The sequence below is a fragment of the Megalops cyprinoides genome, chromosome 14 (assembly GCF_013368585.1).
Source record: "Megalops cyprinoides isolate fMegCyp1 chromosome 14, fMegCyp1.pri, whole genome shotgun sequence".
In the NCBI taxonomy this organism is placed as follows: Eukaryota; Metazoa; Chordata; class Actinopteri; order Elopiformes; family Megalopidae; genus Megalops; species Megalops cyprinoides.
In genome coordinates this window covers 14145179-14217267 of record NC_050596.1, presented here as the reverse complement: position 1 = coordinate 14217267, position 72089 = coordinate 14145179, and the positions used below count along the sequence as shown (strand labels likewise).

Genomic DNA, 72089 nt, shown 5'->3' with positions numbered 1-72089 from the left:
TTAGGATGTATGTAACTAGCTACTTGCAAATGATTTCCTTTATGAAGGTTTGAATTTACCTACGTGTATACTTTCAGCTTTGACCACTCACTTGCTTCAGGTGTAATTGGTGAACATAGGCCAGCACTGAGCTTGTGTTTGTAGCATGCTGCTTTGCATTGTACTGATTCTGACATTTTAACTATTTCTGTACAATTGCTATTCTTTATCTCTGCTGATGTCTTGTTCAAGACATTTGGTCAATCAATGTATTTCTCTCTCAGACATGCTTAGTTTTTTCTTTCTTTTTTCATAGTATAGTGCTGTCTCTTTGAGACTCTTTTTTTCTGTTCAGAGAAAATGTGTGTGCTTTTTATGCCACCAGTAGCATCCCAATTGAATGATCTAACTCATATTTGAAGAACAGGCTTCAGATCTCATACATATGATTTAGAACATGGGAATACATGGGCTCATTCTTTTAATTTTGCATTAAATTTATTGTAAACTCTCAATCAAATCAGAGCTGACATTTTTAAAAGTAAGCCTAGTTTAACGTAAAATATAAACCACATATGGGCCTATTATGAAGAAATTCAGTTTTCCTCCAGATCTTGAGAACAATTTATCCAACCATAAATAAATGTCAGTGTTGACTGGCTCAAGGTTCAATGGTTCAAAAGAGCTGAATGTTCAAAAAACATTCTTGGTGAAGGCCTACTGTTTGCAGATGTGTTGCTGGCAAAGTCAAAGTCTTAGGGGGCTGGAGTCAAAGCTGTTCCATGGATCTGCAGGGCTCTGCAGCTCTGAGCCTACACAGCTCTGGGGAGTGCTGTAGAGACAGCAGTCTTGTCTGAGTGTCATCTGTCATTTTATGGGCTCAGATGGGACCCTCCTCTAAGAAACATGACCCAACAGAGCCAGATACAGTAGTTCCTGGGGGGAAAGGAAAAAAAAAAACATAAGCACTCTTGGGAGTTTGGATTTGTTTACAATTACTCTTATTATGACCTTATTCATCTGCATTAGATTGAATCACAGCCAGTCTCCTCTCAAACAATTGTACTTAGCCAGAGAACAGTGTTTTGTGGCTGATGTGTACAACTGTGAACAATGTGTATATATGATCATCAATGAAATGGACAAAATGAAAACTGTGCATTTGGTCCTTTAGTCAAAAGCATACGTCTAATTAATAATCACATTTAACAATCATGTTTGTCATGGCAGTCATCCCTTATTCTGACATGTGATAAGACTGCAGTACAAGATATGTGTGGCTGGTCAACTACAGACAGTAGATGACCACACAGTCTGACTAGCTGTTGATATATTGAACATAGTCTGCACTTTGCTTTCTCATGATCAGAAGCATATTCTAAGGTGGAGGCAACAGAGTTGGGAACAAAAAAGTCACAGATATCACTTGATGCAGGAAGGAAAATACCAGGAGCATTACAATATTCTAGTTCTCGTTCTGCATCTGTGTGCTAACACATATGTTTTCTTCCAGGTCGAAATTAGTTCAAAGTTGATTGAAAAACCTGTAGGACTCCACAACATTAGGGCTGCAATTACACATCCTTTAACTAATGTCTCTCATACACAAGTGAAGGCAACTGCCTTCCCTTTCTCTCTTAAGCATGCAAATCTGGCACAGATTTCACCACAAGGATCTGCCAATGAAATTACTGGCCTTTAAGTAGATTTTTAAAAAGGTTTGCAGACCCTATTTGTACTGAAATGGCCTTCAGATCAATTCAGGTATTGTGAGTAGCTGAGTGCCTGACTGCTTTGAAAGGCTGCAGGGCATTGAACTGCAGTCATTGAATGCACTTAATTTGAAGGCTACAACAGCTGGTTGTAAAAGAAAGGAAGACAAACAAATAGGTTATTTAAAAACATGTTTACAGTTTTTCACATTTGAGTCAAGTTTGATTTTTTGTTCATTTGTTCATGCATTTTAGTCTGCATAGAGGAATAGACAAGTATATGGTTTAAAAAGTTTAAAAGGGATAGCTACTGAAAAGCTGTGTTGTATAAACAAAAAATTACGCATTTATTATCAGTGAAAACAGAAGACAAATATTGAGTATCCTAAGGACTTTGAAGCACTTTAGACTGACTGTAAACTTGTTCAATCTCTGATGAATTGAAGATTGTTTTACTTCTGAATGATCTTTAATCAAAGATGATACCAAAATAAACCTCTGTTTATTTAAGAAACTTTTGATTTTAGGTGATGTGCCTGTGTATAGCAGTTATGGCTACACTTATAGCTTAAGTGAAAAGGCTATTTGACCTGGCCTCAACATAGACCCCCCTAAGTTTATTAAAGGATAAGAAGCCAGAGTGACCAAACCCCAATAAGGAATGTGGTTATAATGGGATTTTTTTTTCAGTACAGTCTGCACCATCTTGTTTTTCTGTAATGAGTTTTTTTTTCACTCAGAAAAAAAAACAATTGTTAACATCTACTGTGTACTGATTTTATTATTAGTGTTTTCCGACTTTTTCACCGAACTTTGCAATCGCTGATTGCACATTAGGCCATACACACACCTAACATGACTACATTCCCCACTACAAACTCCAGAGTGCACCAGGAAGGAGTTATCAGCAACAGAATTTAGGTATTAAAAGCACCAGAAATTCCACGACATGACGAAAGACTGAAATTAAGGACACAATTTTCTCTGTCTATCATCATTCAGAGTTTCAGCAGATTGTGAATTCCTTAAATACTGTTCACAGACACTCATCCATTAACTTGCCGGAGCTGCTATAATTCATTACATGATTCAGGAGAACAAAGTAATTGAGTTACACTTTATATACTCAGTAAAACTGATGAGAATTGAAGGTCCACAGGTTTTTATCAGCATATAAAGATTCCCAGCTGAGAACTTTGACAGAAAACTACACCCCTTTGTACATCTGCTCTGAACATCTGAGGTTCTCTGTTATTACATGTGTCATTTTAGGCTTTTAGTTGTTTTAATGCATATGGTATAACATAAAATGAAATGCTGTGTGATTTCTGACAGGTGCGTTTCGACATGAATGCGCTTGCTTGCCACCACTCTGCCATCAAAAACCATATGACTGTATATAATTTATTGCCTTGTCTCAGCCCCTGTAGTGATGAAAAATCCACTGCTTCCTGTCTAAAACTTTTATAGTACTCTTGTAACAAAGGACACAAAGGCTCAAATGAACTTTTATCAAAAATAGCACTGATCATACTTGCTATTCTTCTGATCCATTGTCCATGACAACATTGGAGAAATCTTAGAGGACCAAGGATAGCACTATTTCACAGACACTGGTGGACCAGCAGCCCTATGTAACAAAGTTGTTCAGTGTGCATTCTAAAGATGGATCATTGGAAAAAAAAATCATATCCAAAGATAACTCTCAGCCTAAAGGAATATGTAGTTGTATTCAAAGTTTGTATTGTTCCTTCTTGCCTATATATACAGACGGATCTAAGGACCATGATTTGGATAAAGTAGGTTCAGTTGTTTATGCATCAGTCTTTGATGTAAGGATGTATAAACGATTGATGGGTTCTCTGTCTATACAGTTGGAGTGCTGGCTCTTGCGTTGGCTTTGTAGTGGCTTGAAGATGGTAAGCCTTGTGGGGTTTCTGTACAGTTGGAGTCAGCGGCAGTGGAATTGTATTTTTTTCTGCTTCAGCGATCCTGCATGACCACAGAAACTTTCACATTTAGACGAAAGTCTATTGTGCAACTACTGATTTCAAACAAGGGTTGTATAAAGGGAAAAGCATAAAAAATGTAAATGGAAACAATTTTATAATAACATTATATTTGATTGCTGTCATTGAAAAGAGAACACGGAAATCATGATTCAGCAGGATAATTGTCAGAGACGTTTCCTTACATTTGAATAGTACATAGCTAGCTCCAGACAGGGCACAGTGCCATGAAAAAGCTGGCACAGTCACGCTAAAAAAGGTCAGACAGAATCCTGGACCACTAACTAGAACACGGACATGAAAATGTTACAGCCTTCTCTCTGTGGCAATGGCGAAGGCAGCAGGAATTATAAATAACTTGTAGAAGGTTTGGGTGAGGCATGAATGAAGCTCCTAGCCTTGCTTAGACGATAAGGGGTTGACAGATTGTGTCCAGCTCTTTTACCAAAAGTGGTGATATATGGTTTGTGCTGACTTTTCTCTGAAGATGTGGAAAGCTACATAAATCAACCCACTGCAATCTTAGTAATACTAGGGGCGGGAGTGTAGCATAGTGGTAAGGAGCAGGGCCTGTAACAGAAAGGTTGCCTGTTTGATTCCCCTTTGGGCCACTGCTGTTGTATCCTTGCACAAGGTACTTTACCCAGAATTGCTTCAGTAAATGTACAGATATATAAATGAGTGACATGTAAAAAAATTGTAACATATGTAAGTCACTCTAGATAAGAGCATCTGATAAATGCCAATAATGTAATGTAAAATAAATTGTATGCTTTTGGTCTTGGCCATAGGATTAGTCCAGAGTGTTGGGGTATACTGCTGGTATCTCACAGCTACCAGTGTCTAGGTGCTTCAACCATTTCTTGTGTGGGATGCAAAAGCACACAGATGGTTGTTTCATATAAAGAATTTAGCAACATTTTCAAAAGGAATATTGTGGTTCATTTGATAGTGGCTGTAATTAAATGCCATGAGAGGATGTGCCTGTGCATGTTTACATATTAAGAATACAAATATGAACAACTGGAGGTATAAAACTGAGAAAATTATCCTGTTACAATATTACTGCAGTAAATAAGCACTAATTATCCAAGTTTGGAAAAGTTTTGATTTAAATCATTTTGTTATCCATTCTATAGAATATTGCCATCAAAGATTCAACTGATGGCTAGTAACTTAAAATCAGCTTTTTTTCTATCTTAAGTAATGAAAAATAAAGGCCTTTTTTTCACCCTTCCTTTGAAAAAGAATTACTGCAAATGAAAACTTACATGCAGGCCTCTCAGCCTCCTGGTTAACCTTTGAATTGAATAACAGAAAAAGCTATTTTCACTTTACCTCACAAGCCAGAAGTGATGGCTCTCAAGGGGTTTGAAGTGTGCTGCTCGGTTTTGCCATGTCCAGCAGACTCAAATATACTGTAGATTGAATTCACACAAGGAAATACTTGCTAATTAAACTGTACAAGTGTATGCAAGAGGTGTGATTGTATGAATAATGTAGAGGACAATTAATATGCACCAGCAATTTTGTATGAAAAAATATGCTTGGAGGTACTCACTGTTTCTAAATGACTGAAATATAGCACAAACACACCATGCAAATGATGTAGTGAATGTTTGATCACATTCAAATTTATGTCACGCTTGTTTGTGCAGGATGGATATTTCTTTCTGCTGGTAACTTATCTCTGGCTTGCACTGATTAGTAGTAACAGGTATAGGTGACACTACTTAGCACTTATGGATAAATTAGGATGAATTCAAATGTTTATTTTTGTGAAAGCCTGTACTGCTGATTGACTTTGTATATGGTGATAAAAAGATTTAATGAATGTTACTTCGCTTCTGCTGTTGTGCATGGCACAATGTGCAATTGTTGAAGATAACCTCACAAAGAAGATATGGAAATACTTTGAAAGTAGTAAACAGATAGGACTCTTAAGTAAACACAGTGCAGTTGAGCTACAACGGGGAACAAAAAATCTAAAAAGTATGTTAAACCATATAAAAACTTAACTCTCTTCAACAATGCTATAGATGCCGGGAAACGCAAGAGAACTGCAGCAAATTGGCACCTCATCTTTCATAGCGTAGCCTTGTCAGTGTGATTGCATTCATGCGAAAAAGGAAGAAAGAACACCACTCCTAACTGCCTCCCTACATTTTGCTGAACGGGAACGGGAAGGGATTTCAGTAGCTGATGAAATTTGTGCTACCTGAACACAGTCCCTGCATTTACCACTCAGCTTGAAAAATGCATGCTGATTCAGCAGGTACTGCCTGCAGAAACTTGTTGAAAAAGCAGTAATTACCACTGATGCATGGATTATGGTAATTACAGAATCATTTGTCTTAATGATTTCATACAGAATTAAGAAGTAAAGTGCCTGGTTCTACAAACTCACTTCATGCCAGAGAGGAATGGAAAATTGCAGCCTGTGTTCATTACAATGCCATCGATGGTACACCCTGTAGCTCACTCTCAATAATGGCTTTTAATTTGGTGCCTTACATTATGTAGTCATTGATCTTAGCTAAGTTGGATCACATTTTAATCAGTGTGATAGCCTCTGAACCTCTTAGTCTCTGAAGTTGAAGCAGCAGCAACAAACTGTCTAAGCACCGTCTGGTACAATGCTGCTTGGCCTGGTAAAATTAAATTTTATGATGCATAGCTGTCCTTTCTGACAGGGAGTAAACAAAGCATTGTTTACACTGGACCTGGCTGATGGCATTAGGAGCTTTCTCAAGGAGCTACATCTAAGCCTGCTAAACTAAATTACACGAAATGTTATTTGATGTCACAAGACTGTTAACATGACATTCATTCATTAGTAATTGTTTTAATAACTGTAATTCATTTAGTGGAATATTTAATTTATTTGAATATGGCACTGCTAAAAATACCACCCAATTTGAGATCCACTTTCTCTCCATCTACCTCTGCTTTTCTGCTGGGAAACTGTCACTTGGAAGTCTATGGTGACAGTAAGACAAGCCTTTGACTAGGGGATCACTGATGGGCAAAAATGACAGTTTCAATGACATTATTTTGAATACTGTAGACTCATTTAATACTCATTTACAGTGCTTTCATCTTTTCATGTCACCATGTAGCTACTCAGAAATATGAGGGGTAAGTGGATGGCAAAGTAATCCCATGATGGACATGGGCTGTATTTCTGTGTCACCCTGAATATATTGAGGAATCTGTCAGGATAAATGCTGACCCGTAGTTTTTCCTTTTTTCTTTCTTTCTTTTTTCTTTTTTTCTTTCACCCACAATATCAATTTCAAAAAATGCTCAGTGCTGCTTTGACCCAGCAGAAATGCTTGACATTCACCCAATTAAACTCATTTGTGTCAGAGAGCCCAGAGACATGTCAACAGCCGGAATCAAAGATGTGGGAAAGGACTTCTGGGAAGTGCCCTGGAGCATGCAGACGCCTTAGGAACAGCGAGCCATCCTCCTGATGAATGTCCAAGTGTTTGCACGCACAGGGTTGGGTAGAGATGTCTTCAGATCCAAACTCCAGATAATATTCATAATTTGCACACAAATATATCACACCTCTTTCAGAGGCATGTCCAATAAGCCCCAGAATGCATTGCAAATCAAAACAAAGCAAACACGAGGAAAAAAAATGTCAGCTTTTTTTCCCATATGTTTGTGAAAATCATTGAAAAGCATTCAATGTTATCATGTCAAAAATGATACAGGTTTTCATCCTGTTAATTTTACTCACATAGAGGCACAGCATTAACATATTGAGCGGAAATAGCCATGTCTCAAATGAATAATAAACTATACTAGATTATACTATGCATCATAGACAAGCACAGAAAAAACAAGTTGGAAGAAAATACACGACAGAGGCAGCCTTTTCCTTGCCCTTCCCTTCTCTGTCCATGCTCTTAGAGCTCCCTCTTCTCTGTTTCTTGTGAAATCCTATAGGGAATCCCTGTTTCCCCACATACCGCTGCCAAGCTGTCATCCCCCTGCCAAGTAAGGCTACATATCAATCCAAGCACGCTGCTCTCACACTGCTGACTGAGCCTGAGTTGCGTGATGTCTTCACATCCTCGGCTTCCCTAGGCTGCTGCCGCTGAGTCTAGCTTTGGGTGGAAAATGGACCCGGGAGAGATGTTACATGTTTACTGTTTGTACCAGAGAAAATGCATCATTTTTTTGAAATTGCGGAAGGGTTGCAGCATCAGTGCCATTTAATATGTGCGCAGTGATAGAGAGCATTCTACTTTTTAGCGTGAAAATAAAAAGTCTATTAATAAAGACATTCTGCGATTGTCACCACACTGCTACAAATCCGAAAGGAACAGAGATAAATATGTAAGATTGGAGCTGTAGTAGATGCCGGTAGACTATGCTTCATAATATTTCTCAGGTGATAATGATTTGTAATTAAGGAAAGGGGAAGACTATAGTGAGGAATGTCTGTGCTTGGTTTGCATTTATCTCAAGAGCAGCATTCATTCTTGGTGAATGGAATCAAAAAAGGTTAGAAAGGAGAGGGAGTCAGAGTGTGATGAGAGTGATGGACTGCTGGATATATGTTAGCCTGCAATCAATTCAAATGTTTCCTTTAACAGATTAAAACTGAACTGTGTTTAAATGTAACGCAAGAAAGATTTCATGATGTAAGTGGGACATGTCGGGGTAAATTGATGTATTTTCATTTCTGGTGCATTCTTTTGTGGATTCTTAGTAACGGGGGTGAGAGAGAGAGAGAGAGAGAGAGAGAGAAAGAAAGAGAGAGATTGACACAGCGAGAATGTTTGTGTAAAGCAAACATTTTAAAGCATTCTTTGCCTTTTCAGCCAGCTGAGCGTGCCAAAGAGGTCAGATGTGTGAGACAAAAGAAAAGAGAAAGATGAAAGCAAGCTGATAAAAGACTGTGGGTGTACCTGCACCTGGTCTATTCTCCCTCTGTTCTCTATTTCAAATATTTCAAAAAAACGGAGGCTCATATTCATTTAGCCTTACCAATACAAAACTAATTGTAGAGATCTCGAGTCAAGAAATGTACTGTGTCTCATATCTGAATGATCATTGTCCTTTAGATCAAATAAAATGTGGCTTTGTCGTTGTGGTTTGTTTATTTATTTAAATAGAAACCAAATGAAAGCTTCTTTCTGGCCTTCTGTACAGTTCGCATAAAGACAAACATGTCATTCTTGTTTAGCTGGCTGACATATTTCATTGCACAACAGCACTGCTGTTGACATTAAAGCATTATTGTTATTAACCAAATGATGGTTAGTATGTCTTATGAAGAACAGATTACTAGCTTCTCACACAAGGAGAATTCACAATCCCTTGGCACATCCCTAGAGTAAAAAAAAAGTAGTCACCTGTTTCTTCGGTTCAGTCTTTGATCTCCGTTTCACTCATTTACAAAAGCAACCTTTCAGTCGATAGAAAACGGACTCAGAGATCAATAATGCCTGCGTTTTTTCAGTGCACTGCCTTGTTGATCTTTGCTAAATGAATAGTAATAAGGTAAGTGCATTTGCTACCAGGTTATTTTACAGAGGCCCTATCTGTTCATCCTATAACATCAGTGTTGATGTAAACTGCACCTACATTTTATAGTTTGGTATTTGCATTAGTGCAATTTGACAGAACAATGGCAACAAGCATACTTAGATAATGTTTTTGATAACAGGCGTGGACTTCTGTCTGTGAATTGTTTTTCTTTAACTCTGGACTACTGGTTTGAATGAGTATTTCTACAATTCATTGGGAAAAAAAGAATCTGTGTAAGTAACAGAGAAGTACTTACTGCTTAAATTGTTTTTGAAAGTTAAAGGCACTACTGCTTTGTGATGACATTAAACCAGACCAGACTCAGTGCTGCACAAAATCCATGAGCTGCCTTTTTTTTGAAAGGGGGTTAAATAAATGAGCAGTTATAGACACAGCAGTACTCTGATTATGCAGCAGTCAGGCTCTTAGGCAGCATTGTCTGTCTCAGGTGTGATCGCTCATCCCAACCTCCCCCCCAATTTCCATCTCATTTCCTTGCTGTCAGGAGGCAGCAGTCTGTCAGGGAGATCTCATATTGGCACAGACTGTAGTTGATGGACTGATGGAACCACCGCTATGGATCCATTTCATTCATACGGGCCATGGTCCCCCAAGCAACCCTCTCCAATTACCTGGACACACTGGGACTTGGCGGAGTAAGAGACTTGGGTAAGAAGTTAGTATGTGGTGCCACTGTCAAAAATCAAATGCTAGGAAGTGCTACAGAATGTACATACTCCTCTCATTGGTCATGTTGATGTTAGTGCTTTCTTTAAACACTTGGTTTATTCTAATGATTGAATGGAAAAGATCACAACCTGCACAACAGATAATAGGCAATTGATTCTTTCATTACATGTAAAGCTGCTTGTGGAATCATTTACATGACCGGGGCAAGTTAATGAGTCCAATAACAAAGCAACTGGCTGTAATATTAAGGCACAATGACATGCTTAAGGTTGTGATAACTATATCTTCTTAAAACTTCTTTTTTAGTCCCTGTTTCAACAAACTAAACTTGATGCTTGTTAAACTGATGTATTTGCTCATTCCCTGTTCCCCCAGTTTGGTTCACTGACAACTGTAAAATCTGACCAATGACTCCCTACTGTGATCCATGTCAAGAAGACTATACCTCCTCCCAGCATCAAAGATTAAACATATAATGTCAACCTTTTTGTTAAAAGGAAATTCAGAACGCTCCGTTATCAAAAATAAAAGCTAACAGAACTGAAACCTAACCAAAACTGTTCAGTATACTAATTTTGTGTTGTTTGTACAGTGGATGGTAATGTTTCTTTCATTAAAAATATACAATACTGAATAGGAAATACAGTGCCAAAAACAAGTCTCAGTACAACCACTCTGGATCATATTTTACCCCTAGATATGCTGTCTATGGAAGTGTCACCAAATCAATAAGACTCAAACTGAGTGAAAGCTTGTAAAAAGTTTTCCACTCCATTTACACACTCCCTTTAAAGCAAACTTTGATTTGAGACCCTCTAATATCATTTGACAATTAACTGCACCTGAAAAAGAGCCCCTGCTAGAGACTAAATGGGCAGCAATTGTAAATGTCAGACATAATTAACAGAGGGATAAATGGCTTTACCATGGTGCTGGAGACTAACAAAGCCAGAGTGGAAAGAACTGCCCTCATTTCCCCCCTCTGGAAGGACTTAGTTTAACAGTGCGCTCCGTTGAAGAGACCCAGATGTGGCAGAACGTAATCCTGGGAACGCCACTCAAGTGATGACCAAAAACCTGATCGTGTGCTCATATGAAAATAAACCCAGATTCCACCCCCTCCCCCTTGGAAATTAAAGCAATTACACATTACCAATGCTGAATGAGCCCTCATACATGTGTAAGCAAATGAAGCTGGGCATTATTCTATATATTTTTCATATATTATTAAAACATATCTTGCTGATCAGCTCAGAATTTAATTGTGGGCAAATGACTCAACAGATGTAATGATTTCTCCTGAAATCAGCATGACCACTCTGTAATATATTCTCTTGTTCATTTATGAATAAGAAAAAATTTTGCTCACACAGTGGTACATAAATAATTAGTAGCCATCCAATGGCAGAGGTTAAACACTCACTGAAGAGTTAGGGTGGATAGGATCACACATCTGAGTACAAAAGTGAACTGAGGAGCACAGAAATAGTAGGATTGGAGAAAGTAAAAAAAGATCCAAACCAGTTTTCTCTCAATGTTGGAAATTGTGGATTTGTAATACAGTGGAAACATTTTTACCATCCTGGATCAGGTTGGCTAGATCCTCTTGTCTGTGGTCTTAAGTTGGCATCCCTTTGATCCTGTGTTATTTTATAAGTAACTTATTGCAGATTTTCCGGTCTCCTTTATGACTGTTTAATGGATGCATGCTTCCAGGCTCCCTTTCCAGCATTCCCCTTTGCTGGCTGCGCTGCGGTGTCCTTGCTGTGTGGTCTGTGGGGGAGTTCACCCACTTCCCCTTGGTTTGCAGATGTTACCCCATCCTTGAGTCTCCCTGTGCCAAGGCAACCAGTCTACCTAACCAAACGATTTGTTCCTAGTGCTACTCCCCAACACACAATATGGTAATTTTTTCTTGAGCAGTGAAATGATGAGCTGAAATCAATTGTCAGGATTCAGGAACAGCTGAAATTTGACATGAATCTTTTAATAGTCATAAGTAGTTTATAAACAGTTTCTCACTGTACAAAACTCTCTGGGTGCTTCTCTTCAGTTATAGTCAGGTCTTATACATAAATACTAATACTGTGGTGATATTAGGCAATGTCACTTTAATGACAGGTAAATGAGTCATTGAGACTATTTAATTGGTAACTCCCACTTCAGCATGTTGATGCGCCACTAAATTAACTGTGTTTTGGTTTGGTTCATAAACGTGATAAACAACACATCCTGTTACAACAAGGTGTTGTTAGCGTCACAATACAGCAACATGACAACATATGACAGAGCAGTCAGCTTGACCTGGCAGTAGTCTGAAAAACTGACTGAAACGGTCTGAATGCTCCTCTCATTGGTATCCAGCTAATAGCATGCAAAGTAAAAAAAGGCTCTTGGTTTACATTAAGTGCAGCAATAAACGGATGTTTTATGGCAGAAATAAGTCTTCAATAATAAGGGAGGAAAAAGCAAGAAATTGTGGATGAGAGATGTTTAATACACACCAGTTACTCATCAGCCCCTGATGTCATTGCTCAGTTGTCTTAATATCCCCAAAAACTGCTCTCAGGGATCTGCCCCCAGATCCATCACAACATTACAAGACAAGCAGGTCTTCAAAATCACTACATCGTTTTCTAAAATAATTAATGTTAATGTGAAACAAATGGCTGTGAAATCACAGAGTCAACTGTTCCTGTTTCTTCTTATCATTGGCTCAGAAATGTAGTCCCTTTGAGTGCATAATACAAAAATATTCACGCTATTCCCATTCACATAATCACATTCATTTAATACCTGTCACTTTGAAGCGCTCTCAACATCACATTTGCTCATGACTTACTTGTAGGCTTAAGGTTCTGGAGTATATAAAAACATTTTTCATTCCTTTAACAAATGCTTCAATATAAAAAGAAGGCAACCCAGCATTCTGGAAATGGCCTTTAGTGTTGCTTTTGGTCTGTTCAATGACCTGGTAATCTCTTCAATAATACATGCAGGTTCTGTCAGGACAATGGATACAATGTATATGGTAGATGGTGTAAAGTGTAGAAGTTTAGAATCTTGCTAAAGGACTCACAGTGGTAACACAACAGCCTGAGGAATGTGTTCTTGCCACACGTGGCCTCCATCTCCACAGAGAAATAACATCTTTTTCATGTGCCATAAGAGATTATGGAAGGTGTGCCAGTGTCAGCTCTTCAGCAGACCTTTGTTGCTTGTTTTCATCATTTTCAGTCCCAGAGAGGAACTCTTTTCTATCTGTGTTGAGGTGGGAACGTGGAAAGACAGTGCATCCCATATGTGACAGATGGTGCTGGTTAACCTCACCATGCTCAGCTGTATCAACATGCAATTCCAGTGGGCTCATATCTATGCAGAAAGGATATGAAGCCTACATCTCCAACCTCTGTCCTGTGGGTTTATGTTTTATCTCCATGGCATTCCGTCTTCACAAAACCTCCAGCTGCAGAGTACTTCAGAACCAAGCAAAGCAGCATCCACCACTGAGACAAACTGCTTGATGTCTCCCACTCTCCTGTATATCCGTTCAGAATCTCTTCACATCTGGCTCTTCTCAACCCCCCACAGTGGCATGTTGATGAGAATCCTCTTTCTGAGCCAGCCATCCATCACCTCTATGGAAAGTTTAAAATTAATTGCACTAAAATTACAGAATAAATGTTCAGTCAGGGCAGATACTTTATTGACTGTGGTCTGTCACAGGTCTTTTTCAAACTAAGCTGTTAGCCGGAGATCTGGGCTTGGTGTATGATGGAATATGATTCAAAGTATGGGTATCAAAAGGGGATGGAAATATTGCTTATGGGCAGAACTGTACTGACTCCAGGCTATTTCCTCATCTAACATAGACAGACTCTGACCAAAGCATTCCTAAGTGTACTCTCAGCAACATTTCCATATTCGGGTTCTATATATATATATATATATTCTATATATATATATATTCAACATTTCACATGGCATAACCTTTTAGACTTTTCGAACATCAAAAAGCCATAAGAAGCTAGTTATTGACAATAAAATGTATCCAATGCACATCAAAGGCGATGTTGTGCTTCCAACAAATTGCCATATCCTGAATGCTTTTTTGTGCCACTTTAACGTCTTTAACGAGTTTAACGTCTCTGAAACTAAAGTGAGATATCTAAATTAAGAATGTAATATGTTGCTAAATTTGCTATACTATTGGGAAAAGTTTTGTGTATTATTACAAAGTTCAAATATTTGCCCCATCACCCTAAACCCCACTGATACTCAGGCAATAACTAATGCTTAGTGACCATTAGAATCATCAGAGTTCTGAGTTGTGTTCATGAGAAGACAAAATTAGACAAGATAAAAATTTTGAAAAATCTGAACATTTGAAATAGAAATTCAAAGGATTTGTACAACAAAATAAGCAAGGAGAGAATTTCTGTGCATTCAATTCTTTTAAAAATATTTCCATTATGTTTATTATAAAAATATGTTTCTACTACAAATAATTTCTCATTAGTTGACAGCCATAAACATTTCCATACACACAGAGACACGAAATTCTACAAAGAGGACAGGGAGGGGGCACACGAAAGTATTGCTCTTTGAAAATACATAATTATAATGTAAATACACAGGTAAAACTATCACATAACCATGTCATAATTTACTGTATTCTACAAAACATTCACATCTGCACTGGGTACTTTAACAAATAAATAAGTAAATCATAGTTTTAAATGTAAAAAGTATAATACAGAATAACAAAAATATAATACAAAGGTTTATTTTTTTAATCTTACATAAGAATCCATATTCTCTTTATTCATACAAGTTTTTTTTTTAATCGATGGCCATGTAAATGACAGTAGCCTTAGTCTGACAGTTGCCATTATTACAATTTTCTGTTCCCATATGTACAGAGCAGTGATAAGGGGAGCAGCATCATTTACAAGCAAGAAGGAATCAAGGAAACACAAGCTCTATAGAGAGTACATTGTTTATAGGTGGATGTTGTTTTTCAGTATGGCCTCATGAGTCGAACTAGGCCCTGAAAAAAGTGTGCTGTACTCAGGAAACCTGCTAGAATGTGTCTGTTCTGGTGAAATTAGATACGAGGAATCAAAAAACGAATGGAAAATGGAAGCAAAAATGGATCCCCATGAGTAAAGACGGAAGCATTGTGGAGCACTTGTATATTTTTGAGAGAAGTAGCTTCTGAGGAGGTTTCACGGACGCTGCACAAACGTGTCAGGGCCCGGTTTTGCTGATGGGATTAAATCGAACAGACAGGAGAACACACCCTCCAGTTAAGAATACAAACATCAGAAGACCTTCAGTTCACTGGTAATATCTCTATTACGGAGCTTAGAGACACCAAGGATTTAAATGGCTGAAACAGTGACTAAATGTTTGTTCTACCTCCCTTTTTCTGTCTTCCCCTCACTCCCAGATGATATGAAGAGGTCCTAAGGTCTCAAAGAGGGAAATCTCACATCTTCAATGATATCTACACATGTTTTCAACACCTTTTATTTTCTGATCAACCAATAAGCAGTGGCCATTCTTAGCTAAAGGTAAAGTAATATTCCATGTCTGCTTCTCCAGAAAATTGTTTCAAAACTGAAAAACATGATTCAGAGGGCAGACAGTAAGGCTGGGGATGTCAAATAGAATGATACTGTCTGTGGAGCACACAGTCATTACACATATCAATACAAATATAATATTGGGATGGGTCAGGGTACAATAAAATATTGGCATAGATCTAGCAATTTAATAATGCTGCCTCAAAGGGGATGGTTATTTAATAGAGGAAGAACTGACTCACCCAAATTCACATCCAGGGAGCTAAACCCATCTGGTGTAAAGTTTCTGGGTTGTTCAGCAAGCATTGTCCCTACTGCCTTATACCAGCCATCAGGCTCTCTATCAAGGGATTAGGAATTTCAGAGATCAGAACATGTTCTTTAACATCCCTTGACAGTACCTCTCTTTTCCAAGCGGACTGAATCAAATCTGAACAGTGAAATCATGACACTTCTTACTTCCCTGAATTATACTGATGTGTGAGCAGGTATTTTAGGTTTCTCAAAAAACTGAAAAAGTGGAGCATGAGAACAACCATAACTTTGCATTAAACATTTATTAAGGAGTATGTATGCAGAGATGTACAGGTGTATAGGTTTTCTTTGCTCATGGCTGTGTGTAGACATTTTTTCTAATCTTCTCTGTTTTGTAATTGTCCACAATGGCAAATGTCTTTTTCAGGGTTTGACAGTTCCACAATACACCACGCATTTCAGCATGGGTGCTTATGTATAAGCAAAGGATAATCCAGCCAACAGATGCTTAGCCAACTGTAAGAACAGAGAAAAAGTGGGCAGGAACTTCATATTATTGCTAAAAGTATAACCTCTTATTATGAAATGCCGTAAGTAATTTTAACAAGTTTCAAACTTTTTGCCCTGAAACTATTCATAAACCTCATTCTGCATAGAATTTTGAGTGCTGGAGGACCTTCTGGGTGGTAGCAATATTCACTGAGTGTAGTCCATACACACATGGCCTACATTGGTCAAACTTTTAAGTGAGGCTTGGAGACTAATCAGTACTGATGGAAAATAGGCCTTTGAGGACTTTAACTGAAGTTCATTTTCCTCTAAATCCAGGTGCTGCTTCTAGCTAATGGAGCTGTTTATTGCTATGCATTATTGCAGTTGGTGTTAAATTCCCATTTGTCATGTGAAGCTTTCAGCAGCTTAATACCTGATTGGCAAGATTGACACTAGACCCGCAAGTGGCATTTACTGTTCCGACCATCCCTTCTGGCTGATAAACTGTGCCCTATGGACATTTCCAGGGAGCACAAATACCCCGCTCAAACCAGGATCCACTGCTTCCCTGGCCCCGGCTGAAATGTTTTTTCATCTTTCATGCTTCTCAGTAATAAGGCAACTTGTCATTGACACTAGGTCACTCTCTGGACACTAGCGCTGGGGCCTGGCACGTCCCTGTTGCTCTTATGCAGAGATTTCCACTCCACTGTAGAAACTCTGCATTGAATCTTGTACTTCCCTCCTGTCATTAAGTGTTTAGTCCTGGTCGATTTAAAGTGACGGAGGTGAGCGTCTCTCGTACATTCACACAGGAACGGGGTCGTTCTTTGTGCGCGTTTCAAGCTCCGTGAGGCTGCTCACAATACTCTTCTGAGGACCTACGATTGTCACTCCAACCTGCTTGACGTCCCTGGGAAACAGAAAGAAGAGGCTGTGTGAGAGGAACACAACACGCTGCAACGTATGGCTGATGACACTGATGGCAAGCCCTCGGTGCTGCTCTACTTCTCTCTCTAGCACGGCAGCCCAAACCTCAACCGCAATGGAAACCGGTTGAGTGCAAACATAAATGTGGACTTACATTTACGTTCGCATATAATTCAATTTTTTATCTTATATTAAATTTAAAGAAAAAAAAAAGAATTGCCTATCTGTCACCTTTTACATTAAAGGAATACATGCTGATCTTAACCAGGTGTTCAGTGAAAATACATGGAGGCTTTCTGATTCAGCATAGGACCACTTGGCCCATATGACTAAAAGCATTTTTGATAAGTAAAGCTCTGGATCACTAGATCTGTACTGTTGAGTGTTTTCAAGTGTGACAACAGATGATTCTGTCAGTGCTGGATCAGACATATTATGCTTGCATATTATCACAGAAATGCATATTGTCCCTGATCTTTTGACATGTGTGTATCTCTGGGTGAGGGGGACATTTTAAATCTCAAGCGTGCCCCAAGTGTTCAATAATGTACCATCTATATGTTTTCAAGGTCTCTGTATCACTGCAATACTGTACAAGATTTATATATATATATATATATATATATATATATATATATATATATATATATATATAGTAATTCTATTGTAGTTGTCTAAAGTTATATTAGTAAGAGTGGAACAGCATTAGTACGCATGTGGTCCCTTCCTTAAAAAGACATTGGATACAGAGAGAGAGAGGGAGACAGAGAAAGAGAGAGACAAACTTGTTGGCATTTGTTAAATTAGTTCCATGCGGCAAATGACAGAAGGCTTCATTATTTACGGGCACAATTATCCCTCCAAACTTACCATATGGAGGCATTCATCCCATGCACTTCAATGGAAAATTCAGAAACACAGAGTTTGATACAAGCCTCTCTCAGTGTCACTTTAGATTCCAAGACTTCAGAAATGCATATGATAAATGTTAATTTATTATAAGAACCACATTGCCACATATTGTGAGATTAGCTGTGACCTGGAAAACCCATCACAGCTTAACCTTTGGTGGCCATTGGCATTACTGAAGCATATTAGTGCAAGCAAATCTAGATTAGGACAAACACTTTGGCGTGAGCTCAGCTTTTCCAGCTTTGCTTTGCTCTGGCTTACTCTAGCAATCATTTTTATGCATCTGTATGCAAGTATGGGACTGGAAGACAGCCAGCACACGGGAAGCAGTGGTCAAACCCACCATCCAGGCTTTAGGAGTTAAATTGATGTAATTCCCATGGACCGGTCCCATTCAGGCCAAGCGGCTGCTGGCTTTACCTCAGTCATGTAGATTCTAAGGACAAAGTAAACCTTTAGAGTGACAGTAACGCTGGCTCATTTCCCCTCTTCCCCATGACTGGAATGTATACACCAACAGAGACACAGCAAAGAACCATGTACATCCTACACACTAGGTAATGATATAAAATCACTCATTGTCACATAACCATGAAATAAAAAAAGTTTTATTTATTTCTTCATATCTGTTTCTATGCAAATTTGCAAACATGATTGTACCTTTTTTTCTGCATAACAATGCTTTTTGAAGTTATAAAAAAATACTGTGGGGTATCCCTACCCTCCAAAATGAATACAATAAAATACAATGCAATGAGACTTGGGTTCAACTCTCACCAAAACATTCAACCAACAGTACAATACATGTATTGATTACTTATCAAACTACCAAGACATTAAACCTAATTGCTTCATTGCTGTCAGCATAATGTGCTTATAAAATTAGTGTCATTTTGTATTCTGAAAATTGTACCTTCCTTAAAGGTCTCTAAATCCAACAAGAACAGGCTCAGACATACAGCGCAATGCAGACTTCCAAACTTCCAAGACCACACATTTGGTTATAACCAGCAGAGTTCTGTTCTCGGAGACAGATTATACAAACAGCAATCTGAAGCGGATGTCCTGTCATAGAGACACAATAAAACTGATTTATTGAAATGACCACTGAGGACCCAGTTTATACACAATGGTCATACAATAAGTCAAATTATAGGACCCACTTCATACGCAATGGTCATACAGTAAGTCAAATTATAGGTCTTTAAAAGAAAACAGGCCCAATGACTGTAACAGCAGGGCTCTCACAATTCTTCGTGAAAATAACATCAAACTAAATGTAGCTGTGCGTATGAGGTGAGCAGTATCCTCTCTTCCCTTCATCACTAATCACAAAGCCATAATGCTACAACGCTACAATGGACTCCCATCACGGCTGTTCCTTTGGACAATCAACAGCTCAAAGAAAGAAGCTGATGACTACAGCTGGACCACTAGGAATCATCCCCATGACTAATTTCTCCATATTTCCAACATATGTTATATGTGCATTGCGCTTTGAGACTATTAACCACACAAAAAAAAGAATTACAGGGATACATGCTGAGTTGAAATGGTATCTAAAAAAGGCAGTGCACAACTCTTCAACAACACTAAAAGATTATTCTGAATACAAGCTTTAAATATTAGAAATGTAAAAGAGTGAGTATGTCTTACTTTGCATACAGAGGTGAAGTGAAAATGTGGATGTTTTCATGCATTACTTCTCTCTTATGCTCCGATTGTGCCAGGCTGTCTTTTTCACAAGCCAAGTCATTAGAGGAGGAAAATTGTTATCTAATATATTTACATTTATATTTATTTATTTAGCAGATATATCTGTGCTCTTTTCTTTAATTTTGTGAGGGCTATACAGCAGTCCAAACTAAATCTCAATGTGTACAGAAAAGCTTGCCACCCTTCACAACATGAGCTATCATTTACTTCACATAAAAGTGTGAATTATTACTCAGTAATTGCATGCAGTTTGCAGTGTGAACAGTTCACACTGACCTCAAATGCCTGTTTTACAGTCTCAAGTGGATGCTCAGTTAACACTGAAGCAAACTACTGAAGTAACCTTTGTGTGCTGTGGTTATAGGGTTTCAACATATGGCATGTGTTATAAAGGACTGAAATTCTTGGTGGTAGCTGTACCAATTTCCATTTTACTGAACCAACCAAAAGGAACGGTCAGAAGAAATTTAACATGTAAAACTACAAAAACTTACTGAAAGGATCTTTATTGTTTGCTAGCCTGTGTTTGAGTTTATCATCCTGTAGATATAATAAAACACAGCAGCTACTCCAGGACTGGAGCTTTGATCATCCTGATTATTAATTGCTAATTATTTCCAGTATTACATACGGCCTCAATTGAATCGAACAGACTGTCTTCAGGGATAGTGTTCACACTGAGAAGCAGCCTCTGTAATGCTACAACATAGCACTTTGAATTAGCACTAATCAACAAAATGGAGTCAGAGGAGGACCTTATTATTAGAGGCTTCTTTGAAGGGAGTGTGTTCCATAACTATAGAACCTGCCATATTCAATGTACTAAACCCCATTCTACTTCATAGGCTATGTCAAGATTGCCATACTTTTATGTCTGTTTCTTCCTCTGATGTTAGACAAGATTGGCTTTGGCACAGTCGTTACGAGTTAAAATCAAAACATGGCAACTATGTTTCCAAGAGTATCTGAATCTGTGCCTCTGAGCTGAGGGAGGCAGGTTTGCAAACATTTTTCATGTTAAAGCTAGTGGTAATGAATCCAGACGATGGCCCGATGCAAAACATTCAGAGAAAAACCGCTCTCTTTTCGCATTTGTGTCTTCTCTGATCTCAAACCAGTACATAAAATATTGAAACAATATAAGGGCATGTAAACATATACATGTAAATCAGTCAGCAGGACTTGGTTATTATTGCTATGGCAGGGACCTTTAAACTGCAGCAGTCAGAGGAGGTAGGACTCAACATATCTAAAGAAAATTTTTGGAAATAATACCAAAAATGTCACATGAGATGTCATATCAATGTCTAGGTAACATCCACACACAGTTACACATGGCCAATTTTTATTCTATTTTTTAACATGAGCTGGCATAGTTTCAGGAGTCATGCTGTGACACTGCTTTAGTACTCCAAATCAAGACTAATTAACACAGTTGTTCTCTCAGTGAGGAGTATGCTTTCCTTTTATTTCAACAGCAAACATAATGAAAAAAAAAAGACTGTAACGCTACATTAGAATATCAGGACAGTATAAGCTATTGCTTTTTATTAATGTCTACTGTACTTTCCCTGATTAGCTTGAGATACCTTAAAATGAGTAGACTCCTTTTGTAATCACTAAAATAAGCTGAAACTGCATATGCCATGAGTGAATTCATGCCCACCAATTGAGCTGTGTACTCCAGTTCAGCAATTAATTGTGTGCTTTGAAGTCATCTGGAAATAATTGTTGGGAAAATAATGATTATTACAATGTGTTCGGCGGAAGGGCCTCTTACTCTGCTGATGTCTTGGGGAGGGTGCTGCAAGAGCTGTAGCCGACCCCGCTGAAGGTGTCCTTGCAAGGCAGCGTCCGCATGCTGTCCAGCCAGTCACCCATGGAGTGGAAAGTGGCAATGTCGCTAGCGCTCCAGCCCAGTAGCAGATTTTCGGGGCTGTGGGGGCTGGAAAAGACAGGCAGGGGGGTGTTAGCTGGGAGCCCAGTCTTCTCAACTGACCTTGTAGTGGCCAACCACAGCACTGACCTTGGATTCAACTCTCAAATAAAAAGGTGTACTGAGGCTTGCGATTCACAAAGTGTACGAAAATGGTATCACTGACGGTGTCAGCAGAGGATTCACACATGTGCGATAAAACACAATAGGCTTCATCATCTGTTGAATGTTATGCCAAGTGAACTGAAGAAAGACAAACTCAAAGTACAGATTTTATAGACAGATCCAAAATTTTGTGCCGCTGGTATGTTGGAGGATGGACTCCAACTGTCACTCCCTGTCATGGGTGAGATTTTACATATTTTACGTAAATTCATGTGTGTGTTACTTTTTCTACACCTGCAAGACCTGAGAGCCACATAATGAGACAGTGAAATATGAGTATGATTGAGTATTTTTCCTTTCTGTTTTAAAGTTTTCTGATGCTATTTGTTTATGAAAACCTTTTCTTCTCAGTTTCATTTTTTAGCAGAATGTGTAGACAGTTTAAACTTTTCTCCATTTTAACATATTTTGTCTGGGTGTCAGATTATACTGTATGAAAGGATTACATGTGGTTTGAGGCTGAGGAACTTGTGAAAGACTGAAGCTGTTTCTGAAGGCTGCCACAACATGAGAGCAAATAATGGCATCGCAGTTAGGTCCTAGCAAGCATTTAGGCCGTGTGCCAGTATAGTCTGACCTGCCCCTTTGATGGATTATTCAGGGGAATTAACAACAAGGCATATAATTTTCAGACTGATTCTACATTTAACCATTTAACCAGGGTCTAGTGCTGGAAGGGGAGAGCAGGAGTGATCTTGATCATTGTGCATATACTGCAATCTCTGTGAACTGCAGTCCTGAACACTACATACTGCAGCCCCTGTTATTGCTGACGCACTGACTTCTGTTCAAGGGGAGCTAACACCTAGCTACACACCTGGGGCACTGAAAATGATACAGGTCCTAGATCAAGTCTCCAAATTCTATCCCTTTATCAGAAATACACATTAAAACAAACAAAGATAAACCAAGTATTGTGTAAATTATAATCTGAACAGAGACTAATTATGTCCCGCAGGGCTGTATTCTAGTATCCTCTGTTACTCTCTGAACTTTCAGCTTTCTGAAGAATAAAGTAAAAATGTACAGTTTTAAAAGCAAATAGTAAATTTAGTTAAATAAATGTGAAAAGGGTGGGAAAGAAGAAACACTCTTTACCTTTGTGATGTTTAGAAAACTGTGATAAACTGTATAATTTAATTTTGATTATTGGCTATTTTAACAGTAAGGAAAACCACTCAGAACAGTTTTTGAGAATTTCCACTGCACAGCTTCACTTAAAACAACTCTTCTGGTAAACCGAGGATGGTTCTGTTTCTTTAGTATCGTTTTTGTGTTTTTTTTGTTTAGTTTATATCTTTCTTTCAGATACATCAGTGAAATATCCCTGTCTATAACTCCCACTTATGAAAAAAAAGATAACAAGAGCAAAGAAAACGAATAAAAAGATATCTCTGTAGCTGGGGGCGGAATTGAACTGCTGGAATTTCAAACCCCTGGGATTCTCCATATGAAGAAAAAAATGAGTTAAGAAAGGAGGAAGAGAGGTAAACAAGCGCTGTCTTGTCTCTCTCTCTCTTTCTCTGTTTTCTTTCCATTTGCAGGATGACCTCTAAATAACCTAGGCTGTGTTGTATCATGTTTTTGAAGCCCTCTTGGGAAAGCTGGGAGGGCTGGGAGGGAGGTGTGGGAGAAGCTGGCCCTGTTCCTTCATAGAAAATACATCTGGACTTTTTATGCACTCTGGTGGTGCAGAGGACCATGATGTCTCAGCAAAGTCCAGCTGGGGAGGTGCCTGCATTTCCCACCCGCTGCGACGCCCCTGTAGGTCACCCACGCTTTCAGGCTGAGGGGCCTTCCTGCGGAGACTCCTTCTGCAGAGCAGACAGATGGGCACCGCTGTGGCTAGAGTCCAGCAGCACCTATCCACATTTCTTAATGTGTACCATAAATCACCAGCTGCCAGCTCCTGGGCTTTCCCTGTTTAAAGCCAATCAGGGAAATTACAAGCACATTCCCAGGGAGCCATTTTCACATTCAAGAAACCATTAGTCACTGTTATGTGCCTCAATGTCTCACCAATATATAAGCACCCTCTTACACCACCAACAGTGGACTCTGATGTAAAATAAGGGGAAGGAACACAGGAGAGGACTGGAGGAACAGTATTGCACAAGTCCTGGGATGAAGCCATATATTGTTTATGACAAGGTCTGTCACCCTTCAGATAATCCCACCACAGAATGGTTTCAAAGCAATCAATTTTAGTCTGAGAATAGAAAAAAAGATTGCTTGTGTATAGAGAGCACTGTCATAATGAAGCATGACTACCGTCGACCAGCTCTTAAAGTAATACAGTATGGCAGCATACAAACAAACAAACACTTAAATAGTTGGTTACCAATACACAGGATGTGATATGAACTTAAAAGTAGCTGAGTGTGTTTTTGGGAGATTGCAGGCCCGAAGTTTCTTTTCTCTGAGTGATGGCCTACCTGGAGGGGGTGTTGGCGATGATCTTTAAGCTGCTGGGGTTGCGGATGAGCTTGTCCAGGATGCTGACAATCTGCTCAAACTTGGGCCGGTTGTTTCTGTCCTTCTGCCAGCAGTCCAGCATCAGCTGGTACAGGGCTGCTGGGCAGGCCATTGGGGGAGGCAGTCGGTATCCCTCATCAACTGCCTTGATGACCTGCACCACATAATATGTAATAAACCAATCAAACAAAGTTAATTTTTGTATGCTGCACTTCACAATTGAAATGATCTCAGAATGATGACAAAAAGCAGTAAGAATGTATTACTAAGAACATATATGATATTATTATTATTATTATTATTATTATTATTAAACCAGTTGATAAGGCTAGTTCTGCTCCCTGATTCCTGTGGAAATACAAACTGCACAGACTGGCTGTCAACTCTTAATCTTGATTAAGTGCCTCTCACCTTGTTTTTTGTGTGGCAATCACGTAACACCTTTTTTGGTACTGATTGTTGGGTACCCAGGTTTGGAAGATTTTTGCCTCTTTCTCTATCTGCCCTGGCCTCTGACCGAAGCAGTGATTTCTATTACTTGGACATTCTGATCTCTCCTCCTCTAGCTGTAGGATATTCAGTAAATCTCTGTCAACGATCTACTTACATCCTGATTGGACATCTCCCAGTAAGGTCTCTCTCCATAGGACATCACCTCCCACAGCACAATGCCGTAGCTCCATACATCACTGGCTGAGGTGAACTTACGGTAGCCAATGGCCTCTGGTGCTGTCCACCTGATTGGGATTTTGCCCCCCTGAGAATCAACAAAGTAAAATGTCAGCTTTTTCAAGTCAAGGGTGTTACATGGACAATGATGCGCATTTCTTGATTTCCAACAAACACATTGCAGTATTATCTTCTTTACAGTGAAATATCACGGTGACTTTATATAAATGTGGTTTATAAAGTTGGTAGTAGTACAAGAAAATTGATTATTTCGAAAGAAAGAAAACTATATATTCTTCATGCATAAATAATTAGCACATGCAAATGTTTGCTACAAATTTTAACAACCTGTACAGCATGAATGTGTTAGACTATAGTTATAAAAAATTGTTTAGATGTATGTCAGGTTTGTAAATATTACAGATAATAACTTGGGAAAAAACATTTGAATCCTAGAGAATATACTGACTACTGTCAATTCCACATACAAATGTAACTGTATGCATGCAAAATAGGTTGAAAACTACAACCTCTGTGAAACAACACTTTGACATCGCAAAGTAACACAATACACAAGTAATGAAATTCCTAATAACGTACATTGTTAGGCCAAAAAAACTTAATGGACTTCACAACTGTCAAAAGATATAAGTAGGAATAACCCACTGAGCAAAGAGTGTGGGTTTAACCACAATGGTCCTGGGACCACTTCTTAGTGCTGGTTACCCTTGTTTCATCTCCCGCGTTTTCCTGCAGGAGGAGGTATGCATATGTACCATTCTGTGGGGGTCTGTGTCAGCCTGCAGGAGTCTCTCTGAGCTCCAGCCATTGTACTTACTGGAGGAAGAAGGGGAGCCAAAGCTAACGGTGTCCACAGCCAAATCACACAACTCCTGCCCCTCTTTCTCCAAACACACAGCCCTCAGAAAATAAACCCACTTGTACAAGGCCATCCCCTGTGAGCTCAGACAAACAGCCGGAGCTCTGTGGGCAGCAAGATTACCCATAATTGATGCAAAACTTGACTTTCTCACCAAGGATCCTCCTGAGAACTTAGAGCTGAGAGAATGTGGAAGTGGGTGGTAGGTTGACAGGTTTGATGATTTCATGACCATGAAAGAGAACACCACTCTGCTGTGGAGAACCATGTGAACCACATGGTGGCAAGCAGTTTTCATTTTTTTTTTTATTTTTGTAAAACTTCAACTCAATTCAATATGATATTGAACACATATATAGATACCCATATTTAACATTCCTTCCATTCTGCAGTACCCAGTGTGGCATTATAAAAACCTGCTGATTGGAAATTCCACTTGAAAATTTCACTATCCCTAACAAATGTATTTCATGTGTAGCAATAGCAAAAAAAAATACTGCAAAATAAACACCTTATTAATATGTCCAAGTAAATGACATATAGAAATCTTCAGTAAACTTACAGCCATATTGTATCCTGACTTGTATATACAATATAAAACAAGGTTCATTGTCAAATATAATATGTAGTGAATCTCTGTTCCAACATCTATTTGATGAAGTCACTTCAAGGCCTGAGTCTAAGGAGCTAGATGAAGTTCTACTCCCAATCTCTGTGGGAAAAAGTCCAGCAGACATAAGGTCTGAAAACTATAAAACTAAGGTGATTAGTCTCTGTAATATTCTAGCAATTTCTACTCACTCTTGTTGTGTAGGCTGCCTCAGGGTCATCCTCCAGCACCCGGGACAGGCCGAAGTCGGACACCTTGCACACCAGGTTGCTGTTGACCAGGATGTTGCGGGCGGCCAGGTCGCGGTGGACGTACCCCATGTCAGAGAGATATTTCATGCCTGCAGCGATGCCACGCAACATGCCCACCAGCTGGATCATGGTGAACTGGCCATCATGCTTCTGTCAAAACAGGAATTCTCCGTCACACAAAGAACTCTATCAACATTTAGAAGAACTCAATTACAGACTGTTGCTGTCAGATCAACTGATGTTGAGTAAAAGTAAGGAGGACCCAAAATCAATGTCACAGAAAAACACGATAAAATGTGTTCAGTTCTTTCACTCTTCTGTAAAGTGTGAGGATGGAACGGGTTGAAATTGAATTTCCTCCTAGTGTTATAATCAAATCAGAATAAAAGGTTCCAACTCAGTAATTTACTTACTTATAAATCATGCACATTTTTGCATATTTTTGATGAGCATCCATAACTGTTAGAACCACAAGGCAGTTACTACCAGCAAAAAGAAATAAACCCAGATATAATGAATAAAAATAAAAACTGGTACACGAGCAGGTGTACCTATATCTACCGTACAATACATTTCAAAGGACATTAGCATATGACCTTTTCCAGTGGCATTCATAAACAATCCCTTTTACATGAATAAAATGTCTTAGAAGAGTCTAAGTGGATGAGCCAGATAGTAGAGGTTTGACATGGGACTTTAAAGGAAATACCCCTTTATTAATGCAATGCAAAATATACTGTAACTTCAGCCAAATAATCATTCTGCAATAGGGACAGAAAAAGAAACCAGAGGGGAATATAGACCTGTCTGCATGTCATGTAAAAATGGCCTGAATATAAATCGCTGGCCATCTGGATGAGAACACATCTTAAATAAGCTACAACCAATAACAGGGAGGATGACACTGATAAAATGCAGGCCTCCCTGTGAAGCCTGAAGGAAGTGTATGACTTTACAGCTGCTCTGAAACATTTCTGCAAGACACAATGCAGGCTGTATGGAATAGAGTTGGCATAAATCTTATGAACTGCAAATCATGTTTGTCCTTGTTGATTTAACACGATTTGCCTTGTCTTATATCAGCAATAATATCAAACCCCATATGAAGTACACTCATTTCCATTTTTCTTTTCAGACCAGTGTGGCAACACACACGGACACACATGTTAATCGTAAAAGGTCAAAGGTTCAAGATAAAGGTACACATGTGAATTTTGAACATGCATTTTGTATTGCACTGGAAAGCTTCTCACGACACAGCATGCTCAGTAATTCATTTTATCAGTACTTTCCAGAGGGCAAGTGAAATGCCAGTCCCTGCATTGCTCAGAAACTATGATCATTCATCAATATATATTTTCAAGCCATACTCTGTATGGGAATGTGACATTAGTATACGTGCTTGCTATACCCCAGGATCATACTCAAGAGTTTCATTCTGATCCTCACTCGTACTGATTATACTCACTCGCAGGAAACTGTCCAAGGATCCATTCTCCATGTACTCTGTCACAATCATGACTGGTTTACCTGGGCAAAGAAAGCATTTGTAAGATCTGCAGTGCCGAATTAATTCTGAGTTTGGAATGTATACTCTTGCAAAAACATTAAATTAAAACTAAATTTGCCAGTAGCTGGGGAGCAGACATAATATCACTTTTTCTATCTATCTCTGCGCCTGAAGGGAATAAATAGCACCTAATGTAAACACATTTTAAAGACTAAAGTGTTACATTCTTGAAACATGAAGCCAGTAAATTGAATCTCCACTTTTCTTCCCAAGTTAAAAGCACACTAATAAATATTTGACCCTGAAAATACAAAGTTTAACTGATCATGGAGACCACAGTGGCGGCTTTACCCTTAGGGGTAAAACCTGAATGCCTACACAAGTCCCAGTGGGAAGATTCAGGCGCAGTTAAATCTTTTTCCACAGGATTTAAACACAGCATAGGCCATTTTAAAAATAAGCACTGTTCACTGATGATTTTATGTTTAATACGTTTAAATAAACTTGCACTTTAAGCTGAATTAGTTTCATATGGTGTTGCACTTGCCATGGTGTTGCTGAGCCAATCACACTTTATAACTGGAATCTAATTAATACAGAAACACGTTTGCCAAGAACTTGAATATGGAACATCAGCCTGCAAACATTACTACAGTTATGTGCTGAACACACTGCAACAAATGGAACAAAATATCTCTCAGGCGGGGAAAGCAGAACATTTAATATACGTTTTATAGCTTCTCTCCTAAAATGTCTCCAAAGTGTGTGAAAACTAGTTTTCACTGAGGCACAAATCATATTCAAGAGAGTTATGCGGTTAATATCATGTGATGCAACAGGATGAATACATTGTAAATATAGTGAATTTTTATTGTGCAGTAACCATTTATACTGGTGTATTAATCTAAATTTTAAGTGAGTGTCTTCACTTTAATATGGTTCAGCCTAGTTCTTAAGTATGTTGCAAAAGAACCTTGGGTTCACTGATTGTGCTTTTATAGGCTGTAAAAGCAAATAGTGTGTATTTCAGGATGGGGACAGGGATGACCTCAGTGTTTTCAACACATTCGGACCACTACCAAGGGCCAACCAATGGCAGTACTTGCCGCTGTAGGTCAAGGCTTTTGCATGACACCTGTAACAATGGCAGGCAGGTCAGTCTTCATATTAATGCCTCACTGCAGAGCCTGTTTGAGGATAGCTTCCTCCAGAAGGGAAGGAGTGAATTCAAAAGACTATCACAGCCAGCTGTCATTCCCTGACAGCTTCATTCTACCCCTCACAGACCCACATAAACCGTGTGCTTTGCCATCTGTATCTTATTTCAATTCCCACTGATGTTCTGTCATAAAAAGGAGGAAAAGAATGTGCTGATGTTTCATGCCTGAACAGATATTTTTATCATGATATGCTTGCTTGACATATTTTTATTTTTGCACACCATCCAAACAAAAGGGTACCTCTATAAATGTATCCTAAAATATAGCACTTATATATTATATGTACTTCCATCTCTATTTGTTCATGGACAGGTTATATTGACACACTATACTAATAAAAAAGAAACTGAAATACATACAGAGAACTGATTTTTAAAAAGGGATACTCACACAAATGCTCAGAAAGGGCCATTTATGGATTCCCTGTTTCTGAGCCCTAAAGAGCCATGTCTAGTTTGGGAGTTTATAGCATGGAGTATGAACTGGTTTACAATCCCAGCCTGCATTTTGTGAAATCAGCATAACCACTCCTGATCCAAATAGTCATGCACAATTTTAATCATTATCATTTAAGTTGTCTGCTCCCTCCCTGCTCAAAATATATTGAAACATAACACTCAGTTTCAACTTCTCTCTTACATACATTATGCCAATATGCATGCAATGCAAGTATTGTCCCAGATGCAAAATTAAATGTGAATGTCTCTGGAATAGCAAGAACTAACAGGGACAGAGTGAACAAATGATTCAAAGACAGCAACAACCCTCCACCCCTATGAAACACCTTCAGCACCCAAGGGCTTCCTTCACTCTCACACATCTCCTCAGTGTCCCCCTCAAACATACCACCAAAAATACACCAAAAATCCAGTCATTTATGATTATAGATCCCATTATTTAAAGTGAAACAAACTGTATCAGGGCTGTGAGATTTATTAAATAAATCCATCCAATTACAGGTAAAAAGACCATGACTGAGGCAGTTCTTTCAGAGGCAAGAAAATTGATTAAAGCCTCAGGTCTGTTTTGTGGAGTTTCAGAGTCTTTCAGATGACTTCCGATCATTTCATTCTCACACATGAAATCCTCAGAGCAGGATGTGATCTCAACGCAAGGTTTATCCAATTATTCCAACTGATTAAAAGCCACAGATGAATAAACCATTAGTGTTTAAATTCATTACAATTTAAAATACCTCTCCTTGATTATCAAGTCGTAAAATTATGCAGATGATGGATAAGTATTATTGGGGATGTTAAGCCTTCCTATGGTACAGTATAATGTGGTGAAGGGGGTTGCTCTGGCACCAGAAAAATTTTAACTTTGCAAAAGTCTCAGTTGCCTCGGTTAACCAGGATCTTCAATTTGCATAAAGGCAGTATGTCTTTCTTAAATCAGCCTAATGTCCATGACTTTAATCACTTAAAGAAAGACAAGGGGGTAGAACTTGGCATTGCAATATCAACCTTTTCATGCTGAATAACATGACTGGGGTCTGTAATGTATCTTAAACCTAATGTTACAAGGAATAATTATTGGTTTAAACGTATTAATAATCTTAAGGCTGATACTTCCATTCAGTTTTTTCAGGCAACAGTGTATCATGGTGGTAAGGAGCAGGACTCACACCCAAAAGGTTGCCAGTTCAGTTCCCACTGGGGCACTGCTCCTGTACCCTTGGGCAAGGTGCTTAACAAAAAATTGTCTCAGTAGAAATACACAGCTAAAATGGGTAACGTGTGAAAAACTGTAACCTACACAAATCGCTGTGGATAAGAGTGTCTGCTAAAGACCAACAATGTAATGTAATGAAATTCAACAAGCAGGTGAGTGATGGGTAAGCTCCAGTCTGAAAACTGGAATTTAATGCTTTTAATTCAGGGACATGCTGTAGTGTAGCTAGTGGCCTCACTTACTTCGAGTGACCACGCCCTCCAGCCTGATAATGTTGGGGTGGTCAAACTGGCCCATGATGCTCGCCTCACTCAGGAAGTCCCGCCTCTGCGCCTCTGTGTATCCCGCCTTCAGAGTTTTGATTGCCACGCTGGTTTCCTTCTTTGAGGGCTGCTTCAGACGACCACTGCACACCTCCCCAAACTCACCTACAGGGTGAAAGCCAGCCCAAGGTGTACTAAGACCACAAAAACAGAGACACTTTTGCCATCATCACTGGCCCAATCATGGACATCTTTGGGGGGAACTGTGATTACTGAGACACTTAGGAAATGCAGTCAACGATTTTAGACAGCAATGAAAAAATGAAATATTTTGCATTTAATGTAATACATTTAAATCCACATATCTTGGATGTGACATTTATTGTGATTGTCCTGTATATCAGCTCAAATATAAAAAATGACAATATAATAATGAAATATGAATTCAACTTAAGATTCAACTATATTTCATAACTACATGACAAGCTTTATGTTGCCTACTTTACGACAATATACAACCCAGAGAAAATATTTTTGGAATGTATCAGTTGTATAAATCAGTCTTGCAGAGCCATCGGTATTTGGCATTTGCTTGGCACCACCCACTAAACACACTTCCTGAGGCTTGTTTTCAAATTTGCATTAACATTGTCCAGAAAACCTGAAAAAAAAATCTATCCAGCTATGTGTTAAATGACAATTCTTAATTAACCTACTTGTTTAGTATAAAAGGAAGGAGAATGTTCCTCTGGAGAAAGTGGTGTCCCATTATTTATTCTACGCGATACTCCATTTTCTGCAGGGGCATGAAGCACGTGACATCATCCTGATGTCTGCGCATCAGCTTCTGATATCAGAGGACCCCCTCTGTGCTTCTTTTAGAGGAAACCACGGGGGTGAAATTCAATATCCTAGCAGGAGGTTACCTAGACTCCCCTGCTGCACTGCCATGTCCTCCATTAAACCCAGTGAGGTGGCGAGAACAGATGCTGAGAAGAGCTTTACAACATCGCAGGGGCTAGAATAAGAATGGACCTCCCGATGAGGCGTTAACTGGTTTTCATTTGTGCCAACTGTCAAAACTGTTACGGATAAATGTCACTTTTAAAACAAAGTTTGCCATCTGATGTAGCAAACCTCTTGCATTAACAGGTACATGCTCAAAATGTTTTGCTCCTACCTGCACCAACTACCTTATCGATAGCTATGCAAGAGGCATCCAGCTCTCTGGCAAATTCATGGATGGCCTGACTGGGGTCCTCATAAGTGTGCGGGTCCACGTAGGTCTTGATGCCTGGAAGTCTCACTGAAAAATCAAGACATAATGACTGTTCTTATTCCATGGAGAAGAATTTTGGAGCAGAGATAAATTCAAGTCACCTTGAAACCTCATGTTTTATTTTGTATATGGTAGTTAGAGGCAATTATTCATGCACCACAAAATATTAATCTTGATGTGGCTTTGATGTGTTTTAAATAATTTGTTGCGGTTCCAATATTGAAGAGGTAGGTAAATAAACCACTGTGTACTTTTTGGAAAGAAAAAATTAATAATCTCTAAAGATTTATATGGGCAATAAGAAATGGAAAATCACACAGAAAACGTGTGAAAATTTGACACCACACATTAACAAAATACATCAGAAAATAAATAACAAATTTGCATTTTCAGCATTAAAAGTGGGCACAAAGAGTTGAACTGAGGACCAAAGACCCCAACACTGAGTAAGAGCAGAGACATTATCACAATTAGACACACAGACAAACAGACAAGGCAAATGCTTACAGTGGCCATTGCCAAAGTGAAGTCTTTTTTCATCTGGATGTTTTGACTTGCTGTAGCTGCAAAACCTGCCAGTTAGAATGGTCATTATTAATTACACATATTTCAACAATTACATACCTTTTATTTGACTGATCTACAGTATGAGACACCTCAAGTGGTAACTTTAATATCAGCCGCTACGCAGCAGATGCGTGTAGGAGCAGGGCTGCATAGCTGTTTTGCTATGCTATGGAGCAGAACGGTATTTGTGAGTCTTGAAATAACCTTTACACTTACACAGTTTTTCAACAGTTAGGCCTGCCAAGATCAGCTGTTTACATGACATACCATTCTACTCTCTCATAGCCCGTTGCATGAAGTAACAAATATAGAGAAAAAAAAATAATGCATTTTCTGTCAAGTCGGTTGGCAAGGACGACATGATGACAGCTGATATGAATAGGCGTGATCTTCACTGTGAACACATGTCTTTGTGTATCTGACCTGTGGCAGGGTAAATGTCTAAAGATAAAGATAAATTGTAGCGTGATGGCTTAAAGCTGCACGCATCTGAATCCCGGCATTGTTTCGTGAGGGTGTGGTTGCACTGACCTGCCAAGCAAGAGGTACGCCACTGCCACCGAGAGGATGACAGCCACGGCTGAGGAAATGGCGATCAGAACCACCTGGCTGTTCTCTCTTGAGATGGAGAAGGCTAGAGAGAGCAGAGGGATAGAGTACTCTCAGCAATTTCAGCCTACTCAATACCATCCACCAACAGCAAGACAACCCCTCCAAACCTCCAAAAATAGATTTTTCAACTAAACAGCACTATCTTTCCACAAAATATCTTGTTTTGAGAAATGTAAGTGTGGATTTTTTAGATACATCTAAAATTAAACTGAAATAGTGCCTATGAGTCCCTCTACTTGAATTGCATGGACAGATTTATTTTGAAGAGAAATTCTCTCAGCACTCCCCATATACTTTTGAACAGTTTTGTCTGACACAGAGAAGTGGGAACACAGACAGACAGGAATAGATCTCACAGCAGGAAACAGCAGAGGTGCTTACAGTCGGGGCTGGTCTCGAACTCAAATTTGGGACTGCTGGCCCCATACCCAGCAGCGGTGCGTGCCCGTATCTGCAGCAGGTACGTAGTGTCCGGTTTCAGACCATTCAGAGTCACATTGGTGCCCTTTGCTCTCAGGATGGTGTAGCTCGTCTCTTGTTCCTGCTTCAAGAAAACAACACAGACAGCAGAGAGACGTGAGCTAGAAGACACATGTGGGAATTGTATAGGAGAGTGTTCCAGGTCTGCAGCATTCTAAGCGTTCACAACAACAACCAAGTTAAGAACTCATAAAGTTGTGTCTGAGTCTGTGCAGTTAGGCACACCGTAATAGAGACAGCATTACATTACAAGCTAATTCTGAAGAATACAAAGAAAAAATCACTTTTGTTGTCCTCTGAGCTTTTGTAATTGAAAATCATCATCATAATTAGAGATTAGTTGGTGTGTCAAAGCTATCTTAGGACGTATGATTGTGTGCGTCTGCTCAACCAGTTAACACACATTCGTGATTGGTTTACTGCTCTATCCTGTCAATGTCCTTAAACACCTACAAGAATGCAATGAAATAACTATTTAATGACTCCCATTGATCAAGAAGACAAATCAATCTCACACAACCCCTAAGTGAAACATCATGGCCATGGAGGGCCATACTATTTCTTTATTTTTATTCTAAAATAGAACGAGAATTCACAATGCGTGTTTCATACACGGCTCCACTAGCAAGGGCTCTGAAAAGGCTGTTGGTGTGTATTACATGTACTGTGCAAAAAACCCAATTCCATTCTTGATGTCTTGGCAGATGAAAATAATACCTCTACATAGGGCTGTATGTTTCTTCATTTAAGCTGTAAATCTTTTCACAGGTTGTCACCATTCACTGGTTTTATGTGATCGCCTAAAAATCAAACACATGTGTCTAAACTCTGGAGAAACTTTTCCTACCATATGTCCCTTAGTTCATCAGCTTTTTATATACAGTAGAAGTTGACAAGGCATGCAATTGTTACTTTTCTAAGTATATGTGCTGTTGGAATTTTATGTGCATGCCATATGCTGTTATAACAATATAAATATAGCAATCTAGACGTTTGGCTTTTCTGCAGGTAATGATATGAATAAAGATATAATTCAGCAAAAGTTTCCTTAACCAAAGTTTGTGTCTAAATAATCACTTTCAGTTTGTCTCCAAAAGCTGCTAACAAGTTACCACCTATTAAAGTTGTATTTTAATCTGTTAAATGTGTGTATAAATGCTAATCTAAGATCCTCTCTGTTCATGGCTTACTATTTAACATTTTTGTAAATAACAGATTGCATCCGATCATCTTCATTAAAAACTGGTTAATTGTAATTGTCTATGTGATTGTGATTGTCTGTCAGGTAGCCAGCCACTGGCTAATGAGTCCCACCTGCCTGATTGTAAGCTCATTAAATACAGGTGTGTCTGGAAATGCAGGGATAACAACAATGTTTGGTTGTGACTTTGTTCAGGCTTGTTCCAGTGCTTTGTGTTGAGGTTGACAGTGGAATTTGTTTTCTTTTTTTTTCTTTTTCTTTTAAGCTACAGCATGATTGTTGTCTGTCTTTCCATTCTCAGTGTCTCTTATTTCATTCCAACATGTTTCTCCAGCATGTATCCAACCATTCCTGCCAGTGTCTGAAACAGACCACAATTACAGTGCAGACACCAGCTGTGACTCACCCAGAGACCACCACGACAGCATTACACACTACCTCTACCAGGCTGAAAATCACTCTGGTTGCACTGTTGGGTGATTTAAGGAAACCAACATACTTCTACAATTAAAGCGTCTGACAGAGCATTCTTACAGATCTTTCACAAGCCTTTGCAAAGCATAAAAGTCCAGAAGATTTTTCCAGCTATTATTTTTTTCCATTAGTAAATCTGGAACCAGATTATTTTTTATTATTATTTGAAACCTGTAATTTGCTCATCATTCTGAACAGTGATAGTTCATAGACAGGCTAAAAGAGCAGAAGATTGATGTGTCAGTAAATTCAATAGCCACAATTGTGCAAGACATACCCACCTCTGCGGTCTCAAGAAAAGGAACCCAGTTGTGCTAGTTAAAGCAGTGTGCCAAACAAGACTTCTAAACAGAATCTGTAGATGATGAAGACTTGCTCCACTGGTATTGCCATTTTGTGTCTCAATAACCATGACTTCAAAACAACTATGACTGAAAACTATATTGCGGTAAACCCAAAAATCACCTTTTACGTAAACAAGTGGGATAATATTAATATTTAAATAATTGGTAACATTAATATTGACACTGCTAACTGGTCTTTTTTTAAAACAAAATATTCCTTATTTCTCACCAAAGCCATGGAAATTAAATGTAACATCACCAACTTGTTTTATTTATTGTTAACACTTTATCAGTCACCTACTGTACACATGACATGAGAAAAATCCCACAATACTCAATGCTTGCACAAACACATTTATTAGAAATGTGTTGATGGAATCTGAGTCTGCAATCGTTAGCCACATGCTTGAACCCATTCACTTTACCAGGCTCATGTCTGCATTAGGAAGAACAATAACTGCTCCCACCTTCTCGTAGAACTTGACCTCATAGTCCAGGATGATGCCATTGGGTCTCTCTGGCTCCAGCCAGGACAGGGCAATGCTGTTTTGAGACGTCCGGTCCTTCTTAATGACCGCGACAGAGGATGGTGCTGAAAAAAAAGGCATAGGTTTAAACTTCTTTTGCTCTCGTGGACTGATACTGAAGTTCACTGGAAGTTGTTGCTATCATTGTTATTATTAGATTCTAATATGCAGCATAATAAATACTTTATTATAAGAGGGAGAGAGACTAAGTTCTACCATATATTTGCCCACCTGATCCACAGATCTCACTTCAGGAGCACAAATCTCTAAAGCTGCAAGTGTATATGCTCTTCTCGTTTCCTTTGCCGTCATTGTTAAAGACAAAAAGCCAGTCCAGGAAAAAAAGCCAGGAGGAACATCAGCCAGAATCAGGCAAGGACTAGCGGGAAGTTATTCCACATGTTCAAAGGTAAGAATATTTAAGTCAGTCAGACACATCTGTGTTAGGGAGATTAAAATGTGTCTAGACTGTTGGTCATGTATACCACAACTAGAATGATGTACACTGAAGTCCTATATGATTACCATGGCTTTGGTGGCAGCGATGCTCCTTTCTAATGCATATCTTTTGGTATTGACATTAACTGGCAATCATCAAACAATTAAAGCAACTTTATAACACATAAAATCTGTTATATTAACAAATATTATAAATATTATAATTTAAAAAATTACAGCATGAACAGATGTCAAGGGCAGTGAAGTAAAAGCCTGCTTTATACCTAAACCTAATCAGTTATTCGTACTAAAATAAAGGATAAAGTATGACTAGATATTGTGCAGATCATTCAAGAAAATTTCATTGTTTTTTAGTTGTTTCTTTTTCTTCTTTTTGGATGGCTCAGTTCATCATGATGCTCAGTCAGTGCTTCCTTTTATGTATTTTTGTCTTATTTGATTTCATGCCTTAAAAGTTATGTTTATTTCCATTGGCAACGGGCAGTCTGCAGATGAGAGGACACAAATCATTTCACTTATATATACATATAATGCATAGGACATAATGCATAGGAACATGAGACAGACAATTACCCCAGTTCCAGTGCAGAACGCATGCAGAATTCCAGAAAGCTGTACTGTCGTCAGATCGTAAACATTCTGAATGCTTTTCGAATACTCAGACTGCAACAGTCACCTGATGGCAGTGAACAGGCACACTGCTTCACAAAGGCAGAGAGCACTAGTTCTGAGCACTAGTGACTTCATCATATGCACTTAAATATTACTTCTGTGCACTCAAATTTTGGCACTTCTCTCTAGGGATAAGGAATACACACTCCTTTTAATATGAGCCATACATAATAATTGTTGCTAGAGAATACAAAATAATTTCTCAGTCAGGGAAGATGCGAAAAGGCCTGATCCGTCTGAAGTGTCGCTACTATAGCGGCAGTCTTTGCCTCGCGGCTAACCCTCACCATGTGAGGAAAAGATAAGTGAGAGATGAGTGCCTAAATTCATATTTACTGTCCATCTTTTCAGAGGATTAAAGTTCTGTCATTCCAAAGCAGCTGTGTCTATCACTGTGTACTGCGGTAATGCACAGCTGTGATCACACACAGCTTGCTTCAGTCTTTGCCGCTGAGTGATTTGTGGAAGCGTGCCAAGCCAGTTTTAGCACTGCAGAGAGCGGGCTCTTGACTGAAAGAGACTAACAAACACAGTGCTTCAGGGGAAGAGAAAATGCAATAAACACACTGCCTGGAACACAGCTAGACATTAGCACAAAAATAGAACATTATTGTTTGTTTATTTGTTTGTTTGTTTTACAGGGAAAAAATCTAATATATGCAGAGCAAGATTCTGACCCATGGGGTCAGGAAAAAAATTGAGATGAGCTATTTAGTTTGAATGTGAGAGCAAGGTCACAACGTTTTCAAATATCGCTCCGCACGAATAACCTCACACGTGTTCCTTTGCATTAAAACATATACTGTAAACAGCCCTGTGGTATAAGGTAACAGAGAAAGTGTAGATATCTCACAAGTTGTAGAAGGATGATAAACAGGATTCATTTAACTTCACTGGAAAAATTCATTATTAAGCATGTGATCTGTGTCTTACTCAATGACACAAGTCTTTTGGATCACTATCCAATCACTGTGATCACTTTCTTTGAAACCCTACTCATCACCCTAGACTGCACAACATAAACATCTCACTGCAGACCAGTGAAGAACAAAAAGAGAAGTCTGGACATGGTAGAATCTCTATTCCGATGTGGTTCAGATGGGCCTGGGTCTGTTTCACTGATTTCATTGTAGCCTGAAAGACCCTTGGACAGGGACTATTGGACTCCAACATCTGACACTGGAAATGTGTCACTTTGGGTTTCATACCAGAGAAACAAGGCAGGCTAAAACAAAATTTGGCTCTGATGTGCACAAACATTTGTTTTTTCTTTTCGGTAATAGAATTCTGAAGTTGGTTGGCTCGTCACTCTGTAAAAATTAATTTGTTTCTCATGGAGGAGAATGATTATAGTCTCTGCAGTATTTGCAGCACTGTTTTCAACATACCCTTTTACAATTCTCAGACAGAACTGGTTATGATTATCTCTACAAACATACTGATAAATTACCAATGAGACCCCATTTTAAAGTGTTCAGAGGAAGTCATGGCCAAGGACAGGGCTGAAGACTGGGGAAAAAGAGATGGTGTGCTGGCTCTCACCTGCTTGGTTGGTCGTTATGGTGACAGCAGCAAACTGGCGATGGGTGGGCACGAGGCTGGAGACTCCGTTCACCGCCTCGATCTCGAAGGTGTAGTTGGTGTGCGCCAGCAGGTCGGCCACGGTCACCGTGGTGTTCCTGAGGCCGGTGCGATGGGGCAGGAAGCGGACGGCCCCCCTGCACGCTTCGCACTGCCGCTGCCCCGGCGAGCACCGCTTGCACACCACGGTGAAGGTCACGTCCTTCCTCCCGCCCATGTCCGCCGGCCAGCTCCAGTCCAGGATGACCGATGTCTCGTTGATGACCGAGATGACGTTGCGGGGGGCGGAGGGCGGCCCTGTTGAGATGTTCGACAGAGAGTGTTGCAGGACACAAAAACACAAGCACACACATACACATACACACACACAACGAGAGAGAGAGAGAAGACATGCAGCATAAGTAAGAAAATTGGACCTGCCATTCCAGCATACCAAGCAAAACTATAAGTTACAAGACAGACAGGGTGAGCATTCATTCCACAAGAGGAAATTAAGTTTAGTACCTCTGTCAATTTGGAGAAAGTATTAGTCAGAAAGGAAATGTGATGGAACCTTAATGGAAACTTAATGCGATGAAAGACAGGATATCTCTCATTTTATCTGACAAAGGAGGACTGTACCTAATGTACAAAGTGCTAGCGCTTTGTTAGCTCTTTTAGACATGGATTGTTTGTTTTGAAATACAAACAAACTATAATTATGGATAAAAAAAATCTAATCATGTGTTTAGATAATTTTTTATGACCAATGATCTTTCTAAACTGAATATTCTGTCCACGTCCTTAATACTCTAGGATGTACAAAATTCCCTATGCTATCGTTAAATTGATCTTCCACTTTTCCAAAAGGATGTTGTTGCAGGCGTGAGGGAACAAAGTCCAGCCAGTGAGACTCCTAATCGGAAAAGCAGGCATAGGAAGCAAAAACAGAATGAGAGTTGAGTGGCAGCACACATGATTCCATAAACAAAATCTCTGAATTCAGTCTATGGCAGGGTAACAATTTACCCAGAATTGAAAATTAAGTTTGACAGAAGAAATGACATGTTTTTACAATGAACGTGCTTCCTGAATAATTCCAAGATTAAAACATTAAGGCTGAGGGGATATTTGCTCAGCAACTAAACCAACATTAGTGCTTCCTACAGAGGATGGCAACGGGTGGAGATGAGTAATAAAAAAAAAAAAAGTTGCTGTTTGACACACTGACAACTGAATGTATATACGTATTTGGGGTGAGGAGAATTATGTGTCTCTGGAGCCAAGCTGTGATTAGTTTCAAAGAGGTTCAGTATGTTTTAACTTGAGTCAAAGGGACACTTAAACACATTCAAACTCCTATTCTAGCAGTGGTTACCTTTAAACACAATGGAAACCCCTTAACAGTGTCAAATATATACCAATGTAAAGAATACAAATATAATTAATACCACTAATAATAATACATTTTTAAATAAATGTATTAAATAATGCTTGTACAAATACAAATATTGCCATTCACCCAAGTGTAAGCACTCCAAATTTTGGTTGCAAGCACCAGGCTTATGTGCGTAATATTAGTGGCTTTCTGTGATGATACTGCTCTACTTCATAAATACTGCTCTTCCTATGACCATTATAATGATACATTATAGAGAGGGTCCCTTGCACCCATATAGAGTTTATTTTTATCTAATCTATTGATTTGATACATGATGATTATCAGTACAACCACCTACATTGAAACTCTAACATTACTTTCACTGAATTGTTACTTTAATAGCTAAAAGTTCATTGATAAACCAAAAGAACCTGTATGACAATGTCTGCAGTTTTTCCTATGCATGGCTATAGCTCAATGATTTTAGTTTATAGTGCAGAATAAAGAGTAAATGAGCTCAGGAAAATTGCTGGGCTTTTTCAACTTTAATTTGCAAAAATTGTATCAATAATGCAATTGATAAACAATAAATTATTTAAAAAAACAACACGTGTAATAAATTGATAATTTGTGGATGCAATATCAAATGAAATAACATACAAGATCTAAATGTGACTGGATCTTAACTGCAATTTCAGTCATGTTAGAATTGCTTGTGAGTTGCTTCATATATCAGTAAAGTTGCATGTAATGACATCACATGCAACAACTGTGTAACTTCAGTTGCAATTACATTTCTTGGCCTAACATCAGCTTTAAAGGATGCTAATATCTTGTCACTTCTACCTCTTGATAAAACAGACTGAAGAGCAAGAGTTAAGCGACTGAAGGAATAAAGAAAGTAACACTGTTGTGTGGTTGCTTAACGATCCTGTAATATGGGGAACTTCTGGCAAATTTCTGAGCATTGCTTTAGGACTACAAACAGTTGTATTTAATATCATAGTATATTAATTTTATGCTTCCATAGTAATAAAATACTTTTATTTTTTTAATTTGAATACCTCCATACGTCTGTGAAGTTTTGATAAAAAAAAAGCCTTCCATGATTCAGCTGCAAGTAGAAGTGGATGCGTTTATGCTGTGTTGGAGTGGCTGGGGCTGTGCTGGGGTACAGTTTGGGGTACATACGCGTGCAGGCCATAGAGGCCGGATCCTCCTCAGAGCGAAAGTAGTCCTTCTCACAGCTGCAGTGGTCGGAGCCCTGCTGCTGGGCGTGGCTGTGTGGGGGGCACTTGGAGCACCGCAGGTTCCCGAGGGAAGACTTGTAGAAGCCAGGCCTGCAAGCTGCCAGGAAGAGGAGGAGACTTAGTGAGGTGTTGAGGTAAGACCTTATGTGCAGATGACACTGAGATATTATTCAGAAAAAAAAAACAAAATAAAAACAAAAAACAAACATTGTACTGGGACTGCTACCTAACATAGAAGGCACGGATATGAGAAGAGAAGACTTTACGCAGTTGTGCGCCACTCACCAATCAACAACAATAAATAGTAGTAGAGGTACAGCTGTAACTCTACTACTAAATAGTAGTAGAGGTTCAGCAGCATGATGATCAAACTTCATGTGTAAATGTTCACACTTTGCAAATATAACTTTCAATACGGAAAATAGTTCTGACTAGAAATAGTGTTATGATTACATGGTGTACATGGTTTACATATTGTAAAGCAGTTCAGTCAGCATACAGTTATCCTTTATCATTTAACTCTGCTCCTTAGATATTATACAGGAACACGTGGGTAGTGACACAGGAAGGTAATGGTGACTGTAAGTGATATAAAAAGGCTGTCTGATGCAAGAGAAATCAGATTTAAATTGATTTTCAATGCCCTGGGCTTTCTGTGGCAACTGAAGCAGATGTTCATATTACAGCATGCAAGAGGAAATCAAATACGACTTTGTTTCCTGAGTAGCTCGGCCTACACCAGTCCCAGAATCTGATACCTGTGTGGGCAGCCAAAAGTTGTTATCAAACAGAATCTTTCACATTCAGGAGAGCACACACAACTTGGGGTAAAAATCAATGTCAGGACCAATAAAATACTTTTTTTAAGGTTCAAGTGCAATGAAGTCAATTCTTTTTTTTAGATTTTTGCCAAGAGGTCATAAGTGTGAGCATGTGAGCATGTGAAAGAGCATATGATTACATATCAATCAAGTAATCACAACTGACAACTGAGAATATATGCGTATTGATTGTTCATTCATGACTGTATTCTGCCAAATGACTGGTAGAAAAACAGATGGTAACCTGTTATTCCTCTGCATCATCCAACATCAACTCTGTCAGATGCTCAGATGATCCCAGTTCAAATCTCCCAAGCATTACTTGATATACGTGTTTCTTAAAAGAAGTGTTTGTGAGGAAAGCGCTTCCTTTGCACAAAGGGAGTATGAGCGATTATTGATTGAAGACATGGGGTGTGGGGAGACACTGACTCCCTGATTAATGGGGTATGGGGAGCAGGGGTGGGAGTTTCTTCCTGAAGTGATCCTGGACAGATGTTGTCCAGCACTGACCATTCCTCCCACAGTCCAACTTTTGTTTAAAAACAGATTGTGCTTTCACTTTTTACATGTTCAGCAGCTGAGAGATGTGAACTGCTTTCAATTTTCAGTTTTCTTACGAGTTGCTATCACGCTCGATGCCAAGTCAGCAGAGCTACATTTACTTGTTTTATGGCTCACATTAATAACATTCCACTACATCTTGACAGTTACCATGACTGTGAAGATGAACTGCCAACAAAGTCCACAAAATATCACTATAATATAAACATTGCTTGCTGCTAATCTGTCAGGCCACGGTCTTCATAGACTCTTGTTCATGAAACCCTGAACAACTGGTTTAACAGTAAATAAGTGTGGTTGTGCTATAACAACAATGCTTTGATTAGTGTAATGAATTGTCCTCTGTTTTTAACAGCCAGTGGGTTTCTAGAGACCACTACATTCATTTGCCAGTCCATGTTCATATTAATGCCTGACAGAAACCTTTCATTTCCTCAGATGCCCTAGTTATAATGAAGAGGCTCATCCTCTGAGGAACAAAGTCTCGCTCAGATGCCTATCAATATACCAGTGAGCAAATGTAAATGTCTGTCAGATAAAATTGTGTCATTTTAGAATGCAATACCTCCTACTGGTACTAAATGCATACAGATTTTGACACTATTAAGGCATTAATCTGCTCATTCAGTGGTAGTGATATGCTGCCACAAGATGCTTTAATCTCTAATTAAAGTGTCAACCATTTGTTATGCCTGAACTGCTGCATGAAAGGTAGAAATGCTGATATTTCAGTCTGCACAATTTGCCAGGTTCCAGAGTCAAAACTTTACTGAAGAAAAAGATTAGCATTCTGATTCTGATTACATTTAGTATTTAAGGAACTTTCGACAAGCTCCTTAAATAATCTGAAATCTAGAGTATTTACTACAACACTGGCAGGAAAGGATATGCAAGCTCTCTTCTCTGCTGACTCTCCTTTATCTATCCGTGGCGCAAGAAAGCAAGGGAGAGAGAGAGAGAGAAAGCAGACAGACAGAAAGAGGGACAGCAGAGTATAACCTCTTGATCTTTAAAAAGTCATCTCCAGGCGGTAAGAAGAGTTTCACAGCCATGGTGAAGCAGATGGCCTGTAGGAGTTTTTAAGTCACCAGTACTTAAGTATTTTCTTAAATATATTTCCCACACACAGGGGTTATGTAGTGCCTGCTCTGTATTTTGTCACAAAATCACCTTTCAAGACAAATGAGCACATTTTTGCATACCTCTAACATGCATTTGTGTAAGTTTCTCTGGATAAGAGCATCCTGCTAAATCACTAAATGTAAATGTAACAGTGCTTGTTAAAAAGGTACAGAAAACAAAGATCCAATATATTTGCACTTCTCCTAAAAGTTTGAATCCCAGTTTGAGTAAGCAATCATTTTGCAAAGCCCGTTCCAGTGAAAATAAACAGACATACCCAACAGAAATACACAAATCTAATCAGCCACTTGTATGTGTATTTTAAGACATCCAGGCATGCACACACGCATACACACATACGTACATGGAATCATGAACAGACATGCTAAAAGAATGATATCTACATCTCCTTCGTCTGGAACACTTGCACATAAGACTGCACAGCTGTACCAAGCTTACAGCTTGGAATCGTGTTCAAACCTTCATTCCAGCATGTGCTTTTCAGATGCAGCCTTGCAAGCAGCACTGATACACTGATTACAACATAATCAGATCAACTATGTACTCTGTGGTTCATGGGTACATGGAATTCTGATTCTTGGTGATGGCAGTGCATTCTCTGCATGAATAAATTTCTTATACAGGGAAAGCTTTGATCCTATTGCTAGTAACAAAGAAAGAACAGAAAGCAAGCATTGTGGTGCTCTTTACCACAGCTCCCATGTTTTGGTGGACCGAGATACTGCAGCACACCTAAGCACTGAAAGCACTAAACAGAAGGAGTGAGAGCCCGTAGATTTCCAGGTCTGTGACGCCTCTTAAGACAAAGTGCCTCCCAGTGCATCCCACAGTGTCGGACACATTCATTCCTTGCTATAGGCTCAGAGTGAAATTAAATTTGATCGCTTCTGTGAAAGAGCCCTTCTCCAGCAACAGAAATGGAAGACACAGCTGGAGCGCAAGGCCCCGCTGGAACACAGTCCGGTGGAAATGGATATTAGCGCTGTAATGCACTGGGCACTTCGGGGACCATTTACTGCAGCAAACACGGGTTTCCTTCCTGCTTTCCTGCTTCATACAATGCTGCTGCTGTGCTTACACCTTTCTGACCACTGAAAGCGCGTGTACCTCGCAGAGCAGCTCTGATTTAGGATGCAAAACTGGACTGTAGTTTCTGCGTGCAAATCTTCCAGAGTACGTTTCCAGTCTGAGGGATTTTTTAAGGCTGAAGAATTCACACTTTATGGGAATTACCTTCTGAGAGATCTCTACGGACATTACAGTGAGGGAAACGCGCACTGTGGCCATTAGCTTCTGAGAGATCTCTTTAAGGCTGTCACAGTGAAGAAGACACGCTCTGCAGTCATTACCTTCTAGCTCCCCTCACAAACAACAGCCCCACTGAAGAGGGTTATTATTAGTGTCGTAGCTACTAAAGACACAAGGTATGCATGTCACACTTCCGTGCTAATTTATTATGGCTGAGTTTAAACGTAAAACAGAATGATAAAAGCCACACTAAATGGAATCTATAATTCCCCTACAGCAAAACTAGTCATTACTCTAGTTACAGTAACAGTATGATCAATGCTCTTATTCTATTAAACACACTTCTTGCTGTACAAAGCCTAATCTTATGCATTCAATTGTTGTTTAACTTGTGTAGATTGGAACAAACTGCTAATTACCTGGCCAAACGTGTAGCCGTTTATGTACAAGACAAGCCCTGACTGCCTTTGGCTCAAGATAGCCTAGCATGTCAGGAATGTATGGTAGCAATGGTGGACTTTTAAATAAATGTATCAATAAATACATCTGCGATACAGCCAACAATAAAATTACTGCACAAAGAGCAGTTCCCATGCTGCAGTGCTCTAAGTAATACTCACTTCTTGAGTAAATGCAAATTCCCACAGCTACAGTCAGTATTGTGCCATTTGAGTTCAGAACCAAAGCAAGCAAAGTCCATAGACACAGTATTACATTCACCTTTCATTGTTTGTGTCAAACCTGCTGGGCTTAAATCAGCCCATCAAAGGTTCATTTTCAAAAAGTAGCACTGTACAGATAACAATTCCACTGGCAGAGAGCTGTGGATGGTGGAAAATTCCCAGATACAAACTTAAGGCTATTCATCGCTGATCTGATGGCTGGAGTTCCACAAATCAGTCTCCATTGATAGGGCACTCTGCAGGGAGCCCACATATTTGTTAAGTGCTGGCTGCTTGCCAGCCAGCCCCATTAAACCTAAGTGAGGTTAGGGTTGGGGGGTTATAACCACGGAGATATGCAGGGGTTATGCAGTGCCTGCTCTGTATTTTGTCATAAGGACAGCGGAGGTTTCAAAGTATCTGTTTGCTTTACAGTGAGCGTGTATGCCACCTTACCTTGTCTCCTAAGTATTGTCGAAACCTTATGCCAGCAACATCCTGCTGTGTACTCAGTCATTGTGTGCACGCAGTGTGGTGTAGCTCTGCTGCCTGTCACAGAGTGACACAGCTGTCTGTGTGCAGATGGGCTGCAAACCAGGTCAGAGGAGCAGCTGGGGAGCCCTGCTGGCATTCAGCTGTGCTTGGCACCGTTAATGGGCACTCTGACCCAGCAATCACCAGACTGGGACTGCCACCGTGTGGCACGCAAACAGGACAGCAGTCCTGATGCTGAAAGTGGCCAGGTCGCAAGATGGTTTCTGAGACAGTGTCTCACTGGAGTCCACCGACGTCTCTACCTCACTATAAGCCTCAACTTTGTATAGATTGCACCAAAACAAGCAAAAAAAAGAGAAACTGAGGCTTTGATACCACTAAGCCTGTTAGCAGAATTTTCACAGCCTCTTGGAATGTGATTCCCTTTGCACAAGCTGTTCCCCCTCCCTGGTTCTATTGTACGGGGTGTTCTGGTTTCCATCAGAATGCACAAAATGAGATCACAGCACTGGCCACCACTTAATTCCCTATTGTGGCAAGTTTATAGACCCCTCTTCCTCTCTTGGTCCCATCCTCTGCATGCCAAGGGACCTGACAGACCACACAGAGGCTTCTGCCAATGATACATCTGTCCCTCCAACAAAGGGAGAGGGGGTCAGCCAGGGTTTCAAGGATTGTGCTGGCCACTGTAATGCGGGCTGATCGGCAGCCGTGAGCAGGGCTGATAACAGAGGTATTACTTTCACAATGGAGCACCAGAAATAACCCATTCTAATCCTGCAGGCCATTGTACCAGGGAAAGAGCCCCTTCATGATAACTCAACCCAACAAAAAATATGGGAAGAAAGATACATCCCCATGGTAATTAATTACTATCTCACATTGTACTGTCATGTGGGGAAAAAGGACTGGTGGTGACTATGGAGAGCAGATAACACTAATGACAATGTCAATGACAACAAGAATAATCATTATTAATTCACACCATATTTCTTAACCTGTGAAAGAATAAATGGACCTGAATGAAAATTCATTGGAATTTGGCAAAATAATGTGCTTGTTTGAATCTTTTAACCTCTAGCATACACCTGTTTGTTTGTGAATATGTGTATCGATGTGCATGTTCAAGTGCATGCTCATGTGCAAGTGTGTGTTTGTGTGATTGCATGCAATTGTGAGAGAGAGACTCTTCTGGCTATAAACAAGTGTGCTTGGTTTTGGAGAGGCACTTTGCTCCAACAGCTCCATTTTCAATGACCACACAGAGTGAGGAGACTTGTTTCATCTTTTGAGTCTGCTGAAATAGGTCAGAGAGGACACTCCCTTAAAGGACGGTCCACTTTCCTTTATCGGTCCTGTTGGAAGGACGGCCCACTTTCCTTCATCAGTCCTTGACTCCAGCATTTTAGCAGGCAGTATGACAATCATAGAACAACACAGTCATGTTATGGGTCAGTTACAGAAATGGTACGTAATAGCACAAGCTGCAGTTGTACACTTAACATTATTTATCTGCTTAGCAGATGTCCTTATCCAGGCAAACTCACAATTCACAAGCACTTTAGACAGTTGTGCTTCTACTAGAGCAGATCAGATTAAGTGCCTCGCTCAAGGGCACAATGCAGGATGTGTGTCCCACACAGGATTTGAACCCATAACCCCTAGTTCTGGACTCAACTGCCTTAATCTGGGCTCTGTGTTTCAGATTTACACTCCACCTCACTGGCTGTCTCACCTAAGATCTGAAATCCATGACCACCCTTCCTGCAAAGGCAATTCATTGCTAACCTGAGGGGAGCGGTCCCAAAATCAGTCAATACTGACAGGACACACTGCAGGGAGTCTACATTTGTGAAGTCTGGGCTGGCATCATTTGGGCTGCTCCCATTAATCTCGAGAGCTGGGCACACAGCAGGGAAGAGGCGAACTCTGGGTGAAGTCCCAAACAGGCTATGGAGCAGCCACCACCTGGACACTACACACTTATCAATCAGAGGGCCTCAGTGCAGGTACAGGGGGCTATCATGGACAGTGAAGACACCCCACTACAGGGGTTCCCAGGACACCATGACAGACCTCTCCATGCATCAAGAGTCTCCACTTACAAAAACAGCTGCTCCACTGCTCCCAGTTCACACACTGTCCCCATCTCAGTATGTCTGTGGGTGCCATGTTTCTCATGAAAAATATACTTCAAGAGTGCAATATTGTATGAACAGTACGTAGCCATGGAAAATGAAACTGGTGCATTCCTTCTTTTTTTAGGTGCGTCTCTTGGACGTCCTTTCGATTCAAATACTCCAAATGCTTCTCCACTGGTCACACATTCCATTGGCCATTTCATTACAACATCAGCCTTGATTCTACAACATGTTAAGTTTCGTTAAGTAACGAAACATAAATCTTATCAACGCGGAATAACAAATCCTCTAATAGTTCTTTGCCTAAACTTAACTCTGTACAATCTTGGTCTTTCCGTCCTGGGGGACATGAAAATGGACATACCCACACACGCAGAAAAGCTGCGCATTATAAATGATACAGAAAATGTGCTGACCATTTTTGTTCGAGTCATTACAATTTCTTACATTAATCCATTCTCTACTGACCCAGTTTCTGCGCAGAGAGATGCGGAGCAAACTCATTTCGTCTCACCTTGCAAATCGCCTTGCCAAATCATTTGCATTCTGATCCTGTTCTAAATAACATCTTAAGACATTTAATTAAGCAATAATTGATTATACACTTTTATAAGCAGCTTTACTAATAGATGGAGGATCTGTTTGCACCAACGCTGCATCAGTCATAAAGCTGACCTATATCTAACTCATCTGGGATTTGAGGGAGCGGTATATTATAATGGATTCTCTTTCAAGGGAAGGCAAACAAGCATTCACATTCATTAGTGAACATTATTTTAAGTGGTGGCATAATATTTATCTGTTGCTCCTGTCCCTTCTCAGTCAAGGTTCACTATTTAGTTGTGTTATTAGAGGACTTCATTAATGTGGGAGGAGATCAGAGCACACCTGACTGTGAAAAACAACTCCAGGCCCCCCCCCCCCCCCCCCCTCCCCCACACTCCAGTCATGGCTTGTCAGATCCAGGGCATGTTGAATGCCCTGCGCTATTGACAGACAGTATACAAGATGACAGAAGCCCCTTAAGAATCCCCTGAAATCTCTGTAACCTCCAATGGCAAATCACGTCAACACAGCATGTCACATACACAGTAATATACACCCATTCATACTCTGATTCGCACACACAATCATATGTGGTATAGTGGTTGCAACATTGGACTGTTACCAAAGGGTAACAGTTGTGTATTATAGGGCCGACAATGCTCAGTACTGTTGAGCAAGATGTTTGACTTGAATTTCTCTAATACATCTGGAATGGCTTCCAGTGTTTACCATTGGAATCAACCAGGATATCGATAAACCAGTTCAATTTTGAAGTACAACTAGTGAAACTCACCCTCTGACATGATGCTCATAAAGGATTACTGAGGTCAACACTCATGTACAAGGGCCATTTTAACTGATACCTGCAATGAACCTCATAACAATTCTTTCCTATCACAACCTCGGGACAAAATAATATATGGTTTCTTTAAACATCTACAGGTGCATTCGAAAACATGTGAAATGCAGAATTTCCTTCCTTACTCAATTCTCTGCTCCAGTGACTGGATTGAACTGCTAATCCTGACCAAGAACCCCCACAACAGAAAGGTGCAGTGCGTCCTGAATAAAGCATTTTGCCTTAAAAAAATGCCATAGGCTATCCAAAAGCACAGCCCAGTGAATTGACATGCAGTTGATAGCAGTGTTGTGAGGAACTCTAAGGCACAGACAATGTGATTACAGTGGGCCTTTCCGGAGGATGAATACAGACAGGAAATCACAGGACCTGAAGAATGTCCCCCTGCTGGGTGAACACATGGTATTCCACTCTGCCTCTCCACTGCACCGAAGCAGCCCTGCCGGGCAGTAAGGCCCACCAGGCCCTGGCCATGGAAACTACTGAAACAATCAGGGCTCGTAACTGAAAGGTTGCCGGTTCGATTCCCCACTGGGGCACTGCTGTTGTACCCTTCGGCAAGGTACTTAACCCAGAATTTCCAAAGTAAATATCCAGCTGTAAAAATAGGTAACATGTAAGTTGCTCTGGATAAGAGTGTCTGCTAAATGCTAACAATGTAATGTAACAATCCCTAGTACAGTCCCATTCAGGCCTTGCCCCCGACAGACTAAAGGAGCCGAGCCAAAATGGCTGGGCAGCTTTGGCTGGCACTATATCTTCTGTTAAGGTTCAAAGCATTGGGCGGCACTGCGCTCTAGTTATTACCTTATTTGAGCATGCCGTTTTCAAAATTCTTCATGAACTCCTGATTAAACCTTCAAACCCTCTACGTCATCTTCAATGTTTATTGTTAAAAAAGAGAAAATAAATTCATTCTGAACAATCAGTGCTATAGATGAATCCTGAAACGTGGTACACAGCAATGTTACAATTACATCAGTTACATTTTCTTTCACCTGAAGAGCATGCAGCCTGCAGCTTGGCATATATGACAAGAAGTGCCTTCCATTTAAGAGGAGATGTTATCCCAGAAATAATTTTCTCTGATAAGGGAAATCCTATTAACTTTAAAAGAGGATAAATGAATGGATGGAAAAGGAAAGTGCTTATGGAAGAGATGAATATTTCATTGAAACACTGTCAAATTTGCATTTTGTTCAAATATAGAAACATTTTAAAATAAAAAGTAATGACTGTGAAACCATAATTAATGTATGAAATTGTTGTAATTTACATCTTATTCTGTCTTAAATATGCACACCTCTGTTATTATGGCTCTAATTACATGCAATTATACATTGAGTCTATCAAGTGCTGCTGTTATTGCCACAGTAATCAGATGCCAATGACACGTGACTCACCTTTCCCTTCCCATTTAAATGTAAATCAATGTATTAATTGTTAGGCCCTCATTAAGCATGGAAAAAAAAGTCAATGCCAGTCACTCCAATTAAAATGTTACTAAACTAAGTGTCCGTTCTGTTCTATTGAAACGAAGCAAAACCATCAGATCAGATCGCCCTTAATAATCAAGACAGACATGGGCCTATTCCCCAATATCAAGATAAGAAGAGCTAATATTTTGCACAGTAAACATTTTGCATTTACCTCACATTTACATTTACTCATTTGGCAGACACTCAAAAGTGACTTACAAGTGGGTACAACACAAGCAAAAAGCCACAGGAGGAGTCAACAATATTAAAAGCGCTGCAAGACCACATTTCACTAGTTGGCCAGAAAAGGTACAAAGTAGCTGATAGCACAGTAAGGAAGGAAACTGCAACCCTGAAAAAGCCGCTGCTCAATGCACCAATCTTACAGTTGTTTGATACTGCAGTGTGTTTGACAGGTTATTTATGTTACACTGTCCTGAAATGCAGGATTGTGAGGAATATTAGAACAGATTATTCTGTAGATGAAACTATGCAATCATATCATACATATATTTTTCATTACCTTGGAGAATGGTGACAAGGATGATTTGAGCCCTTGATGCAATCTGTGGCAAATCACAGATTTATTTGTCAATGATTTATGGTTTCGGCTATGTAAACAGAGCAATGGAGTGTTTACCTGAAAACAAAGAAGGCCTTACCTCTTTGTTGTCATACTTGTGGTTATGAAAGAATATTTCTCATACCTTTCAAATCTGTTGTACATGACAGTTCCAGTATGTTTGATATTTAGGGATCACATAAACATTACAATAAACATTCCTCAGCTGATTACGTTTTGTGGGTGTACTTTTGATCACTTATACTGTAGCCCTTTGTAAACACTGCATATCCTGGCCAAAGGAGCTCATATCCTGTGTTCTTGAGATTTCATTCTTCGGGCTTGTTCTTTGGCAGAAATGCATGATAGGGGAAAATTAGGTCTTGCACATAGCCTAAATAATGTGCTACTTGGACATGTCTCCTTCAAAAAAAAACAACTTCTGCTGTCCTTATTAAGGAGGCACACAGTCCGGTACAGGCTAATTAATAATCAAGCAGTATAATATGTGTCTTACTACTAAACATGAAAAACAATGCAGATGATTTGGATCATGCACCTTCTGTCATTGCAACAATTTACTAGTGACAGGCAATAAATCTGGCATCTTCCCTGCTGCACGATAACAATCTGCTTGCATCGGAATAACCTTTAAGCAAGCAAGATGTGAAGATGTAAACAAGGATCTACAGCAAACGTCAAAAGAAAAAGGTTGAGGCCTTAAAGCCTAGCCATGTGACTCTACTGAAGGGCCACAAGGAGGACTGTATGAAGGCTAAGACTTGGCCCCTATAGGTTCAAAAGACATTCTGTCACCCTGAGCCATCAAGAGAAAAAATGAAATGGATCATGGTTTTCAACAACAACCTCCCTAGCATAGGACTGCATCAAGAATATAACACTTGAAAAGGCATGTTTTATCAGAAACAAACCCATCCATAAACACCATTGAACACCATTCCGTAAACATGACAGAGATATAAAAAAGTATAACATCTTCAATAATGAACTTGTAAGAACTCACAACCAATTAAGTACATCACAGGCACAGCAACAGTAGCTCTTCATTTTAACTCCATGGCTGACGGGGCACTGCAAACGAGGCACTGCTGAAGCAGGCCAGTGACCTGTTGTAAGGTCACTCCCTCCACCACTGTCTCACAACCCCCCTGAACACAGCTTCCAACCACCACCAGTGGTCTATTCCAATTAAGAGCTACACAATCATTGCCCAGCATATGGAAACTGACAGTTACGCTCCAAGTCCTGGGGTTATTGTCTTTGAAGAGAAAGGGCAGTGGGTCCACTTCACAAGATTGTCTTCAGAAAAAGAGTAGTCAGTCTCCACTCGTCTCATCCCTTCTTACTCAATCTAGAATGTGAAATGAAAATGGTGCTACACATGTAAAAGCAAAGAACACTTTGGGAATAGACTACGGTCTACAAAAACCTTGGGTACCTCTCAGACTGGAGCCAATGCTTAGACAGTTGTTTTCTCCAGGCTTTGTTTTGCTTACTTTCCATCACAGTAATTAATCCCCAGGTCAGTTCTTCAGAATGTCACGCAGTATTTTTAAGCACAAACTGTTATTTGGCTGACACATTCCCACAGAACATTTATGTTGATATTGTGTGGCAACAGTATTGTTGCTGCAGGAGTTTCTTTATTTAATTAGTTATTTTATATAGAAAGGGGGGTGATGGGATTGTTAGAAGTCATATATATCCCCAGGTGTTTGTAGAGTAGCATCAGGGAAAGAGTTTGGGGAAATAACTCTCTTTTGCTCTCTCTCTTGCTCTCTATACACACACACACACACACACACACACACACACACACACACACATTATTTACGACATCCCAATGACATCTTTTGTACATCAACAAGATGTGCCATCTTTTGACATCAACATTAATGCATTAAGTAGACACATGCAACACATGTATGACACATACATGTCATGGAGTTTTAGAAATTTTTTTACTGTGTTTGTGTGTATCATTGTCAAGTAACCTTTTTCCTCATTTTAAAGACTTTTTCCTGGTCAATTTCCTGTCTCTTATTTCACACACCTGTCATAATTCTTAAGACAGAAGTTACACTCCATTGCAGACAGAAATGTTCCTACGCACAGTAAATGTGTGTTAGAAATCTATAAGCACAGCAATGCTCTCAGGAAAACACTATGGAGTCAGAAATCTGGAAGAAAACCTGCAAGGAATGTGGTTATGAGGTGTAAGCCCTCTCATTAAAACTTATTGAAAAAAAAATGTTACGAGTCAGAATTGCTGCAATGGCTTCCATATGGGACCTGACCACAGCAAATAATTCCTGCATGAAAGCCATTTGGTCACCTAGAAAACAGAATCTTGTAGGTGATGTGTGAGTCACGATTTGGTCCTGCAAAGGTGTCATACATTGACCGTCTCACACACAACTAGCCTCAATTTCCAAGGTCACAAGTCAGCTGATAACTCACTCATCCCTCATTCAAATGAGCACAACAATCACTGAATTCAACCTTGTCCTTTGTTGGAGCTAAATAGCAGCTAATGCAGAAGGAGCAAGAGAAATATGTGCAGCTTTAAACAAAGATGACAGCAGGAATTACTGAAGTAAGGGCAGGAACCTTACTAATTTCATGTTCTGTTCTAGGCACAAACTGGGACTTATGTAAATAAATTATTTGCCAGCTTATTTTTGTCACATGCTTTTGCTGAGTCAGAAATGCTATTTGTGCAGACCATGGCAAACAGCAAAATCATTTGTTCCAAAGGGGCAGTGATCAAGGAGCCTGTATTCTTGAAGACCCAGTCATACCTTCACACGGAATTTAGTAATTTCCAACAGGTTAACAGTTTAATAGATTAATTTCATGTCTGCTGAAGTAATTTCCTGCTATTGGTTAATTAGCCCCACCTGCCTAATCGGGTCTTCAAATACCGGTGTGTAGAGGGCAGGGTCAGGCATACCTTTTTGTTTTTAGCAGGTTGGCTGAATGTTGGTTTTAAAGTTATTTGGTTCTGAATTCAGGGGATTTTACTCCTTCTATTTTTTTAATGTGAGAGGCATTGGCCATTTTCACAGCATGCTCATTAGACTTGGAGGCGTTATACAGCTGGCTGTCAACATGCAGACGGGAGTCTCCGACATACGTTCACACCCATGCAAGCTGGTGTCTCTGCAGCCAAAGAGACACTTTGGACAGTATTTTAGAAACAGTGCATGGTTCACACGGCTGTGTTATTGCCAGTCAGACACAGATCTCTAAAACCTTCTAAGCATTTGAAACATTATAAATAGTAAATGGTGATAGTATGCTTTTATTTTATCAGCCCCTCCGATAAATCGCACTTCATCTCCAGAATCCAGTGTTTACCCACCTTTTTTTTCAGCAACTGAATCCCAGATGGTCATGTACCTTTCATATACTGTAATTTATATTTACATATGAAAACTGAACATCAAACCCTAAAAGGGCAAAATTTGTTTTTGTTTGACAGAATGTAAGCCATATATGTTGTGCTTAGCAATAATCTCAAACTCATACAATGAATGAATTATGCTGTTACTCAATTCAGCAGCAAACTGATATAACACAACATCCTAATGATACTGAGCACAATATTACATTTATAGAAAGCCTGTCAACATTAATGAGATACAATTAATTAAAAAAAACAATCACTAAAAATTGATGCCTCACTGCTAGCCGTGCAGATCATGATAGAGAAGAATCACTCCAGATGGTTCAATTGATAAAGGAAAGTAATTTGTAGTTTCTGTCAAATGGAAGTTAAGTATTGTCACCCTTTTGTCAGTGTGATTGGTCCTCACCAGAGAGCACCATCAGGCTGGAGTTTTTATTGGTTGTTTAGATTATTGTTTTCAGAATTCTACACAGAACTGTAGAGAGGCCACATGCTTTACTTTCTTATAATGAAATCACACATCAAGTGCATACATCTACAGCATTCATTCATATCAGTAACTACGCTGGATGTTATGAAACTCAGAGGCATTTCATTTAGGTCCCATGGCAATGAATATAAATAAGTTTCAATTGTTTATTATAATATATCCACATCTTAAAGAAGATTGTATATTGATAAGGAAGGTAAGGCAGCCTACGTGCTCAACTAAGGGAGTTAACTTTGAATTTAAAAATGATCCTGTTTCCTTTATTTAATCTTAAAAGGTACAGCAGCTATTTTGCATCCTGTTTAAACCATTCATGGATGTAGAGAATTATACAAGTTTCCGCCCAAATTCAGGAGTGCTTCAATCTATCTTTGGCAAAAAAAAAAACAAAAGCAACAACTGTCAGAAAGCAATTTACAGTTTCTATGCTGGAATGCTCTCAAAGAAAAGTAAGTGTTTAATTGTTTTTAATTTCAGCGCTAGGTCAAAACATATTGTACATACGCACACGCACACACACACACACACACACACACACAAAGAAGTGGTGGCCAGCTTTTCAGAAGAAGTCTACCAGGATGTTCTACAATGTACAGTACATACTATATAATCCCCTACACATTCCCCAGAAGGCCTTTCAGCTTTACCCCATGCAACATGCGTAACTAAATGTCTGCAAGAGTAAACACGGTCAGTTCACGAACCAAAATCTCAAAATCTAAACTAAACCTTCACAAATCCCGTGAAATGAAAACACAAACACAGCAAGAGGAAATAGAACATGCCACATCATTTCTCCTCTAAGACAACCCTCCATGAAATATTTAACAAAGGCACTCTCTCAATACCGCCACATCAAAGATGAACAGATTGCTGAGTTCTACACTCAGAGCCATTAAAAGAAGGTCTACGCCCTTCTCATCCCTTTTACAGACTCAGTCTAGTTTCTCAGAGCAACCAATCCTTTAGCAGTGCAAGCCTGCACAGTGATGATTGAGCTGTGCATTTTGACTGTGCAGGGGTTTGTGTGCTAAGGTGCGGGTGTCACACTATAATAAAATAGGAAATTGCCAAATACATCCTAACATTCATTCAACTGCAAAAATAATTTACTTTACTACTTATTCAAATAATTTACTACTTATTCAAAGCTGCCTGCTGTCCGCTCAGGTTGTCTATCATATTCCTCTCTCACAAGGCAAAGGTACACACAGGATTCTCTTTGGGATTCAGCCAAATCCAAACGTTATAGATTTTAACTAACACATAAATGCCTGTGTCTGCATGCAGTGGCCAGTGGTTGATATTTTCTCCTTTTTAAAAAATACTTAATGCTGTTGTGGCATGAAAAAACCTGTGTTCGCTAAATTAATACTTCTCAGAAAGCCTGTGCTTCCTGTAGACTGACAATGCTGAATTATCTTTCACTGGTGAAAGTGTGAAACATTTTACGTGGCTCCTGATGAAATGCCTGTGTCAGGAGCATCCCCAGGAACACAGCATTTGTATTGTTAATGAAAAGCTCAATAAAATTATGGATAACAGTGACAACAATTCCAACTCACTACAGAATTACCACGGAATTCACAGATACAGAGGGGAATATGTAACTCGAACAATGATGATGTACGGAAGAGGGATTGTTTTGAAACACTACCTTGGCAGGACACCCCTTGTGCTTCGTAGCCAGTGTTGCAGAGGCATTTCCCGATGGGCACCAGCCACTCCCCCTCTGTGCTGCAGTACATCCTCGGGGGATCCTCCTCCTTGGAGTTGTTGACACAGGAGCCTCGCACCTCCACCAGCGCCTGCGAGTCCGTGGGCACCGTGTCAGGAAATGTGGCCAGGTTCCTCACGGTGAACGGGCACTTCTTAAAGAAGACCCGCACCGACACCAGGGCGACGCAGGCCCCCACGTCCTGGAAGGCCAGGTAGAAGCCCTTCTGGGTGATGGGCCCCACTTCCCGCACCTCGGTGTTGAGTTTGAGGATGCGGTCTCCCAGGTCCATCTGTGTAAAGCTCTCGTCAGCCGCGATGGTGTCGATCTTGGTGAACTGGTGCTCCCAGAACATGTCGCCTTGGTCCTCGTCGGCCTCCATGTAGTAGAGGTTGAAGGTCTCCTTGCAGGTCCCCAAGACCAAGGGGATGCTGTTACAGTCCCTCAGGGTGAACTTGAGCTCCACATAGATCTTCTGGGCGGAGTTGCGTGGGATCCAGTTGGTCCTCAGCCAGTTGTTCTGGCTGTACTCCATGACATTGCACACCTGGAAGGTCCGAATGGGTGTGTAGTGCTCATCTACTCCACTGATCTCTTCCCACTGGGAACAGGAGACAGATCAGAAATGTATCTGCATTACACCACATTATTGTCATTTAGCAGATGCTCTTATCCACAGAAACTTACAGTTTTTATCCATTTATACACCTGGTCATTTTTTTACAGAAACAATTGTGGGTTAAGTGCTTGACTCAAGGGTACAGCAGCAGTGGTGCAGTGGGGAATGGAACCAGAAACCCTCCTTACCACTGCACCACACTGCTGTGCCAAGATATCATGTGCCTTTCCACATCTTCCAGTGTGAAAACATTAAATGCAATGCAGATTTTCGACGTCAAGATAATTGTTCTGTTTTGACCATGACTGTGCATATTTTCTGAACTGTGTTTAACAACTGTGTTTTACTTTATGCAGGAATATTCAGGATGTGAAAAACACTAAGTGTTCAAACATGCAAGAGTGTTTAAATTTAACATACACAAAGGGGTATCAAAGACAAACTAAGACCATGTGTTTTGTCGTACACTGCCAGATGAAGCATCTGGTGATAGCTCTCCTTGGAGTTGATTAAAATACCTTGGCTGAATGAAGCAATTCCTCTTAAGGGAGATGTTTGTCAGTAGATTGAACAAGTGTGCACACAGACTTGAAAATTGGCCACTTTGGCTTAATCGTTGCCCACGGGTTAATAAGACACCTAGGAAAATGTCATGTTTGAAAGCTGGCCATTACCACTGGTAAGATAATGTTTGTAACTGTAATAACATCAGACTGGGTTCTGATGACATAAATGTATTATTTTTATTATTAACAAGAAAAATGACAAAAATAATAATTATAATAACCCCAGCTTTATGTAAAAAAGTTGTACTGCATTGAAACACTAACACAATTTTCAAAAGTAGCCCTTGAAATTGTCAAATATATATGGCTTCTGCAAACCACTACCGTGAGTCTCCATGAGCAGCCGTGAGTGCATTAATGAAAGGGGGGTATTAACAAAACTCAGTTACTTTTTGAATTACATTCATTTTGGAAAGCAACTGTATCCAATCCTGGTACTCTCAGGAGCACCACCTAGCAAATTTTTCCGGTTTTCTTTAAAGGACTAACAACCTCAGAACTGTGTGGAGTGGTTAAATTAGTTCAAACATTGTAGTGATCTGTTGAATCTAGTGGTGTTTCAGAGCCTGCTGGATTGGGCCTCTGCAGGAACACTGCTGTAATGCATGCGCTAAGGCAGCACGGAGTTGCTTGTCACTCAGCAGCCTACTGAAGCAACAGGCATTTCAACTTCGGATCCAGGCTCCAAATAAGCAATCAAGATAAGCGGTGGAGCACATACCAGAGACCTGTGAACCTTAGCATTCACCACTGCTGTAACAGAGCATGCAGCTAAATTATACTATGCATTGCATCATAATGTATCAGCATTATGTATCTGTAAGCAACTCAGAGTGCAGCATTCCACTGCTCTAAAGATGCAGAAAATTCACTCTAGGGCCCATGGTCAAACAAGTGGATCTTTGGTCTTGAATCTTGAGTTAAACAAGTCGTTTTTAGCACTTCCACAAAGTTACCGATGTGGAAGTAGTAGCTACCGATGTAATTAATGAATACAGCGATTGAAATTGAGAAGATATACAATAGCGCTTGTTCAAATTGGTTACTGAAACCTATGGACAAAGTGCAGCGTGGGTCTCAGACCAACTCACCCCATGTGATGGGGAAGAGATCCATCCCAGTTCTTGGCTGGCTTTGGAATCCAGCAGGTTAACTGAGGAGAGAGAAAAATACAAGAGAATTAAGCATCTGTGTTAAAACTGACAATCCTGACGGGATGTCACTTGTCCTTATCCTTATCCCAATGTATATGCTCAGCTGTCACCATTTTACTACTCTGTAAGTCACACAAACATATGCAGAGGTTCCATCTACCCATTTTGCAACTGATACTCTATAAAATAAAATAAAAAAAAACTTTAAGCACAGATAGAAGACTGTCATGACAATGCAGGAACACTTAATATACCACATTCGCACTGCACCCATTTCTTATGGGTAACATCGATACTCATTTATTTATGAAATTGTCTGATAATTACATTTTCTTTCCTTATGCTATTTACATAGATTACATTTTTATATCTTACCCATTATTACAACTGAAAATTTACAGAAGCAATTCAGGTTGACAATCTGGGTGTAGTTACAGCAGACTGCTGTATCATTTCATCACAGTCTGCTGACATGATTTCCAAACATGCCAAGCACTATAAGAGCAAAATCCTATAATTACACAGTCTGTTTGTTAGCTTTAGAAACATGTAAACAATGATTACCGGTCACTTTTAGGGCCCTTACTCTATGCCATGTTGATATTTCTGAATGTGAGCTGTTGAGCTGTGCTGAATGTGTAACTGCAGTCTCTTTAGAACTGACCTATTCTAGACTAAACTAGAGATTCCACTTATACTTTTTCAGATAAGGCAAGGATCTCAGAATAATAATACACGTTAATACAGTAATTTTTCTTCCAGTCATGGGCAACACACAATGTGTAGTCATTTGTTTTCTGGTACAAAATAGGGCCAGTTTAAAGCTTAGCCAAAAGTGAGAGAATAGCAAGGAAGGAGGCATTTGCTGGTTTTTTTAGCCCTTATTGAGAAAGACTCCCCCTGATCTAGACATAAATGTCAACAATGATGTCCTAATCAGGTAAAAACCTGTACTCATCAGTGCATTTCCCCTCTTTCTGTCAGGACATAAATCTCACCCACTCATTCACTCAGGACTTCTGATTCCTGGTCAACATTAAGGTCCAGATCCAATTCTGCTGTAGTGTTGTGTCCTTAACTTTAGGTTACCTATTGAAGCATGCATGGCTTTTTTTTTCTCTGATTTGTACGCAGCATTTTACATTAATTTGCATGGTCTCTGAACCCTTAATGATGTGTACAAATACAAAGAAAGTGTTTTGGGCCTGTGACTCAAAGTGAAAATGCTTTATTTGTAAATTAGTCTGAACACTTCTCAGAGGCCTTTATTGATGTACAAAAATCAGCAGCTGACATGTGGACTGCTCAGCACAGTGTTTACAGCGTCTCAGACAGTCATTCAGATTGCTCATACTCACATCACAGGGAAGGGAAACTGCAGGATCCAGCCCAAAATAAGATGAGAAGTGACAAGTGACAAATGCCGAGATCATGCAGTCTATCACGGTGGATCAATAACAGTACATTTCTGAGTAATACAAGGTATAACCATTTGTATTTTTAAAGAGTACAAGATGTATACTATGGAGGCATTATTAGATGCATTATCTAACGCTGTTGCTGTCCAAAGGGTTTTACATGTAATTCTTTCCCCATTTCTTTCTGTGTGCACTTCTTGTGCAATTTTTTTCACCTCTGTAACTGGTATACATTGTGTGTGCCTCTTGTAAAATGCATCAGACCCAGTGGTATGTGTAGACTACAGAAAGTGAAATGTACTTCAATATAGAAAATTTAGACTTTAGTCAGATATTTCCCATGTAAAACTGAAAGAAAGTGCTTTATTATATTATTTCTACATTACGAACAGAAGGACAAGAGAAGCCCACAGGAATGTGAGGCTGCTCTTTTGTCATTGTCATTTGCTAAATGACATTGACAAAAGAAAAGCCCCACATTCCAGAGGGATTATTTAACCTGGGCTTCTCCTGAAAGCTTGCAAAACAGCAACTGCCTTGCATGCAGCACAGAGATTTCTACTCTTTGAGGCTAAAGTCATCAGCCTGACATATGTAATTCACATCCACCATTTGGTCCAGATTCTGTTTTTGAATGAATCGACCCCAATTTTGCTCATCGGGAGAGCTTGAGAGCAGAAAAGCATGGTTACGCTGTTGTATTCTCCAACGGCATCCTTCTGCAAAGATGAATGACGACACATAGTCCTTTTTTCATCCCACAATGCCCTGCACTATGAGACAAACACAATTATTAATAGAAATTTCAAGGTTCGTCCTCTGGGAGCAGAGAGCTGGAGGCAGAAGAGTTGAATCGATACACAGAGAAACAATAATCTAAAGCTGCAACCACAGACAGCCCATGGGCATCAATCTCACTGATAAATCATACCCGCTCCACTGGTTGTTGTTTCCCTTTCATCAGTGTGTGTCTCCTCAATCAAGTTCCCCGGCACCACTGGGAAAAAAAAATGTCTGGAACTCATTCACGAACAAGCTTACAAACAGCCACCAGCAGACCAACAGTATAAAAAATGGGAATGCTTTCAATGTACTTAATTGTAGAATAAACTGAAAAATAATATGACCAAAATTATTTTGATCACACGCATTCCTGTTGATTCATTCATCCGTAACTGATTCTGTAAACTATATTTCATGGTACCGGAGACATTCAGGAGGGCACCGACTGCATGGGATCTAAGCTACATTCAGAGATGCTCTCTCCCTCCTACAGGTCCTTCAGGTTCCACATCTTTAAATTGCCACCACTCATATCTGGGCAGGGACATCAAATTGGTTCAGTCAAGGTAAGGATGAGTTGAATCACATTTTTAAGTGCTTGGGCCCAGAAACCTGCAGACCAGACAACCAGGAACAGCACCAGTGATCCCTACCACAAATGGCAGCTGTTCTTTTTTTTTTTTACCAAGAGATAAACTCTTATTTACAAAACTTGCCTGTCTATCAAAGATTTACTGAGTGTGAAGATCTCATAAGACCACATGTTATGGAATGCACATAATTTATAATTATAAGTCCTGTGTGACATCATGATTCGGCATTTTATGTTAGTAAAGATTTATTTGTCATGGAGCTCAAACTATGGAAATTCTTCTGTCTTCATTACAAATAATGTTATCAAATTCCAGTGATTATTTCAATTAATAACAAGCTCATAGATGTATCTGTAATGAGTCTCATGAAAAATGTATTTGTCAAGAGTCTGTTTTGCAATTTCTTTCAATTAAATACAAATAATAGAAAGTAGAAGGAGCATGATCATGCATGTAATCATCCCCAGTATATTATTGGCACAATATAATCAGATAGTAACTTGTTTTATTTTTTCCATTCATAAATATTAGAAATATTAGTAAATATTACAAAGGACATGTGGTGTGAAATTTCATTGATTACTGGATACATTCATTTGCAATTCAAGCTCTCATCTGAATACATGAATTAGAGCATGTCATTTTGTAATTTTTAAATGTAATATAAATTATTTTATTATTTTTAAATCTACTAAAAATAATTATCAAAAAATGTTGCTAGTTGCCACAATTATTCCCAAGTTTAATGTTGATTACATAAAATTGATTACATAAAATTAACATGGTGTAGCTTTTTGTCATATTTTGTAGATATTAGAAGTGCATGGCAAAAAAAAAAAAAAAAACATGTTCATGTAGTACAAATACATGAATGTGAATATTTCTCTGTTACTTATGGGAACAAAAAACCTGGCAAACTGAGCCATTATAAATAAAAAAACACACTATTAATCCGAATATATTTACTACTTTTTAACATTTCAACAGTTTCATTTTGGATTATTGGTATCTATTGCTACTCCATTTGAACAACATAAACAAAACATTTACTGGTAATATTTCAATTTTTTTTTCCAATTTGAAAGAGGCAGGGAATCACCATGTCCTTTAAGAAATAGTATGATAGAGCAAATTCATTAAGTTTTGTATTTCAGAATAAGTTACAAGCAATATTGAAAGGAGAGTAAGTCTTATATCATTAACTATTGTACCTGCTACTACTGCATTGGCTGATACATACTGTGTTATACCTTTGTATTCTTAGCCATGTAACTACAGTCCATAAGTTGCTACTTTCACATCAATTTTTTACACCAAAGAACTGAACCCCAACATGGAATTTGTTATATACATTGTTGCTTATGTTGCACCACATAGCATAGTTATGACTCTCAATATCAGATTGCCCATTAAGATGGCAACAAAGTATTTGGCAATGCAGAACAAATTATTATCTCAGTCTCATACTGTGTCAGATACCTCTGTGTATTTATGAGAGATGAAGCCCTGGAGATGCTGGCAGCTGACAAAGGCATATTCTTAACATAGGTGTAAGTCAAAACGCAAATTCAAAACTCCTGAATAGTATGATTTCTCACAAATCGCTATCCTTCCCTGTGAGGGCCTGGTACTCCATGACTAACTGCCTGAGTCTCAGCACCACTGTGTTAAAAATGCAGGAGCCTCCTGGCTTCCAAAGCAGGGATGACGAACCACGGTACGCATCCAACACCCTTCTTATTTTCACATCCAACATAAACCACTCACTTAAAGCCTCTCTGTTGTGCACGACACCAAGGTCTTTGGTGGGAAGAGGGTTTCCATTTGTAATATTGAAATATCCAGGATATTACAAAATATGTACCAGTCTGAATGTGTGTGTGTGATAATATATAATTAGTTACAGTCCCTAATATATCATGAATATTTGCCTTGGACGCTTTAACCAAATGCATTATCCATAGCATCAAGCAGTTAGCCAGACACCTGGAAGGAAGGGTCTTTCCAATAAATTACACATTAATGCTAAAATATGAAATACTATGGAATATCCCAAATGTATCATGTCGTCTACAGTTCGCGGAGTATCTCAACTCTTGTGTTGGGACTCACTCACTCACCTTACAATGACCTGCTACATGGCAGAAAGAAAAAAAAATATGTATAAAAGAGTCTCTTTGCCAATCCATCCATTGTGCCTCTTTAAACAGGAGTGTGTTTAAACCAGATCTGGACGGAGATGTGGGAAATTTTGTTTTGTTTCCATGTACTGCTTATTAAATAAAAAAATATAAATATTCCATTTTTCTCACATTCTGAAAGTTGACTTACATGACACCAGAAATTCTACAGAATCAATTTCACAAATAAAGAGTCCTTAATTTGATAGCATCATGGATAAAAGTGAAAAGCTCACTTCATCAACCTTTCTTGCTGAGGCCGGTGAGACTTTTCTAAATTAACTGTGCTTAAATGATAAGCAGTTAGACAAGAGAAGAGTAATAGTGGTTATTATTAAGACAATATATTTTTTTACGATGGGGGAGGCTGGGCAGCTGAGAGATCAATTGGGGTGCAGTAAAACGAATACGGATTTTCTTTGGAAACCAAAGAATGTAGCATCGCTATCCTGAAATTGCTGTTTAGTCTAAAAGCTTAGTTACAGCGCGTGTTGCTGTTTAGTCTAACGTTTGCGCTCATTAATTATGCGATATACTTGAATGTAACCGTTTTGGCCCTGAAAGAAGAATTATTTATTGGAGAGACACGTACGAAGCTAGACACAAAATTGCAGCCGTAAATTGGACACGTGAGTAATAGCTTAAACTTTTTGTGCCACATTTTATATACACTGCTGCCTGATTTAAAAAGTGTGGGTGACGTATGACGCGGCTCATTAAGGTAAATTAGCATCGTTTTTCGTGGATAAAGTAGGATATGCTTTAGATTCATGCATTGCTAACAAGCGTCTGGGACAGGAAAAGCTCTCCGGTCAGCAAACGTATCACCAATAAAAATATTACATAAATGTAATTAATGCTAATGTCAATGCATAGTGATAACTCACGTTGTGTGTCTATGTGTGGAGGAAAATGGACTGAAGCTTCGTTCCACACGACGACATTATATATGTAAAACGATTGTCTATTTCATTAATAAAATCCAGATCTGACAATGGTGTGTCACTGCATTATGGCAGTCACTCGAGTATTTTTCCCAAGTCATACTGTTCAGTTGTTTACCTTGGTGCGTAGCCTATTAAGTGAAAAGGTTTGCAATTCGTTTGACCGTTTGGTTGAATAAGATGAGGCCCGGGCCTCTAGCCTTCTTATTGGAACGACTGCAGCTCGATACTGACACTTGCTGGTGAATGGCACTGTCCTCACGTCCTAATAAGTAAAATAAACATACATTTTCACATTACAGAATGTCCAGTGAAGATAATGTACACTTATATGAATTGACTATATTTTCCTTCACTTAAAACTCTACTGTAGTGCAACAATGTTTTTGGGTCATGTTTTTTTTTTAACTTAAAGCTATTTTTGCCGTAATAGTGTTACAGAAATGATCCTGCATGTTAACATCCTAACATCCTAAATGTTTTTTTTTTTTTTTAAATGAACCTACCTATAATTCACTTACACATTTTAACCTGCATCAAAATGGTCCACGCACTTAAAATAGTCTGTCAAAATAAATGATGCCTCAAAAGTAGAATTTACTGTATAATTGAGTAAAATATCCAAAGTTGTGTTTGCTGTATACTTACACAAATTGCTTTACTAATTTGTGAGACGCTTTTATTCAGAGCGATTTACAACGTGGGGTGCAGTAGTGTATATAGCATATATTTGGAGTATGTTTTTACAACATCCTAAAGCGGGCAAAATCGAAGCCAATAGCACTTCATTTTTTAACTGCATACACCAGAGTTTTCCTCAATATGTACGGTTCCGCGTTGCAAGTTAAATACAAACTTGAGTTGAAATAACTGCAGTTTCACGTTGAACCTCCAAAAAGTGTTTAATTCATTGTTGTAATGAATAGGCCTATAGGCTAACCAAATTTAACAAAAAATTCTAAGATCTTCATGTAGGCATACAGTTACAACTAATTTGTGAAAACTGAATAATTTTCTTTTGTAACTTTGTTTTCATCGTATTATATTGCTACGTGATCCGGGTAAATTGAATCAGGTGAGTCAAGTCATCAATGTCAGAAATTTCTCTTTGCTCCAGCTGTAACCCCCTTAGTTGCCATCTCCCCTCTACGCACCCATAAATATGTACATTTTTATTAATGGATTATGATTGTGTTCAAGGTTAGTGTAAGTTATGTGAAGTTTGTGGTAAAAGGGTGAAAAAGGTTTTGCGTAAACCCTTACCCTGTATTAGTTACCGGTATATTTTCTTGTACACTACGGATAATTGGTGTGAAGATAACATTTTCTCCTTCGTAGCGCTGTATTTTTGCTTATTTACTTGTATCCATTCGAGTGCATTATGAACAGGTGCAACATAATTAGGAGTACAGACTGTGCATATAAATCTCTGCGCAAGACAAGGTATATATGTCTGTTATTATGTGTTTTGTTTTCGATAACTGCACACCACATTGGGTTTCATCGATTGCCGAACTTACTGTGTCGTGGAGGTACTGCATTTAAAACATATAATGTGTTGAAATTCTACATTAAAAGTTAAGGACAAAGTTCACCGCCGTCAGATTGAATGTGTTGTCACCTGAATTCTACTGACAGAATGTGAAAGCGTGTACAATATATTTAATTGAGAATTTGATGATTGCGACACCTACTGTATGCCCACACCCCGAAACAGCAACATGACTTTCCACTCAGAATGTTTTACAGCTCCGGTGATTTTGTAGTTTACAAGTAACCAGCTTCTCACAACGACTGTAAAATAAATACACCACCACTTTGGTATACTTTGTATAATGAATACAGGTATTCTCAAAATAGAAGTTGTGATGACATAATTCAGAGAGAGAAAGTAAAGCGACCCGTGACTGTGATTAAGGTCATTACTTCATTATTAACATCGTGCGCGTCACCAGCCATACCCTACATTGTTCTCGGTACGCAGTTATTCGAGTATTATATTCTACATGAGTAATATAAGAACGGTTGAATCAAAATTCAATTTGGGGGAAATACCGGGAAACGCAAATTAATGGTAGTCTATCAACTAACATTTCACAGCAGACAGTAAGTCCTCGTGGTTCTTTTTGTCTGAGACTCGCTCTTCTTGACCTCATTTAAAACGTTGTACCAATATGTCAAACCAGCGTTCTTGACGCTTAAGCCAGTCAGAGAATATATCAATCAAACTGTATTTAATGAAGCGCCCTTCACGAAAGAAGTGTTCCTTGCACTTCGAAGACAGAAAATCAGACAAATAATTGAGAGACTACAGTTACACGAATCGAAAATGTCAAACTAGCATCACTTTTCGCGTACAGACATTACTCCATTGCATCCTATCCACAGCACAGGAGCTGTGGCAGGAGAACGAACAGGAGAAGGAACCACCTAAGCAACACCGAGAAGCGCCTGAACCATCCACTGAAAAGTAGCACTCTCTTGTGTTTCATTCCAAACGTTATCATACCTTCGTTAGATTGATAGCCAGTCAGATGTCCTTGGCAAATGAACGAGAAGAGAACGAGAGAGAGTACAGGGGGTTTGCAATCCATGACGGCAGTTTAGAGGGAAAGACGAGGTATATAACTCCATAAAGCATGCCACTGGTGTGGAATCGCCGATTCCGACGCAAGTTACCATTCTCGGCTCAGAGACTGATGTCAAGTTTGACACCGGGGATGAGGAGGAGTCTGCGCACTTTCCCTCTCCCTCTTCCCTCACAGAGACTGGCTCCGGCGATCAGCTTCCATTTTTCCGCTGGGTCCTATCAGCCAGACAGCTTCTTTTCAGACAGCGTGGAACTCACAAGGGGGCACATTATTTCCCATTGGAGACAACTGGCTGAGTACCAGTTTTGTATAACGACCCGTTTTATTTGTTTTCACAAAATATTTAAAAAAAAAAAAACATTAGAAAGAACAATATTTGTTTTTTTATATTTTATAATCACATCACATCCGTTGACCTGATGAGAAAGACACGTGCCAAACGAAAAAAAACTTCACATGCCATTTCATTTTCATTTTCAAACACCGTTTTCTGTCAGTGTGTCCTTTATGCATATGCATGTTTTTAGCATCACTTATATAATATTAGCATATTGCAAAATCAGGTACAGTACACCTGAACCATTATACAAGAAAGGCCCTAATAGCTCATCCTCCAAAATTTTCATTGTTTGGTAGGAGTAAAGGGTTTGATCCAGAATGGGTTTAGCCTATTTATAAATCAACAGCTTAGCAACTTTGCCAGCTGTGTTGGTTACTGTGAAATGGCCAGGCTGGAATTCCAGCATCTGCTTCTCATAACTCCAGTATCACAGTATTCTGCAAGTTCAGTAACATCAATTTTGTTTGAATATGGCCATTTTACATCTTATACATAAGCTGTCAAATGAAGTTGTAAATATACTGTAAATTCCAAGCTGAATCAGTGGAGGAAATACAAGCTTCACATAATTTACATTACATTCACATAGCTGTGTAAGTAACAGGGAAGTCCCTGCAGTAATATTAATGTCACAATTACAAGTTTTATTTGAAGTAGTTCTGTGTCTCTGGAAGTCTAAACTGGCAGGGTTGTGGTGTATGGAAGTATTATATATTCTGGTAAATTTCATTACCAGAGAAACAAAGTTTTGTATGAAATTCTTTACATGCATGTATTTTTTCTGAATGTCTTGCATTTTAAAAGATGCCATTGTTTAGTCATGTCCTAAAGGAGATGATGAGCACAGAGAATGTAGGCAGTGAGGGAAATGGGTTGCTGAACTTCATAGTCTGAGTTCTGAAAATATAATATTTCATCTGCTTTTCACAGTTATTTTGTCTTCAAAAACAGGCAGACATATTTTGCTAATTATTGAGATCTGGAGGGAAGTTGGGCCAACCAAATGCTTTGTGCCATTTTCTGTCTTTCACACCCACCAGGCTAGTTCTGCTTTCCACACAAACTGGATGTAAAACTTTAGTCTAGTCACCTTTGTATGTTAGTGCATTGCTTTACATTTTTTCCCTTTTTATCATTAGTTTATATGTTTTTCTACTTTGATGTATACCCCATCATTTTAATATGAAACATTTACAATACTCCCGCATTAAATATCTATTCAGGTTTCAAGTTGCACTGATTTACAGTGAAAGATTCATGCCAGAGCAGTATCTATTTTTTTATGATCTGCTACATCATTCCATATACGAACCATTATGTCCTTTTGATTTCAATAGCCTACTGTTTCACTAAGAAACTAATGGCAGCTCAGGTTAGACAGCAAAATGTGTTAACTTAGCCCAGATAATGATTTTGTACAGGGAGTAATCACCTTGTAAGAAATTGTAACTCGATATAGACATGGAACATGCGCAGGTACAGTGATTTATTGCTACTGCAATAAAAAGAAATTATAGAATGAATGAGAACAAAATCCACAAGCCATAATTCTTACACATTCTTTAGGTCACCTCATTGGGCCTCTTTTCAAAGACATATTCTGGCCTGAGTGTGTTTCAATGTCACAAAGACATTTTGAATACTGCAACATCCATGCAAGTCCTTTTATTCATACACGTTACAATAGTCACAGTATAAAATGAGTGTCTGTCTTTCTCTGAAAAACAGCAATGGAACAATAAAGTCTGAAAGGGGATAAGTTAAAAAATACATAACTAGTGTTTATTTATTTCTTTATTTGCTTATGCAGCTCAATATGCTGCTCCATATGGAGAAGGATATGCTGGTAAACATTGATTCAGCTCCCTAAAAAATTCTCAGCTGAGAATGGTTTTATATATAATGGAAACAAATATTTTAGAAAGCATTAACATTTATAAAAATGATATCTTTCTCCCTCTCTGGTTTAATTGAGTAACATTTTCAATATGGATATCATTTGTTGGTTTTGTGTATTCACTCTTAGTTGTATAGTATATAGTTCATAATGACATTTAAAAATATGCTTCCCAATACAGTAGCTGCATCTAGTGCTCAAATGCTCTAGAGTGCTCTGGAGAAGCTCAAATGCTCAAACCCATTTTGTAAACATTGGCCAACATCCTCAATGAAGATATTGTACCAGCCGTCTTGTATTACACAGCAATGGGACCAATTATTTGTCCTCTGAGTCCTTGATATTCATGATAAATGCTGAGGGGATGAAGTGCAGTGCTGGTGCACATCCAGGGCAAACACTGTTACCCATAGACTATATTTATATTTACTTCCACAGAGGGGTGTTGTCCATAGGTTTTTATTACTTAATGTAGTAAAATAACCCTTTTCATTGTGACAGATGCTATGCTTTACTTCTCTCTTATTAAAAAAAGTTATCACCAAGCATTGATGTT

The 72089-nt window shown here is 39.2% G+C and overlaps 1 protein-coding gene across 3 annotated transcripts; it reads right to left on the bottom strand.

The window, feature by feature from the left end:
- Positions 1–14793: 14793 nt before the first annotated feature.
- Positions 14794–69418, bottom strand: LOC118788673 (ephrin type-A receptor 3-like). Of its 3 annotated transcripts, XM_036544662.1 has the most exons (18): positions 69215–69418; positions 60725–60786; positions 58389–59049; positions 42231–42386; positions 39641–39976; positions 36908–37032; positions 34323–34485; positions 33861–33963; positions 33270–33334; positions 32664–32789; positions 31463–31648; positions 28285–28346; positions 26757–26966; positions 25014–25163; positions 24367–24560; positions 21611–21775; positions 18458–18550; positions 17108–17185 (listed from the first exon to the last, which is right to left on the bottom strand). In XM_036544662.1, the coding sequence occupies exons 1-17, from the start codon at positions 69297–69299 to the stop codon at positions 18475–18477; spliced, it is 2925 nt and encodes a 974-aa protein (XP_036400555.1). In that variant the 5' UTR covers positions 69300–69418; the 3' UTR covers positions 17108–17185; positions 18458–18474. The 3 variants fall into 3 exon arrangements, with proteins under 3 accessions (XP_036400553.1, XP_036400554.1, XP_036400555.1); XM_036544660.1 differs by lacking the exon at positions 18458–18550 and having other exon boundaries at positions 14794–17185; XM_036544661.1 differs by lacking the exon at positions 18458–18550 and having other exon boundaries at positions 14794–17185; positions 34323–34482.
- Positions 69419–72089: the final 2671 nt, after the last annotated feature.

Coding starts and splice junctions, on each gene's coding strand:
- LOC118788673 (XM_036544660.1), bottom strand. CDS start 69,299: ATGGATTGCAAACCCCCTGTACTCTCTCTCGTTCTCTTCTCGTTCATT. Junction 42,387..58,388: donor ACAAGGGGTGTCCTGCCAAG/GTAGTGTTTCAA, acceptor TCTTCCTGGCAG/CTTGCAGGCCTGGCTTCTAC. Junction 34,486..36,907: donor AGGTCAAGTTCTACGAGAAG/GTGGGAGCAGTT, acceptor GTTTTCTTGAAG/CAGGAACAAGAGACGAGCTA.